This window comes from Hyaena hyaena, unplaced genomic scaffold (genome assembly GCF_003009895.1).
Source record: "Hyaena hyaena isolate Hyena2069 unplaced genomic scaffold, ASM300989v1 scaffold_269, whole genome shotgun sequence".
NCBI lineage: Eukaryota > Metazoa > Chordata > Mammalia > Carnivora > Hyaenidae > Hyaena > Hyaena hyaena.
In genome coordinates, this window is record NW_024080896.1 from 324,644 (window position 1) to 396,732 (window position 72,089).

Below are 72,089 nucleotides of genomic sequence, written 5' to 3' on the forward strand. Positions count from 1 at the left end.
CACTGTTCTGAGCAAATATGATTTCCAACGGGTATGCAAGTACATCAGGAAGGTTTATAACTAGACGCTGGCCTGGAAGACTGAGGCACACATGATAGTGTCAGAAGCATTAGGTCTAGGAATGATTACAGACTGTTAGATGCTATCAAATATGGGGGGAAGGGGAACTAGTGACAGATTGGGTGGCTCAGTTGGTAGAGCATGCAACTCTTGAGTTTGAGCCCCATGTTGGGTATAGAGATTACTTGAAAAAAATCAATTTTGCTATCAGGTCTGAGTGAAGATTTAGATATATTTTCCAAGATGGGCATAATTAACAGAACTACGGAAGTAGATCTCAAGAGTCCAATTTTGGGAAAAAAAAAAAGAGTCCACTTTTGAGTTTCATTCTAGTAAAAACAAAATGCAGGGGCCCTAGATGGCTCAGTCGTTTAAGTGTCTGAGCCCCGCATCAGGTTCTGTGCTGACAGCTCAGAGCCTGGAGCCTGCTTCAGATTCTGTGTCCCTCTCTCACTCTGCCCCTTCCCCACTCAGGGAGGGGGGTGCACACTCTCTCTCAAGAATAAATAAATGTGGAAAAATAAATTCTTAAGGAAAAAAACAGATTTCCTAGCACAACTGAATCTTTGGTTTCAATTCATTACTGAACTTGGGCTGCACCTCAGCCCCTAGGTTCTGTAGGTCACCTTTGAATCCTGATAACAAATATCTCTGCGACTTAAGCGGATTCTATGCTGTTTTCCTACTTGTAATCAAAACGGTTGTAATGAACTGTAGAAATTATATTGATTCTGTGGATGATGGTGGTTTTGGTTGCCAGGAACTAGTTCTCAAAAAGATTTAATTCATATATGTTGTTCTCTGTAACCCCAGCACCTAGAACTGAATTTTTCTTTTTGCAGATATCTGACATATGTTAGCACAAAATGAAGTTACAACTCACCATCTCTTTTGCTTATTGTTGAAAACATAGAATGGAAATAGCTCAAAAGTAAAACCAAACCTAAGTTTTGATGAATTTATCTGTAGCTGAATTTATCTGAATTATTCTTTCAGATTAGAAGAAATGAATTAAAATTCTTATGTTTCACATATCAGATTTGTTCATTAAACAGGAAGATAAAAAGCAAAAGGAGTAAAGGGGCACCTGAGTGTCTCAGTCAGCCCGAGTCTTGATTTTGGCTCAGGTCATGATCTCACAGTTGTTAGATCGATCCCTGTGTGGGGCTTGGCTCCGAACATGAAGTTTGCTTGGAATTCTGTCTCTTCCACTGCCCCTCTCCCCTACTCATGCCCTCTCCCCCCAGTCATGTGTGCTCTCTTTCTCAAAATAAACAACTTTTTAAAAAGCAAATGTAGTAAAGAATCAACTTTTATCTACTAGAACTGGCAAATAAGTATTTTGGAAAGAATTTTGTTGAATGAAGTCCAAGAGGAGTATACCTAGGTGGTGCTGTTTGCTTTTGTACATTATAAACAGGAAGACAGAATTCAGAATTCATTTACATTTAAAAAATTTTTTTAATGTTTACTTATTTTTGAGAGAGAGAGAGAGCGCACAAGGGAGGGGCAGAGAGAGAGGGAGACACAGAATCTGAAGCAGGCTCCAGACTCTGAGCTGTCAGCACAGAGCCTGATGCAGGGCTCGAACTCATGAGCCGTGAGATCATGACCTTAGTCAGATGCTTAACTCACAAGCTGTGAGATCATGGCCTGAGCCAAAGTCAGATGCTTAACCGGCGGAGCCACCCAGCGCCCCTGTGCTAGTACATCTTTATCCTTCATGGACTCTGTCTGCTGGTGTGCTTTGCTTTTTTTCTCAGGGGGCTGGGCTTCTATACAACCCAGGCAACAGAGCAGAATGTATCTTCTCAGAGATCACACTTTCACATCTGCCCTGTTTAGGAAACTGGCCAGACTGAGATTAGAAAGAGGCAGTGGGAAGACTGGGAGACCAGCCCAATAGTTCAGGTTTCCTATAATTGGGATTTTAGAAAACATCTTGTCTAGTAGTCTTTCTCTCTCTGTCTCTCTCTCAGTTTAAAAGTATTACATGGACAGGGGTGCCTAGGTGGCTCAGTTGGCTGAGTCCAACTTCGGCTCAGGTCATGATCTCACAGTTCGTGGGTTTGAGCCCCGCATGGGCTCTGTGCTGACTGCCAGCTCAGAGCCTGGAGCCTGTTTCAGATTCTGTGTCTCCCTCTCTCTCTGACCCTCCCCTGCTCACACACACTCTCTCTCTCTCTCTCAGAAATAAATAAAACATTAAGAAAAAATTTTTTAAAGAATAAAAAAATAAAAGTATTACATGGACATAATCTTGTGATCATTCATAATCATATAGAGGAAAATACCAAAATCATCTCATAACTCCAATTCTCCTCTCTGCATAAAGGATAATCACCATTAATAGTTATATATGCTTCCAGTTTGCTTTCTATGCACCCATATCTGCATATCTATCTATCTATCTATCTATCTCAGTACACTTTGAATAAAGCAGATTATCCTCTATAATGTAATATGCCTCATCAAATCAGTTGAGGGTCTTAAGAACAATGCCAGGTTTCTTGAGAAGGAAGCAATTCTTCCTTAAAATTGCAACATAGGACTGCCTGGGTAGCTCAGTAGGTTAGGCATCTGACTTCAGCCCAGGTCAGGGTCTCACGGTTCTTGGGCTTGACGCCCACATCGGGTGACCTTAGGCCCCACTTTGGGTGAGCTTGAGCCCCACTTCAGGTAAAACACGAGCCTTGCTTTGGGTGAGCCCTCCTCTCTCTCTCTCTCTCTCTCCCTCTCTCTCTGTCCCTCACTCACTTGTGACCTCTCTCAAAAAAAAAAAAAAATTGCAACTTAGAAACCCTGCCTGAGCTTCTAGCATGCATATCTGAGACTCAAGACTGTAACACTGACTCATCCCTGAATTTCTAGACTTCTGGCATGCTCTATAAGTTTCAAACTTGCCACCCATCATCTCCTATTGTTTTTATTTCTCTAGAGAACACTGACTAATACAAATTTTGGTCTTGAGTATGGTTCTAGAGGAACACAATCTGTTTTTTTCAATAAATTTTTAAACATTTTTATTTATTTTTGAGAGAGAGAGACAGGGTTCATGCTGGGGAGGAGCAGAGAAAGAGAGACACAGAATCTCTGTCAACATAGAGCCTGATGGTGGGGCTTGAACTCACAAACTGTGAGATCATGAGCTGAGCCAAAGTCAGACATTTAACCGACTCAGACACCCACGAGCCCCTACAGGAACACAATCTTAAAGTTGAACTTCTAGAATTGGTTCTGGGATTTCTAGAATTGATTCTTTAATTTGGTAACATTTAAAGGCACCATTAACTCTATTTTCAGTAGTAAAAAGAACATTTATAATCCATAGCATGATGTGGCAATAGAGACAAACAAGCATTACCTCTGAATATTCCTAACCACTATTAATATTATGCAAGGTCCTGGGTGACTATGTATTCGATACCTTAAGTACATTTTGTCTGGGTGCCTGGGTGGCTCAGTCAGTTGAGTGTTCAACTCTTGATTTTGGCTCAGGTCATGATCTCATAGTTTGTGAGTTTGAGCCCCATATCAGGCCCTGTGCTGACAGTGTGGAGCCTGACTGGGATTCTGTCTCCCACTCTCTCTGCCTTTCTCTCACTCTCTCTCTCTATGTTTTTTTAAACATTTAAAAAAAGAGAACATTTTGTTAAACTAACAAGTATGATGAGATTGGCTGCTTACTCCCAATTGCACTGGACAGAGTGAGGAAAGGAAAGGAAGAGCTCAGGGATTTGAAATCCCAGCTTGAGTGCTGAATAAATTACTTGAAGCTTTCTATGTCCTGAAAAAACCTTATCTTATCTCCTGTAGCTGCAGAGCTGAGATTGCTGAAAAACAAACCTAGAGTTTCATCCTAAAATGGCTGAATTATAGCACAAATGGAATTCCCAGTCTCACAAGGTGTCTACTGTTAAAGCATCAATTGGAAAGGAATGGGATCCTGAAAGCTGGAATGGAGACATATAGGAATATCCTGATAAAATGGAACATAACCCCTAAATCTTGATGAGTCTTTTGTCAAAAGTAGCCACTCCATCTACACTTAACATTAATACTACTTTGCCTGAAGAACTTGTAATGGCTTCCTTTGAAGTACTGTAGTTGCCTTACAAGAAAATGCTGATTCTCTTCAAGACCAACCCTTACCACTTGTCTGCTTCTAGACCTATAACTGGACTCACGTTCTATCAAGCCTCTAAAGATGAGCTGTGACTCATGGAGTGTAACACACTCCAAAAGAATTACATTATTTTTCCAATGTATACAGGCAGAAATCCAGAGTATATTAAGATAATATATATAATAATAAATATAATATAATAGGATAGGATAATGGTGGAAGTTTAGATCAGCTAAATTTATTGATATGGGCCCACTAAGCAAAGATTCCAAATTAAATGTTGCAGCTCAAGGGGTTAAAAATGTCTCTAATGGTTGTTTAGATCAAAATTGTAGCATATATTAAATGAGATTGAAATACTGGAACTTTCTTGGTATTCTTATAGGAAGGTATCCAAAGGCCTTGGGAGACTGGGGTGTTAGAGAACACTTATTATTTAAGTCCTGCTCACCCACCGTAGGAGCATACAGAAGATACACCTTTCATTATGGGAAATAAATTTGTGTGAAGGAGCTCCAGCATCCTTGAAGATCTCTGTGCTCACTCCTCTCTCTAGGTTGGAAATTACAATAGGAAGTGCTGCCACTAAATTGGGAAACCCAAAAGCAATGGGAGTATTGGATCCCCAAGGAGCCAAGGGTCAAGTGGTGGTACTTAATCACCCAAGGCAAGGTAGGCATGGTTGCTATAATGGACAACAGAGTCAAAGCAGTAATTAAAATAGTCTTTTTTAAAAATTTAATTTTAAATGTTTATTTATTTTTGCGAGACAGAGCATGAGCAGGGGAGGAGCAAAGAGAGAGGGAGACACAGAATCTGAAGCAGGATCCAGGCTCTGAGCTGTCAGCACAGCTGACAAACCCACAAACAATGAGATTATGACCAGAGCCAAAGTCAATGCTTAACTGACTGAACCACCCAAGTGCCTCTAAAATAGTCTGATTTGCAGAGACTTAAATAATTAAATAGTTGATCGTGGTGTCACTACACATGAAATAGATGGGCAATCTATTAAACTCTTACTTGATCCTGTATAAGTGGAGCTGTTCTAGATTAAATGAACAAAAGCCTAACTTAAATTTTTAAAAAGTAGAGTCAAGATTCCTCAAACAATCCCCCAGACTTGAGCCAGTTTACAGACTCAGAACCTGTTGAATGAATGAAAAGCCAGGTCCCCTTGAGGAAGGACCATGGTAAAACTCAGGATACTGTTCAAACTTTATACTGTTAACCTTTCAGCCAGCCTTTCCCAAAGAGACCAATGGCCTATCACCAGGGTAACTATGCACTGGGGAAAAGGAAGTAATCAGACTATTTGGATTACTGGACACTGGCTCTAAACTTGAAATGATTCCAAGAGACCTCATATTCCAAGGGACCCCAAATGTTGCTGTGGTCTATTAGCCACAGTAGGGGCTAATGAAGGCCAGGTGATTTGGGGGGCAGTTATTTACTTATTCATTCATTCATTCATTCATTCATTCATTCATTTATTTTTAAATAATTTATTGTCAAGTTAGCTAACATACAGAGTATACAGTTTGCTCTTGGCTTTGCTAGTGATTCCCATGACTCATCACTTACATACAACACCCAGTGCTCATTCCAACAAGTGCAGGTGATTTTTTTTAAGTTTTTATTTTAATTCCAGTTAGTAAACATACAGCATTATATTAGTTTCAGGTGTACCATATGATGATTCAACACTTCCATACATTACCTGGTGCTCATCATGACACGTGCACTCCATAATCCCCATCACATCTTTAACCCATCCTCCCACCCACCTCCTCTCTGGTAATCACCAGTTTGCTCTCAGTTTGTTCTCTATAGTTAAGAGTCTGTTTCTTGGTTTGTCTCTCTCTCTTTTCTTCCCTTTGCTGGTTTGTTTTGTTTTTCAATGATTACACATAGGAGTGAAATCATATGGTATTTGTCTTTCTTTGACTGGCTTAATTTGTTTAGCATTATACTCCTAGGTCTACTCATGTTGTTGAAAATGGCAAGACTTCATTCTTTCTATGGCTGAATAATATTCCATTGTATATATACATACACATCTTCATCAGTCAGTGGACATTTTGGCTGCTCCCATATCTTGGATATTGTAAATAATGCTGCTATAAACATAAGAGTGCACATATCCCTTTGAATTAGTGTTGTGTATTCTTTGGTTAAATACACAGTAGTGTAATTGCTGGGTCTTAGGGTAGTTCTATTTTGAACTTTTTGAGGAACCTCCATACTGTTTTCCACAGTGGCTGTACCAGTTTGTATTCCCAGCAACAGTTGCAAGAGGATTTCTTTTTCTCTACATCCTTGTCAACACCTGTTGTTTCTTGTGAGAGATCAGATATTAATGGGGTTTTAGCTCAGGTTCATCTACCAGTGTGGGTCACCAAACCCATGTTGTGGTTATTTTCTCATTCCTAGAATTCCTGATTGGAACAGACATACTCAGCCACTGGCAGATTTCCTACGTTGGTTCCTAGACCTGTGGAGTGAGGGCCATTATGGTAGGAAAGGTAAGTGGAAGCCACAAGAATTGTCTCTATCTAGCAAAATGAAAACCAAAAGCAATGCTGCATTTCTGAAGGTATTGCAAGGATTAATTCCACCATCAAGGACCTGAAGCATGCAAGGATGATGATTTCCACTACATCCCATTCAATTTGCCTATTTGGCCTATGCAGAAAATATTATGCATCTTGAATAATGATAATGGATTATCACAAACTTAACCAAAAGTTGACTCAAGTTGCAACTGCTGTATCAGATATGACTTCATTGCTTCAACAAATTAATAAGTACATCCTTGTTACCTGGTATGCAGCTATTAATCTGGTAAATGTTTTTTCCCCTCAATATCTATTAGAAAAGACCACAAGAAACAGTTTGCTTTCATCTAGCAAAGCCAACAATATAACTTGACTGTCTTCCCTCAGGGGCATGATAACTCTCCCGCCCTCATAATAGTCCACATGGACCATGATTGCCTTTCCCTTCCACAAGACATCACAGTGTTCCAAAAAACTGACATTAGGATGACTGGACCTGGGGAGCAAGAAGGAGCAACTACCCTAGACTTATTGATAAGACATTTGCATGTCAGAGGGTGGGAAAAAAATCCAGCAAAAATTCAGGGCCTTCGACCTCAGTGAAATTTCTAGGAGTTCAGTGATGTGTGGCATGTCATTATATCTCTTCCAAAGTGGAGAATAAGTTGTTGCATCTGGCCCCTCGTACATCTTAAAAAGAGGCACAACACCTACGAGACTCTGGATTTCAGACACATTTACCAAATTTTTAGACCACTTACCAAATAACCTGAAAGCTACTGGTCTTGAGTGGGGACTAGACAAGAGAAGCCTTTGCAATAGATCCAGGCTGCTGTGCAAGCTGCTCAGCCACTTAGGTCATATGATCTAGGAGACCCAGTGTCAATTGCTGATAGAGATGCTGTTGGGAGCCTTTGCCAGGCCTTTATAGGTGAATTGCAGGGCAGAACCTTAGGATTTTGGAGCAAAGCCATACCTTCCACTGTGGATAACTTCTCATTTTGAGAAACACCCTTTTGCCTGCTACTAAGCCTTAGCAGAGGGTGAACACATAATCATGGGTCACCAAGTTACCATGCACCTGAGCTGCCCATCACAAACTGGGTATATTCTGACCCCAAGTCATAAAGTTACACACTCCATCAGCAAATGAATGTAGCATATATGAGATTTGACTTGCACAGACTCTGAAGGCACTAAAATTACAAAAGAAAGTAGCCCAAATGCCCTTGGCCCCCATTCCTGCTAAATTACCTTCTATCTCCCAATGTGTACTTATGGATTCATGGGGAGTTCCCTACAATCAGCTGACTGAGGAAGAGAAAACTCAGGCCTGGTTTGTTTTTGCACAATGTGTTGGTACCACCCCAAAAGTGGACAGCTGCAGCACTATAGCCCCTTTCTGGGATATCCTTGAAGGACTGTACTGAAGGGAAATCCTCCAGTGAGCAGAACTTTGAGTAGTGCATCTGGTTGTTCGTTTGCTTAGGAGGAGAAATGACCAGATGTGCAATTATATACCAGTTCATGAAATGTGGCCAATGATTTGGCTAGGTGGTCAGCGACTAGGAAGGAACATGATTAAAAAGTTGGTGTCAGGGCACCTGGGTGGCTCAGTCGGTTAAGCGTCCGACTTTGGCTTAGGTCATGCTCTCATGGTTCATGGGTTCTAGCCCCATGTCAGGCTCTCTGCTGACAACTAGCTCAGAGCCTGGAACCTGCTTCAGATTCTGTATCTCCCTCTCTCTCTCTGACCCTCCCCTGCTCACACTGCCTCTCTCTCTCTCAGAAATAAGTAAAACATTAAAAAAAGAAAAAAAGAAAGTTGGTGTCAAGAAAGTCTAAGGAAAGGGGTGCCTGGGTGCCTCAGTTGGTTAAGTGTCCAACTTTGGCTCAGGTCATGGTCTCACAGTTCATGAATTTGAGCCCCACATCAGGGTCTCTGCTGTCAGTGCAGAGCTGCTTTGGATCCTCTGTCTCCCTCTCTCTCTCTCTATGCCCCTCCCCTACTCACACTCTTTCTCTCTTGCTCAAAAATAAACAAACAAACAAAAAAAGAAGATCTAAGGAAGAAGTAAGTGGATTCACTTCTCTAAAAGGGTGAAAAACAAAGATACATGTTTCCCATGTGAATGGTAACCAAAGGGTAACCTCAGCAGAGGAGGATTTTAACAATCAAGTGAATATGGTGACCTTTCTGTGGACCAGTCAGTCTCTTCCCCACCTGCTCCTGTTATTGCCCAATAGGCTCATGAAGTAAATAGCTATGGTGGCAGAGATGAAGGTCATGCATGGGCTCAGCAACATTCACCAAGGCTGACTTGTTTATAGCCACCACTGGAGTGCCCAATCTGCCAGCAGCAGAGACCAACACTGAGTCCCCAATATGGCACCATTTCTAGTGGCAGGTTGATTGCATTGCACCACTTCTATTGTGGAAACAGCAGTATTTTGTTCTTACTGGAATAAACTATTCTGGATATAGATTTGCTTTCCCTGCATACAGTGCTTCTGCCAAAGCTATCATCCATGTATTTATAGAACACTATCTACCATCACGGTATTTCACACAGTATTGCTCCTGATCAGGGAACTTACTAAACAGCAAATGAAGTGTGGTAATGGGTGAAAGCTCATGGACTTGCCATTTTCCACCCCAACCTTAAAGCAGCTGTTTTCACAGAATAGTGGAATTGCCTTTTGAAAATTCAATTACAATGCCACCTAGATGGCAATACTTGCAGGGCTGGGGCAAGGTTTCCAGGAGGCTGCACATGTTCTAAATCAGCACAAACAATATCATGTTGTTTCTCCCGTAGCTAGAAATCAGGGGTTGGAAATGAGAGTGGCATCACTCACTATTATCCCTAGTGACCCACCAGCAGAATTAAAAAGAAAAATTTTTTCAATGTTTATTTTTGAGAGACAGAGCATGAACAGGGGAGAGGCAGAGAGAGAGGGAGACACAGAATCCAAAGCAGGGTCCAGGCTCCAAGCTGTCAGCACAGAGCCCGACATGGAGCTTGAATCCATGACCTGCAAGATCATGACCTGAGCCCAAGTTGGATGATTAACCAACTGAGCCACCCAGGCACTCCTCACTAGCAGAATTTTTATCCCATCCCCATGACCTCATGCTCTTCTCTGCTAGAGGTCTTAGTTCTAAAAGGAAGAAACCTTCTGCCAGGAGACACAATAATAATTCCATTGAACTAGAACTTAAGATTGCCAGCTGGCCATTTTGGGCTCCTTATGCCTCTGAATCAACAAGTAAAAAAGGGAGTTATTGTGCTGGCTGGGTGATTAGTTCTGATTACCAAGGAGAAATTGTACTGCTGCTCCACAGTGAAAGTAAGGAAAAGTGTGTGTGGAATATAGGAGATTTCTTAGGGCATGTAAAAGGATAATTTTTTTTCTTTACTCACACTTCTGACACCAAATGTGTGGATTTTCCATACAAAGCAATTCTGACAATAACTACCCAGAGTTAGGCCAGACCCCACAGGTTAAAACTCAGTCACACAAGATTCCCTCTTCTTCACCTTCAGATGCCAATTTTAAGTCCCAAATTGTCACCTGTTTTTTTGACCAACTGGATATAAATCAAGTAGGATTCCCAAACACCCTCCTCAGTTTTGATAATTTGCTAGAACAATTCACAGAACTTAAGAAAATGGGTTACTTACTATTGCTGGTTTATTTTAAGGGAAACAACACAGGAACAGTCAAAGATAGGTTTCTTGAAGAAGAAGCACTTCTCCTCAATACCACAATATATGCCGTTTCTAGCCTCCTGTCCTGCAAAATTAAAATTCAAGACTGCAACATCAATTCTTACCTGAATTTGCAGCCTGCCAGCCTATCCTACAGATTTTATACTCGCCAGCCCCCACAATTATGTGTCAATTCAGTAAAATAAATCTCTCTCTCATTCTTAATATATATAATATACTGATTAATACATTTAAAAAGTTAATGAATGATACACTCATGTTCGTACAAGTATTACCCACAATAGCCAAAAAATGGAAACAACCTAATGTTTATCAACAGATAAATGGATAAATAAAATATGATATATACATATAATGAGATATCATTTAGCCTTAAAAAGGAAGGAAATCAGGTGCACCTAGGTGGCTCAGTTGGTTAAGCATCCGACTCAAGCTCAGGTCAGGATTTTGTGGTTAGTGAGTTCGAGCTCCACATCAGCCTCTGTGCTGACAGCTCAGAGCCTGGTTTGGATTCTGTGTCTCCTTCTCTCTCTCTCTGCCCCTTCCCCACTCACACTCTGTCTTTCTCTCTCAAAACTAAACATTAAAAGAAGGAGGAGAAGGAGGAGGAGGAGGAAACCTAGTCATATGCTACAACATGGATGAATCTTGAGGACAATAAGCTAAATGAAATAAGCCAGTCACGAAAGAACAAATACTGTATGATTCCACTGATGAGATATATAGATCAGTCAAACTCAGAGAGATAAGTAGAATGGTGGTTGTCAAGGGGCTTGGGTGAAGGGTGTTATTGGTTCATGGGTATAGAGTTTCAGTTTGGAAAGATGAAAAAATCCTGGATGGTGTGATGGCTGCACAACAATGCAAATATACTTAATGCCATTGAACTGTACACTTAAATATGTTTAAAATGGCAAGCTTTATGTTAATTGTGTGTACAACAATTTTTAGTAAAGGGAAAATTTAAGGAATTAAAAATTAATTTACACATCCTTTGTGTCATCCCCCTTGGAGCTTTATTCTTGGCAATTGAATCTGCTCTTGGATTTGTCAGAGGATATTTTGGGGCAGGAGGTGTTTTCTAGGGCAACAAAATGGTTCATACTGGCAACCTTACTCATGCAGCACCATCTCCATATGTAAGTGTCTTCCAATTCATGTTTTTTGGTTCTATTTAAAACCATGGACACATGAAGAGCATTTTTCTTAGTTATACCACTAAATACAGGCCAATCTTAAATAAAAAGATTGAAATGACCATAGTTCATATATTTACACTTTCTTGGTTATAGTCTCTGAGGCACTGTGTTAGTCTAGGCCCAGTAAGGAGACTGAAATCACAATGTAGGTTAAACAGTGAAAGTTTAATATAAAACATTATTAAACTCTGATTGACATGTGACTAGAAAACATAAACCATGGCTAAAAGGAAGATAAACTTGGAATGGGACCCTTCCCCAAATCTGGAGTTCAGACCTCATTAGAGAAGATGCAGTTCAGCCTAAGCTGGGTATCAGAGATTCAGAGATATCAGGGATATCCAGTAGACTGTGTAACAGAGAAAGAACCTTGCTAGATCCCCCACCCCAGGCCAGTCTGTGTCAAAGGTCTGCAGTCAGTGTGCAAGCTGGAAGCAGTCCTCCAGAGGGCAGGTGGGGCATAGGTATAATCCCACAAGAGATATGAGTGTGCAGGAATGGTCAGGAGTGCAGGTGGGTCATGTGCAGGCCTGCAGAGAGAGTGGTGGCTGGACAAAACTGCTTGTGGTGCAGGTGAGGAACTGGGCCACTGGTGGAGGCAGGAAGGCTTCTGGGCAGTTTTGAGTGTCAAGCAAGAAGATTATTGCTAGATCAGGTCATAACTGCAAGGTTGCTAAGGAAATGCACACTCTGGGCATGTGACTGGGCAGAGATCCACCCAGTGTTCTCATTGACCCAACATGTAGCAGCTGGAAACAGCATGAGAGTCCCTTCTTCCTGCAAAAGCACCCCCCACTGGACCCTGTGCTCTCTACTGAAAATGCTTAACATTGTGGTCACTATAAATGAGAGACACTTGAAGGAAATCTGTCCAGTATCACAAAGCGTATTACTGAAGGATTAATTTGGAGCTAGGAGGCAATAAATGGTAACTGTCACAGGTGCTTTATCCCTCAGAGTCTCTCATTCAGTCATGTTCTGATGCTCCCTCCATAATCCTTTCTAATTTCTGCATTAGGCATGGCTGCTCTCCTACAAAATTACTTTTTAATGATGTCTGAGTTCATTGCTCTGCTAAAATAACAATGACTAAATCATATGTCTTTTCATATTTGAAAATTAAATGGTCTAATCTATAATTCTTATTTTACATGAAATATAACCACAAGAGCAGTAAAGTCAAAGAATACTTTAAGTGTATTGATATCAGTGATTAATTAGAGCTGTCAAAATACTGTTTTCTTATTTGCATATCTATGTCTGCTTACCAAAATAATGCTAGTAATAAGTGCAGTCAAGTCTTTCTCTGGCAACCTGCCTGTTGTCAGTGCTATCCATTAGCCTTTTACTCTCCTGCTTATACACTTATTCCCAGAAACTCAAGAAGCTCCCTCTCTAGAAGCCAGGGGCTTTTGGTACTGAATTCCCTCTGGCAAAAGGTCTTCAATGTAAATACTCCATTCTCTTTCCCTGATGCCTCAAATTGATGAGTCCCAAACAAGAAAGATGATGGAGACATCAATTTAATGTTTTTGGGAGAGAGAGAGAATTTTTAAGTATACTCCGTGCTTGGTGCAGACCCTGATGTAGGGCTTGATCTCATGACCCTGAAATCATGACCTATGCTGAAATGAAGAGTTGAGCACTCAACCAACTGAGCCACCCAGGTGCCCTGACATCAATTTTAAGTCCCACCTAAGCCCCATAGGGAATTAGGAGATTAGAAATAACCTGTTTGTGAGCATTTTAAATTATCTTAATTTGCTAATACTCAGTGCTGGCAAGAGAATGGGAACACAGGACTCTCAAGACCACCTCTGCCATGATAAATTTGGCAACAACCCTCATGTAAAATGAGCACATCCTCTCACTCGGATATTCCACTTCTAGCAATTTATCCTGGCCACATACTCTCCCAATTCAAAACTGGTGTTTGCAAAAGGATGAGACTCAAATGTAATTTCTAATAGTCAAAAGAAGGAATGAAGGAAGGGAGGGAGGGAGGGAGGGAGGAAGGGAGAAAGGAAAGAAATTGTCTACATCTACATCACTAGGAAACCAGCTAACTGTATTTCTTAGAAGCCCAAGGACAAACTATACAAACTAAACTTTTAATATGAAAAATGTCAAGTATACAAAATAGAACAATAGTATAATGAATCCATGTTTAACCATCATGCACCTTCAAAACTTATCATTTGGCAATGTAATCGAACCAATGTGAGTACCTGACTTGGTGAATTGGAAACTGCACCACGCTGAGTTGTTATACAAAGAAAAGTTTATTTGCAGTGAAGAGCCAAAAATTAAGTCCTCCATTAAGAGAAACCTTGGGCTGCATGTAGCCCCAGTCCCAGTCCCAGGAAAAGCCTCAAAGACTGTTCAAGGCTAATGCCATCCTCAGACTGCCCTCAGTTCAGCTAATCAAAAAGTAAAAAGAAACATTCCTATGGTCTGAGTCAAGGCTGGGAACTGCAGATACAAACTAGCCAATTTCTCACCACTTGTCTGAAACGCACGTGGGCCCTTTGAACTCACTTCACAATTGGTCATTTTCAAAGGATTCTCAAAAGTCATGATTGGGTCCCACCAAAAGTAATGAACACCTCATAGATACTGAATGGTCAAAGCTGTAATTGTAATTGGTGCTTATGTGATGATGCTACATGTACTGTAACACCCCCATCCCTTACTCCTTAAAAACCCTGTTCGCTATTGTTCTTCGCTTCACCTTGCTGCCATGACACCGGTAGGCTGGTGAGCCCCTGCTCGAGCTTGTAATAAAGACCCTTCTGTACTTGCATCGGTGCAGGCTCCTTGGAGGTCTCTGGGACTCGCGATTCCGGCACAACAGCAGCAAATAAGGAGATCACGGGAAATGATTTCCAAAGCCATGACCCCCCCTTTGAAGCAAGAGTGGATAGGTTCCTTTTATGTAGGGTTAGGGTTAATATTTATAAAAGCCTTGTCATCGTATGTAGAGGTGGGAATAAGGACCTTAGGCATGCACCTTAAGGTAACATTCCTATACACACATTGTATGTTATGTAAATGAGGCTGGTGCTCCTCCTTGGAGATTTTAATATTACAACGAGGTAAAAGGTAGTTGTTGGTCATCCTGGAGGTCACTCCATCATCCATCTGCACAGGTGTGAGTCAGGGGTTATACTCAAACTGGTCTGGGTGGTCTGGGCCGGCTGGAAGTCTCATCAGGGCATTCGGCTATCACTCCAGGGAAGGTTTCATTTTCCACCTGCCTGAGTTGAGAGATAAGCTGGAAAGAAGAGTTTAACAAAAACTGTGGAACAAGGGTAGGTGAGTACAAGCAGGTGGGCAGTACGAGAAATAAGCCCACGGACCCAATCAAAGGAGGGTCAAGAGACACAGAGCACAGTGAAGCAAGGCTTTAGTCAACGTTCTTTCAGGAGTGGGTGTCTGATGGACTGGCACACCTGGGGCAGTTACAGTAGGCAGTTTATCTCCTAGCATGTAAGTCCCTCCCCTGGTTCCTCATTGGCTGAGTACTACAGAGGTTACAGCATTACCTGACGTTGCCTTTGCCCATGTAAAGCCGAAAAGTAGTCTGATTGGAACAAATGTACATTTCCTGAGGTGATGGAGACTTTCAGTCCCTCCTTTGTTTTTTGGTGCATGCTCATTGCAAAGCCCACAAAAATAAGCCAGCAAAAATAAGCCCGCAAAAGGGAGAGGGGAAGAAGAACCAGGAAGTGAAGTGTCCAAGAGTTTGGGATTCCATTTTGTGAGGGGGGGGAGAAGCGGGGAGGGGGAGACAGGGATGGTGTCATACATCTTTCCAATAGGTTGTAAACCTACTATTAACTAGACAGCACAGCTTTTATTTGGTATTTCTGAAAACAAATCATCTCCCTTACACTTCTCACAGAAGTGAAGGTTGGGTCTTGGGGTCTAGCTGGTGACAGCTAATCTTGTTTCATCTATTCTTCTCTCACCTCTTCTTTCTTTAGAAAGAAAAGTTGTTTCTTTGAAACAAACAGCAAATTACACCATTATATTGTTTTAGCTATGAATAATATGTATCTCCACAGATAAAGACCTTTAAAAACACATAATAACATTGACATTATCACACCTAACAAAAATTACAAGAATTTCTTAGCATCATCTAAAACCCAGTTTATAGTTTCCAGTTGTCCAAAAAAAATGTGGGTTTTTAAAATAGAAATATATTTGACATATTTTGAAGGTGTACTGCATGTTGATTTGAAACATTTATTATTGCATTATGATTGCCAATGTAGTGTTAGCTAGCAGGTCTATCACCTCACATAATTATTATTTCTTTTATGGTGATTGGAATAATTAAGATCTAGTCTCTTAGCAAGCTTGATGTTTATAATACAATATTGTTATCTATAATCACTATCCTGTGCATTGGATCTCCAAGACTTATTTATCAGGTTTACACCCTTCAGCAACATCTCTCCTATTCTCCACCCTCCAGGCCTTGCTAACTGATAGAATAGGCAATTAGCTAGGTAAGAACAGGGAACAACTGCTTTACAACTAAAAAAAAAAAAAAAAAAAAAAAAAGCAGAAACCAAGTTCCAAATGGCCAGGAAAGACCCTGGAGGGTATATATGCATTCTTCCCTATAACAGGCTTCCCTACAGTAACCTATAGCTTCATTATGATACATTTACATTGCAGTTTTAACTCCCCACCTCTACGGGGGATGGCTGCCATGGCAGTTCCAACAAGGGCCACACAGGGCCAAAAACCCCCTTGAGAGCTTAGTTCTGTATTCTTTCTTGGCTGAACTCGACAACTGAGGTTGGTGCAGAGGCAGGGAAGGGATCCACAGATGACAGGAACCACCATTTAATCGTTCCTACATGTTAAGCATTTTTTAGATTCCTTATTGTAAGTGATACCATACAGAATTTGTCTTTCTCTGACTTACCTCACTCAGTATCATGTCCTCAAGGGCCATCCATGTTGTCACAGTGCAGGATTTCCTTCTTTCTCATGGATGGAAAATATTTCACTGCATATATATCACATCTTCTTTACCTATTCATCACTGATGGACATTTAGGTTGTTTCAGTATTTGGCAATTCTGAGTAATGTTACAATATTCATGGAAGTGCATATATATTGCTTCAGTATCCTCTTTTCATTTTCTTTGGTTATATACCAGAAGTGGAATTGCTGCATCATATGGTAGTTCTATTTTTAATTTTTCAAGGAACCTCCATAATACTTTTTATAGTGGCTATGCTAATTTACATTCCTACCAACAGTAAGTAGCGACTCCTTTTTCTCCATATCCTCACCAAGTTATTTCCTGTCTCCCTGATGATAGGTGTGAGGTGATAGCTACTTGTGGCTTTGATTTACATTTCCCTGATGATTAGTGATGTCGATCAGCTTTTCCTGTACCTCGTGGCCATTTGGATGTCTTCTTTGGAAAACTGTCTATTTAATTCCTCTGCCTCCCCCCCCCCATTTTAAAAAACTGTATTGATTTTTGTTAATGAGTTCTGAATTCTTTATATATTTCAGATATTTACCGCTTATCCAGTATATGGTTTGCAAATATTTTCTTCCATTCTATAGAATGCCTTTTCTTTGTGTTGTTTCTACTGCTTTGCAGAAAAGTGTTTAAGTTCGATGGAGTCCCACTTACCGATTTTTGCTTTTGTTGATGGAATCAAGGTTTTCTATTACTTGAAACCAAAAGCACTGTAACTGATAAGTTCTCACTGTACTTATTCATACTTCTGCTATGTTATTTATTGCTCTTCATCAAAACTGAGCTTATCCTCCCAACTGGACTATTAGTTCATTCCTTAAGCTTGTCTTTTTTATCTTAATCTTTCTAGCTTCTACCAATGCCTGACACAGACAAGTTGCTAAGTAAATATTTGTTGACATGTGACTAGTTCTACGTGTTATATCCTGAGTACAGGGATTAAGGAGTTTATGTGAAACACAGCTTGTATCCTTAAAATGTAAAGGAAACCACAATATATTGCAGTTAAATAAAATAAAAAAAATACACTTGAAAGTAACCAAATGAAACATCTAATCAAGGATAAAACATAATCTGTGGTGATCATTTTGGCTGTACGCATACTTCTTTCCTGGTCACTTGGACACTAGAACATTTAAAAAAAAAACAAACTTTTGCTTTGATGTAATTTTAGATATACAGATAAACTGCAAAACAGTACAGAGTTCCTATTTATCCTTTACTCACCTCTGTTAACGTCTTATACGACTATGATACATTTGTCAAAACTAAACAACTCACTGAAGTACAGACTTTATTTGGAATTCCCCAATTTTTCTTTTTTTTAAATTGTTTTTTAATGTTTTATTTATTTCTGAGAGAGAAAGAGCATGAGCAGGGCAGGGTCAGAGAGAGAAGGAGACACAGAATCTGAAGCAGGCTCTGGGCTCTGAGCTACCTGTCAGCACAGAGCCTGATGCGAGGCTCGAACCCACGAACCATGAGAACCTGAGCCACAGTCGGACGCTTAACCGACTGAACCACCCAGGTGCCCCCAAAATTCCCCAGCTTTTCCACTAATGTCCTCTATCTGCTCCAGGATCCAATGGAAGATACCATGTTGTCTTTGTTGTCATGACTCCTTATCTATCATCTGTGATAGTTTCTTGCTTTTTGACTTTTATGACACTTTTGAAGAGTATTGGTCAGGTATTTACAGAATTTCCTTCAATTTTTCTTTATTTCGAGATTTATTGTTCCGGTTTTTTTCCTTTCTTCTTTCCTGATATCTAAAGCTTTCTGGGGCGCCTGGGTGGCTTGGTCGGTTAAGCGTCCGACTTTCGCTTGGGTCATGATCTCGCGGTTCGTGGGTTCGAGCCCCGCGTCGGGCTCTGTGCTTACTCCCAGCTCAAAGCCTGGAGCCTGTTTCAGAGTCTGTGACTCCTTCTCTCTCTGACCCTCTCTTGCTCACGCTGTCTGTCTGTCTCTCTCTCTCTCCTAGAAATAAATAAAACATTAAAAAAATTAAAAAAAAATAAAGCTTTCTGGAAATTCTTTTTTTTTTTTTGAATGTTTATTTATTCTTGAGATTGAGGGGGGTGGAGAGGAAGAGAGAGCCAGTGCACAAGCAGGGGAGGAGAAGAGAGAGAGGGAGACACAGAATCTGAAGCAGGCTCCAGGCTCTGAGCTCTCAGCACAGAGCCTGATCGAACTCACTAACTGTGAGATCATGATCTGAGCCTAAGTCAGAGGCTTAACCGACTGAGCCACCCAGGAGTGCTCCCCCCTGCCTTTTTTTTTTTTTTGAAAGTAGTTTATTTTTTATTTTTTTATGTCTTTATTTTTTATTTTGAGAGACAGAGACAGAGAGTGAGTGGGGGAGGGTCAGAGAGAGAGGGAGACACAGAATCTGAAGCAGGCTCCAGGCTCTGAGCTCTCAGCACAGAGCCTGATCGAACTCACTAACTGTGAGATCATGATCTGAGCCTAAGTCAGAGGCTTAACCGACTGAGCCACCCAGGAGTGCTCCCCCCTGCCTTTTTTTTTTTTTTGAAAGTAGTTTATTTTTTATTTTTTTATGTCTTTATTTTTTATTTTGAGAGACAGAGACAGAGAGTGAGTGGGGGAGGGTCAGAGAGAGAGGGAGACACAGAATCTGAAGCAAGCTCCAGGCTCTGAACTGTCAGCACAGAGCCTGTCGCAGGGCTTGAACCCGTGGACCGTGAGATTATGACCTGAGCTGAAGTAGGGCACTTAACCGACTGAGCTACCCAGGCGCCCCTCCCCCCCCTTTTTAAAAGTAAACTTTACCCCAAATGTGGGGCTCAGACTCACAACCCCAAAATCAAGAGTTGCATGCTCTATCAACTAAGCAAGCCAGGCACCCCTCTAGAATTCTTTTGTATAAATAATAATGCCTTATAAATGCAGGACATTTTATTATGGTTTACAAACCAACATCATACATTCCTCTAGTGATTCCCACCTTCATCTGGAGAAGTGACTCAGAAAGAATGTTTCTCCCCATGTACAGGAAGGCCTTCACAGAGAGCTGTTGGAAGGGGCAGGCTGAAAGCACCATTAGCACCGGCTGGAATGAAGGCTGGACACGAGGTCACTGGACCAGACCAGGCCTGAAAGGAACCAGGCTTGAATTTTGTGAAGGATCACAAAATCTGATTCCTGACCTCCATGGGTCTACATGGTTTCTAAAATCCTCCATTATCTATGTATTTCATTTACCCTGCTAATACTGCACTATTCACACTAAAAATTAACAGCTAATGAAAAAAAACAAAAGTTGCCTTTTATAGATAGCTTTTTACTATACAACAAAACCCTTTTTACTATACAGTAAAACCCTTTACTTTTATCTTTCTCTGGGAAAGGCCCTCTTCAAAAGACCAATGGGACATATTGGCACCAACTTCTCCCATAAGCCTAAGTTACTTTTTTCCTTCCTTCCTTCCTTCCTTTCTTTTTCTTCCTTCCCTTTCCTTTTCCTTTCTTTCTTTTTTTAGTAAATTCCACACCCAATGTCAGACATACAATCCCGAGATCATGAGTCACATGCTCCTCCAACTGAGCCAGCCAGCCACCTCTGCCTACGTTACTTCTTGGTGAATTAACCTCTTGGGAGCTACATTCCTTATTTCAGAAAAACCAAGGTGCATTAGTGACAGCAGCAGAGATGAATAAACCAGGCATGCACTATTTTCAGATCAAAGTATAGTCACAGCACTCAGCCAGGTGTGCTGGGGAGAAGGAAGAGAGAAACTAGGGAGAGGGGAGGATAGGTGGAGGAAGAAGCAAGTGCAAGAGGAAGACTTAAGGACAAGCAAAAGGAAGTTCATCCATTCATGAATATTTCTTAGGTACTTTTCTACGTATCAGGCTCTGTGATAGATTTTGGAGATAGAACAAAGTAGACATGGACTTAGTTTTTAGCGAGTTTATGTCTACTTAAGAAATGGAAAAGAAACAAATAATTATTGGGGCACCTGGGTGGCTCAGTTGGCTAAGCATCTGACTTTGGCTCAGGTCATGATTTCATGGTTCAGGAGTTTGAGCCCCCCGTGTCAGGCACTGGGCTGACAGCTCAGAGCCTGGAGCCTACTTCAGATTCTGTGTCTCCCTCTCTCTCTGCCCCTCCCCCAGTGCTCTCTGTCTCTCCCAAAAATAAACATTAAAAATTTTTTTAATTAAAAAAAAGAAATAATTATTTAATCATATTGTAACAATGCTTAAAAATACTAAAGTGTGCAGTGCACCAAATAACCAGAAGGTAGCAGGTCAGGGTTCTCCAGCAGGGCTAAAATAGTTGATGAATTATTAACATATACCTGAGTCCAGTCAGGCAGTTTTGGGGAGTTTGGACAGCTATTGGGAGATCAGTGTGAAAATTCTTGTTAGAGTCAGTGGTTAGAAACTAAGCCAAGGAAATCTGAACATCTACAGATGAGGCCCATCTCTGGAATAATCTGAATAGAAACAAAACCGGCTGGGTATTAGGTGGATGGGTTCCTGTGGACTGGTCAGCCTGCAGTGGGACGTGTTCTCTGAGCTCTGTCCTGCCTGTTTCAACCAGTGGGAAACACCAGTCCTGTGAAGCACTCTGACTGCCCTGCTCCCCACTCCCACTCACTGCACACTGGCCGGCTGAGCTGTCCCGGCACCACCATTTCTCATCTATTTCCCAAACATTTCTCATGCATTTCCCAAACAATATTCACCAAGGCCTACTATGTGTCAGGCCGCATGCTAGTCTGTGAAGACAGTACAGTGCTGCAGAAGGCAAGGAGCTTACCGTCTCTTTTAGAGGTTCCCAAGCACTTGGCTCACAGCACCTTTAGGCCAACAGAAATTCCTGTCAGTTCCCTTTGTTTAGATTTTTAAAAAAAAATTTTTTTTTTTCCCTGAGAGAGAGAGACCGTGTGAGCAGGGGAGTCAGACACAGAATCTGAAACAGGCTCCAGGCTCTGACCTGGCAGTCAGCACAGAGCCCGACGCAGGGCTTGAACCCACGAACCGTGAGATCATGACCTGAGCCGAAGTCGGAGGCTTAACTGACGGAGCCACCCAGGCGCCCCTCAGTTCCCTTTGTTTAGAAGTTAGGTCCTGGGCACCTGGGTGACTCAGTCAGTTGAGCGCCCAACTTTTGAGTTCAGCTCAGGTCATGGTTTTACGGTTTATGGCCAGCTGAGCCTCACCTCTGAGCTGCGGCGTGCGCTGCACCCCGCCCCCGTACGCTCCAGTCTGCCAGTACCCAGCCTGCCGCCACCGAACGTCCACGCCGGACCGAACCCCACGCGGCTCCACCCCCTTGTGCTCCGCCCTGCGGTCCCCCCAGCACTCCGTCCGGCCCCGCCCAGCATCCAGCTCCGCCCCCCTGGGTTGCGCCCCGCCCAGGTTGCGCCCCGCCCCACTACGACGAGGGTCGCCCTAGCCGGCCGGGACCCCACGCAGCTCCGCCCCGTGCGTCCCGCCCCGCTCCGCCCTACGTCCTGCCTTGCCCTGCGCCGCGTGCCACTCCCGGACTGCTCCGCGGGGGCCACCCCAGATCGGCCGAGACGCGGCTGGCCCAGCCTGTGCGATCAGCCTGAGCCCCGTGGCCGCGAACCCGGCCGGCCGGACAGATGCTGGGCGCGATGGCAGAACTCGCCCTCGCCCCGGTCACGCGGCAGGTCAGCGGCCGCGCCGCCCCGGCCGCAGTCCAGAGGGGCCCGGAGCGCGGGCAGCCCTTGGCCGCAACAGTGGCGGAGCTGCCTGTGCTGGACGCCAACGGGAGGCAGGTGCCGTTCGGCGCGCTGTTTCGGGAGCGCCGGGCTGTCGTGGTCTTCGTGAGGGTGAGCGCAGGCAGAGGGGCGGCCCAGAGCAGGGGACCTTGCGGCAGGCTGGGATGGAGGTTGTTTCTGCAGCCTCGGCTGGGGGACATCGGGCCCCTCTGAAGATCCAAGGCCCAGGAGTTTGATCCCGCTGGGCCTGGCCCTTCCCATTGCTGTAGAGGCTTCCGGAATACGAACTGCCCTTCTCGCTTCCTTTAATAGGAATGGAAAAACAGCTGCCTAGCCAAGTCCATTTTCCCAGCAAATGAGGCTTGAGAGAGTGCGTGCGGCCCAATTTTAAAGCACCTCGGGCGCCCTTCACACCTTTTTTTACCCACCTTGAATGGCGTCGCAGTTACGAAGTACTTGGTCTTTTATAGTTGCTAACACGCCCTTTTTGCCTTGTTGGGATTCCAGCATTTCCTGTGTTACATCTGCAAAGAATACGTAGAAGATCTGGCCAAAATCCCCAAGAGTTTCTTACAAGTAAGTTTCCTGAGAGTGTGCAGCAGCGTGCTCTGCCTCCGGGCGACCTTATGAAAGTCACCTGTCATTTATTAAGAAGCGAGGTAGGGTGAAGTGCAGAATATGACACATCTCCAGAACAGACTCTTGTAAAACCATATTATCACCTTCCCGCACATTTCTCCAACACCTTCAAAAAGGAGAGAGACGTGAGAGATCTATTTCTGTTCAGCTTTACTTTTCTATGTACTGCCTGCTAAGTACTAGCCATAATAATTTTGATGTTAGTTACTAACTTTTTTTTGCAAATGTTGAATGATAACAACCAAAAGCACAAATGCAAGAAATTATTGCTATTTTATCCCCGTTATTTTTGTAATAAGAGCACTCCAACTAGTTGTTGATTATAGGAAAATAATATATCTTAAAGATGGAAATCTGTATTTGTTAGGACGCGCCTCCCACATTCCTGTGGCAACTACATATATGCTTTTTTTCAGGTACATATACGTTTGTCCCCAGATGAGTTTTTGATTGAAGGAATTGGGCAACCTGTATAAAACTAAGATCAGTTTCCTTCAGGTGTCAGTAATTGGGATGTGAAAAAATAAAACTGATTAAAAAAACCCTCCTTCAATAATTTTTATTATTTTTGAATATATGCCTTTGGGGAGAACAGAGAATTACTGGGTATATTATTCTGAAGTTCTTTCTTAGCAAAAGGCCAAATGAATTAACTGAACATTTTAGCATACATTTCTTTATTTTGAGTCACACAATTTTGCTGTTTATTCCATTCTTCGATAAGCCTGTAGGTGGCATTAGAATGGAACAAAAGAGTTGGATAAGGGGAAGTTTTATAAACATGATTCCTGGTAATATGTACATGTGCTTTTTTTTTTCTACTAAAGGAAGCAAATATCACCCTTATAGTGATTGGACAGTCATCCTACCATCATATTGAGGTAAATATATCATTAGAAATTGCAAAACCAACAGATTAAATCAGTTTCAGACATAAAAATTACTTTATTTGAACAACTAAGTGTAGATTAAATTTAACTAAAATAAAGATAGGTTATCATTACTTTTCTCTCTCATTTTTACTAATACAGATTCCAAATATTATCTTTTTTTAGCCTTTCTGCAAACTGACTGGGTATTCTCATGAAATCTATGTTGATCCTGAGAGAGAAATTTATAAAAAATTGGGAATGAAAAGAGGTGAAGAAATTGCCCCTTCAGGTAAGACATGACAGGTCTCATCAGAAAATGCTGGTGGTGCATTTTACATTTGTTTATTTATGCGTAGAGAACGAATGGTAACCCCCTAAATCAGGCTCCTTTTTATGATACTAATAAGTGGGTCAGATACACCAGACTCTCAAGGGCTCATTTCCTGGGTGTAATGACATAGAAAGCTGTGAAGTACTAAGGGAATGAAGAAAGCAAGTTACAGAACACTGTATTTGGTATGATTCTGTTTTTGTGGAAATAAAAACCATTTTCATAAAGGTCAAGAGTGTGTGTGTGTGTGTGTGTGTGTGTGTGTGTGTGTAATGAAAGAGGTTTTTAAAAGATACTGCCACACTTACCCCAAGGTATAGAAGTTAGAAAAGTTTGTGTGTGTGTGTGTGTGTATGTGTGTGTGTAATGAAAGAGGTTTTTAAAAGATACTGCCACACTTACCCCAAGGTATAGAAGTTAGAAAAGTGGCTTTTGTACTTTTAACAAAGGGAGTACAGGGGCGCCTGGGTGGCTTAGTCGGTTATGCGTCTGACTTCGGCTCAGGTCATGATGACATGATTTGTGGGTTCAAGCCCCGCGTTGGGCTCTGTGCTGACGGCTAGCTCAGAGCCTAGAGCCTGTTTCAGATTCTGTATCTCCCTCTCTCTCTCTGAACCTCCCCTGCTCATGCTGTCTCTCTCTTTCAGAAATAAAAAACATTAAAATAAAAATTTTTTTTAAAAGCAATGGGAGTACATTTTTTTAATGTTTATTTATTTTGAGAGAGAGATAGCATGTGTGCGTGAGGAGAGGAGGGGCAGAGAGAGAGAATCCCAAGCAGGCTCTGTGCCATCAGGGCAGAGCCTAATGTGGGGCTTGATTTCATGACAGTGAGATCATAACCTGATCTGAGATCAGGAGTTAGATGCTTAACTGACTGAGCCACCCAGGCACCCCTAACAGTGAGTACATTTTACTTTTGTAATTCAGTGATGAAATAATATTGCTTCAGTTCATATATTTTCCATAGCTTTGAATACTCTATGTTCTTTAAGTAATGATATCTTAGTTTTCATTTGAAGCCCAACTAAAGGGGCCCTTCAAGTTGCTGCTTCCCTCATTGTACTTTAATAGCATCTTGTACTTTATTATATACTCTAATAGTGTTTAAGGTATGCAGACACTATGGTTATTTGAAGAATTTGAAGTTTTATTCATTGTTATGTGGTCCACATTCCTTGCCCTTAGCACAATTCTTTATAATTAACAGATTTATCAGCTTTAGGTGAACTGTTTCTGTATGTTTTAGGTAGAAAGAATGCAGCTTCTAAAATGCCAGATGAGATGGGGTGCCTGGAAGGCTCAGTCAGTTAAGCGTCTGACTGGCTCAGGTCATGATTTTGTGGTTCGTTGATTTTGTCCCACGTTGGGCTCTGTGCTAACAGAGCCTGAAGCCTGCTTTGGATTCTGTGTCTTCCTCTCTCTCAGCCCTTCCCCTGCTCGCTCTCTGCCTTTCTCTCTCAAAAATAAATAAAAAACATCTTTAAAAATTAAAAAAAGGGGCGCCTGGGTGGCTCAGGTCATGATCTCACGGTTCGTGGGTTCGAGCCCCGCATCGGGCTCTGTGCTGACAGCTAACTTAGAACCTGGAGCCTGCTTCGGATTCTGTATCTCCCTCTATCTGACCCTCCCCTGCTCACGCTGTGTGTGTGTCCCTCTCTCAGAAATAAATAAAACATTTTTAAAAACTTAAAAATTAAAAAAAAACAAATGAGAGAACTCGAATTCATATCATTCTCAAAAAGTATTGTTGAGCTGTTGTCAATAATCCCCACTTTGTTGGATGCTCCCAGGAGAACAGTGATAACCAGCCTCTACCATCCTGAAACTCATACTCTACTCTAGGAATCAGAAGCAAACAGCTGATTACAATTTAAGGGCTTGTCATAGAGAACATATAAGGCGAATACCGTTGCCAGAAATATGAGGGGAGAGAAGAATCTGGAAAGGCTTCTCAGAGGAGGTGTCACCTAAGCCCACTCTTTTTTTAAAAAAATTTTTAAAATATTTATTTATTTTTGAGAGAGGGAGTGAAAGGGAGAGAGAGACAGTGCAAGGCGGGGGAGTGGCCAAGAGATGGAGACCCAGAATCCGAAGCAGGCTCTAGGCTCTGAGCTGTCAGCACAGAGCCCAACACAGGGCTTGAACCCACGAACTGTGAGATGACTTGAGCCAAAGTCGGACGCTCAACCGACTGAGTCACCCAGATGCCTCAATACTTATTTCTTTTTGAGAGAGAAAGAGAGACAAAGTACAAGTGGGGCAGGGGCAGAGAGAGGGAGATGCAAAATCCAAAGCAGGCTCCAGGCTTTGAGCTATCAGCACAGAGCCAGATGCGGGGTCGAACTTGTGAACCGCAAGATCATGACCTGAGTCGAAGTAGGGCACTTAACCAACTGAGCCACCCAGGCACCCCATAAGCCCACTCTTAAAGGAGTTAGCTTGGTGAAATGAATCTGGTGAAGGGTGCTGCTGACAGAAAGTAGCACATGTAAAGGCACATGGGCGTGAAAAACTGTTACTCTTGAAGATGTGCAGGTCCCTGCGTCAGGCCAAAGTCTTGGAGCCAGTTGGGGAATGGTGTGAGCCAGGGGACAGGTGGTGGCCAATTCGGACCGAGTCTGGAGTGACCTGCCAAGGAATTTGGATTTGTTCTGTGGGGATGTCATACAAGCATTTTAGGTAGAGAAGTGATTGTCAAGTGTCCAGTGTGGAGGAGTAATTAGAACTGCCGATCCAGTTATAGTAGGTTGTAGTAATAGACTAGAAAGAAGTGTCAGGGCAGAAAGTGGAGATGGAGAGGAAGGGATAGGTTGGGAGCTATTTATGACATTAGTTGACATGATCACTTTACTGATGTTTTTAAAGAAAGCAACCTAAATTTTATTAAAACTAATAATGAACTATCGTAAAAAGTTTGCTCTTTTTCTCCTTCGTATAGGAAATTACAGTGTATAGATTGAGAGCCTTATGATAGTCCCAGTGTGTATAAATTCTGTTTATCATTTAGCACCTTAGATCTAAACTGTGAGGTTCATCTTAGTAACACCTCACCATCGCAGGCACAATAAAAATACAGAATTGCAAAGAAAACAGATGAATTTGAGACAAAATATATGCTTATAATTATTAGAGAAGGTATATTTAAATCTTTTAAAGTCTCTGACCTGTGTTAAAGTGCTATATTTCCAACCAGAAAGTATTATTTTCTCATAAAATCATCTTTTAAAAGTTCCTCTCTGAAAAAGCATAAATCTCAGAATAGTCCTACTTGGAAATTAAGACACTAAAAAATAAAATTATAATTTTAAATTAATGAGCATTTTATAAAGACAAAATAAGAAAATAAAATCTTTACATGCCAGGGAAAAATGGGTTTGTAGAAGAGTGAAAAAAAGGAATTTTATACATAAGAACTAAATTCAAATGGGCAAAATTAGATTGTATTTGAAGCAAAGACTGTTGAATTCTAGGTCATGGAATCTCCTTTGAATTCAGTTTCTAAAATTTCAGAAATATTAAATGACTGCTTCTTTGGACATGAAGAAATAGTTTGGATTTCTGAATATTTATTTTAGATAGAGAATCCTAAATAGTAAACTTTAGTCTTTTACTTATGTCTCTATGCTAATGAGCCTGTATTTGATTTTTGGAAACATGAATGCCCATCATCATGGAAACACAAAGCAAATAGAAGAGTCAGAGAGATGAAGGGAATTAATAGGTATTTGGAAATACTAGGAATTCAGGCAGGTCAAAGGCAGCATAAATAAAAAACCAAAAGTAAAACATAAAAGGCAGGGATAGGAGAAAGATAAGTTACAAGAAGTTACAAGAAGGGTAAAAAGACTGAGTCCCTTTATTCAGTGGAAATGAAAGTATTAGTCACGGTGGGAAAGACTGAAAAACTGACAGCCAAGGAGAGATGGAGAGGTGGCTTTCCTATTGTTATAGAGAACTCTCAAAGTCTCAGTAGCAAAATACAGTAGAAGGTTAGTTCTTTTTCTGTTAATTTCAAGATGGGTGTATCTATTCAGATGCCTCTCCTCCAAGCAGCAATACCAGCAGGAACACAGTAGGAAGGACCCAGGCCCCTTCTATCTTGTGGCTCTGTCATTTTCAACCCAAGGCTTCCAAGAATGTAGAGGGAACATGGAGAATCACTTGTGGGAGGTTTTAAGGAGCTTGCCTGGAAATGGCCCAAATAATTTTACCTAGGGGTTAGAACATGGTCACATGGCCATATGAAACTGCCAGGAAGTTCAGCTGTGGGCCCAGAAAGAGGAAATGGGTTTTAACCAGCATATAATGGGCAAAAATGGGTGAAGGGGACTGGAAGGTACAGGCTTCCAGCTATAGAATTAAGAAGCCATGGAAATGAAAGCTACAACATAGGGAATATTGACAATATATCATCATCCAATAACAGCTACACTTGCAGTGAGCACAGCCCGACTACAGAGCTGTGGAATTGCTGTTATATACCCCAAACTAATGTACATTCTGAGTTAACTATACTTCAAAAAGAGAGAGAGTGAATGTTTTACAGAAGTAGCAACATTATATTCTGATATCTAACTGAATATAAAATGATAATATCTAAAGATAATTCCTAATATTTCAGGAAAGAGCCCCCATGTAAAATCAAATATCCTCTCAGGAAGCATTCGGAGCCTGTGGAGAGCAGTGACTGGCCCTCTTTTTGATTTTCAAGGAGACCCTGCTCAGCAAGGAGGAACCCTCATCTTAGGTCCAGGTAAGCATCAAAGTGCAGATCCACAGATCCAGCAGTATGCTTTTTGTGCCTTTTAGAAGTTAAGAGGCTACCCAGTTTCTTCATAAAATAGATACCATGTAAAAATGGCAATTTGACATTGTAATAGGCACCATTCTGTGCTTGTAGGGGGCAGGGGGCATCTTTTGTTTTTAAAGGCTTCTGTGTATTTTGTATCTGTTTATTGGATGTAATGTGCCCATCATTCTGTGCCTGAGTGATTTCAGGTATTTGAGATAGGAAAGTCAGTGGTGGTTTGGTGAACTGTATATGGCTATAAAACTATTTAAAAAGTTCAGGGAAGGGCACTTGGGTGGTCCAGACAGTTGAACGTCTGACTCTTTTTTTTTTTTTAATTTCTTTAAAATGTTTTATTTATTTCTGAGAGAGAGCATGAGCAGGAGAGGGTCAGAGAGAGAGGGAGATACAGAATCTGAAACAGGCTCCAGGCTCTAAACTAGCTTCAGCACAGAGCCCGATGCAGGGCTCAGACCACGAACCATGAGATCATGATCTGAGCTGAAGTCAGACGCTTAACCAGCTGAGCCACCCAGGCACCCCTGAACGTTGAACTCTTGACATTGGCTCAGGTTGTAGTCCTAGGATTGTGGGATTGAGCCCTACATTGGGCTCCTTGCTGAGTGTGGAGCCTGCTTAAGATTCTCTCTCTCTCTTTCTCTCTCTCTCTCTCTCTCTTTCTCTCCCCCTCACCAGCCCCTTTCCCAGCTTGTGCATGCTTGCTCTCTCTCTCTTAAAAAATAAATAAAAATAAATAAAATAAGTTCATGGAAGTTCATTTCCTTACACATAAGAGCAAAATAAGAAAATAAAATCATTAAGCCCCCCCCCCCTTTTTTTTGGTCAATGGAAGAATCAATCCAGTTACTTATATCTTACAAGGCTAGAAAACTTGCTTAGTGTCAGAAGGCAAGTCAGCTCATTTAGTAACAATTACTGTAAGCCACATAGTTTTAATAGCTTTATTGCTCAGTTTGGACCACCAGAAATTTCTTTGGCTCCACACTGCTAAATGGTTGACCGTTGGCTCTCTCCCATGTTCAAGTATTGTAGTCAGGACAGGCACTGAATAGATTTTTCTTGGTTCTTCTTCCTCTTTAAAATTGTCCACAATAGTGAGCATAGCTCCTAAGAGTTATAAAATTAACATTTACTGTAATAAACTTCAGATGTCTAAAAGTCTTTAGAAGGAGGCTTTTGACTGAACATTATGGCTTTTTGGCTGTCTGCAGTTGGAGCACTTTAGCTAGCTAAAACCTGTCATTCAATCTCATTCCCTCTCTTGTGAATTTACACCAGTTAGACCAGACAGAAGAGAAGCCTTGTTTTATGAGAATGAGTCCTATAGACTATCCCTGAATGACATTGAGCGGTAGTTTTGGATAGTTTGTTTCTATTCTCTGACCTGTTTTGAGCTCCTAATCTCCAGTGTCGCAGCATAATGACCACATGTTCAGGTGTGTAAGAGTGATGAGCACATGGAGTTCATCACTGGAACATACTCACTAAGGAGAATATTTTGATACTCTCTGCTGGAAGAAATGTAGCTCCTCTAGTGAAAGAGCTGGGTATACTTATTTATACAAATCTACTAGTTAACTCAGTATTTCATTTTGCCTTACTTGATAATAAGCCAACTCATGATATTAAATCGACAGTGATACCGTAGACAACAGTCAAGTATAATGCAGAGAACATGCCTCTTATAATTAATTAATCGTGGGGGCACCTGGGTGGCTGAGCTGGTTAACCGTCCGACTTCAGCTCAGGTCATGATTTCACAGTTCATGGGTTCGAGCCCTCGACGGGCTCTGTGCTGACAGCTAGCTCAGAGCCTGGAGCCTGTTTCGGATTCTGTGTCTCCCTCTCTCTCTGACAGTCCCCTGTTCAAGCTATCTCTCTCTCTCAGAAATAAATAATTAAAAAAAATTTTTAAATTTTTAATTAAATCATGAAAGTTGATGAAGTGATGAAGGAAGCTGGGGGGGATGGGCTAGATGGGTGATGAGCTTTGAGATGGGCACTTGTGATGAGCACTGGGTGTTGTGTATAAGTAATGAATCACTGAATTCTACTCCTGAAACCAATATTGTACTATATGTTAAATAACTAGAATTTAAATAAAAAATTGAAAAGAAAAAACACAAAGAATTACAGAATTTCAGCTAGGTGGATATAAAGTTAATATAATGTTTTAAGTTGAAATTCTGGCTTTGAGTCTAAGAATCAATGTAAAAAGACCCTAGACCTATAAATTACGGGGTTTTTTTGTTTTTTTTTTTACAAATAGTTTATTGTCAAGTTGGTTTCCGTGTAACACCCAGTGCTCATCCCCACAAGTGTCCTCCTCCATGCCCATCTCCCCTCTCCCCCCCGCCCCCCCCCACCCATCAGTCCTCAGTTTGTTCTCAGATTTCAAGAGTCTTTCATGGTTTGGGGCGCCTGGGTGGCTTAGTCGGTTAAGCGTCCGACTTTCGCTTAGGTCATGATCTGGTTCATGGTTCGAGCCCCGCGTTGGGCTCTGTGCTGGCTGCCAGCTCAGAGCCTGGAGCCTGTTTCAGAGCCTGTATCTCCCTCTCTCTCTGACCCTCCCCTGCTCACGCTGTCTCTCTCTCCTAGAAATAAATAAAAATATTAAAAAAAAAAAATTAAAGAGTCTTTCATGGTTTGCCTCTCTCCCTCTCCCCCACTATTTCCCCCCTTCTTCTCCCCCTTGATCCTCCATTAAGTTCCTCCTAATCCTCCTATACGTGCAAACATATGGTATTTGTCCTTCTTATAAATTACGGGTTTATTTGAGCAGATAAAAGGATTGTGGAAGTCTTAACTGTCTCAAAGCCCTGCTTTTCAGCCTCTTTTGGTCTCTGGTTATAATGCAGATAGCCTGTTGAATCAGTGTTTGGGAGTGAATTATTTTTTTAAGCAAGTGATTTATTCCATTATTACATTTAAGAAACAGATCTGATTTTCCAGCTTGATATCTATATTAGTTCTTGTTGTTCCTGTCTGTTTGATAGGACATTTTATTTAATTACATCTAATAAAACATAACAGAGGTTATAATTTAAGAATCTTTCCCCTTGGATCTCATAAAACATTAAGTATCACTCTTATTTAACCATAATCCTTGTCATTTTATTACCTTAATTAAAAATTATTATGGCATTATATAGAGAATATTATGAACTCCAGGCAATTAATTTTTCCCTTAGGGTTAATTAAAAGTTGCTTTTGCTTCCTTTATTCTAATAAGCAATGAGTCTAATGAATAATACTATATGCCAACCCCTACCTTTTATTCTTATTCTCTTCTAGGTAACAACATCCATTTTATACACCGTGATAGAAATAGGTTGGATCACAAACCCATCAACTCTGTTTTACAACTTGTAGGAGTTCAGCATGTGGACTTTACAAGCAGACCTTCAGTTATCCATGTGTGATGGTATAGACTCTTACAACTTTCAAATGGACACTTGGAACATGACCTGAAATGTTCAGAGTGTGGTATCCTTGTACAATGTCTCACTTGTTGGCTTTTCCCAACCTTTGAGGAGTTATGAAAACATAAAGAGACCATGTACTAGTTGAACTGAATGCTGGGAGGCATCAGTTGTTAAAAATATGATATATATATATATTTATAATTCTATAGCTTTTAAAGTTTTATGTGAAATAAAACTTTAATTTTTTTTTTTTTACATTTATTTATTTTTGAGAGACAGAGTAAGACAGAGTGTGAGTGGGGGAGAGGCAGAGAGAGGAGACATAGAATCTGAAACAGGCTCCAGGCTCTAAGCAAGCATTCAGCACAAGAGCCTGACGCGGGGCTCAAACCCACGAACTGTGAGATCATGACCTGAGCCGAAGTCGGATGCTTAACCAACTGAGCCACTCAGGCGCCCCAAAACTTTATTTATGTAAAATAAAACTGGGACTCCTGGGTGGCTCAGTTAGTTAAGAGGCCGACTTTGGCTCAGGTCATGATTTCACGGTTCGTGGGTTTGAGCCCCGCATAGGGCTCTGTGCTGACACCTAGCTCGGAGCCTGGAGCCTGTTTCGGATTCTGTGTCTCCCTTTCTCTCTGACCCTACCCTGCTCATGGTGTCTCTCTCTCTCTCAGAAATAAATAAAAAACATTAAAATAAAATAAAATAAAACTTTAAAAGCTATAAAGTTAGAAATACCATTTTTTATTTTACATTATGGTATATCCATTCAATGAAAGTTTTTATTGGCCATTAATATAATAAATTCTTTTGAAGAACATATAAAGGGAATGGTAGGTGATTTAACACCATTTTATCCAGTGAAAAAGCAGGATGCCAAATTCCATAAATAATATAATCATATTTTTATATGTATGTTTATATTTTTGTATGCTTAGGAAAAAAGACAGGATATAAACACACCAGATTATTGCCAGTAGTTACCTCTATGTGGTAGGATTACAGTATCTTTATTTTCTTTTCCATACTTTCTTTTACCTACTAACTTTCTATAATGAGCATGATTCATTTTTTTGGCCAGGAAAAGTTATTTGAGAATTATACAAAGAATATATTCATATATAGGAAGCTCCACAAAGTTGCATATAAATGCATCTGTCTACATGTTTCTATCCACATTGCTTTGCTCAGAGGAAATGTGGCAAATCAAACCTGCATAGCTTGTGTTCAGAGCACCTTGTACCACACACACACACCATCCATTTCACTAGGATTTGGGTGGGGAAGAGTAAAAGGAGAAAAAAATGTTTTATACGTTTAATATATGTATTTAAAATATGGCTCAATATGCTTTTTGAAAGAATTTTAAGAATTTTTTAAGAGAAAACTTTGTAATTTAAATTTTTGGTTTGCTTGCCAAATTGCTTTTATTTAGTGTACTGTTGTCATCTTTTATTTTTCTAGAATCTTAATAGGTTTACGTGGGAAGTGTCCCAGAAATTCTAATACAAAGTACAGCAAGATCAAAATCTTGGTAATTAGTAGCAAGTATATAGTGCTTTGAACTTACAAACTTTTGTATCAATCATATGAGGTCACACACACAAAATATATTTTAACTATCCAAATATTTTAATGTACATTCATGTATATATGTATTAAACAATGTTTTTAACCAATAAAAATGAAATTTCTCATGACATTTAAAATTAAGCAATTTTGTGCTATTTAAAAAAATTTTTTTATAGTAAGGAAAGACTGGTGACCCAGATCCCTTTGCTGGTTTTACACTTAAAACTGCTGAATCAGAGCTTACACAAAATTTTATATATTTATAAACGTACACCACATTTTTCTAAGATATATAAATGTTCTTTATGTGGCTTCAGGGAGGTTCAGTTACATAAATACAGTGCAGTGGTAAACTGCTGACCCAAACAAACATTTAAAATAAAAATTATTTCTGATAGTTACAGTGAAATGTATAAACATGCTCCATACCCAAAAATGTACTAGACTCCAAAATTTGAAAAACCTTCCTACAATAAATACATAGAAATCACTGTTAAAAGAATACCATCTAGGGGCGCCTGGGTGGCTCAGTCGGTAAAGCGTCCAACTTCAGCTCAGGCCATGATCTCACGGTTCGTGGGTTCGAGCCCGGTGTCAGGCTCTGTACTGACAGCTTAGAGCCTGGAGCCTGTCTTAAGATTCTGTATCTCCCTGTCTTAAGATTCTGTATCTCCCTCTCTCTCTGACCCTACCCTGCTCACGCTCTCTCTCTCTCTCTCAGAAATAAATAAAACATTAAAAAAAAAAAAAAAAACCATCTAGCCCTGTTATGCTAATTATTTGTCAGGTAGTATTCTAAGTGCTTTATATACATGAGCTCTATAGAATGGACATCACCATCATGCCCATTGCACAGAGAAGAAACACCTTTTTTTTTTTTTTTTTTAAGCTTAACTTTTAATAAGAAAGAGGAAACCATCAAGGCCAAAAGCAGAAGCAGAAACCTGCCTTGAAGCCATGGGCTGCCCTGAATTGTGCTCATCCCAGGAATGTTCCTTGGCCAACTCAAAGGCCTTGTGCAGTAAAGGGTTAAAACTACGACCTCTGCTTAAAGTACTGCCTGAGACCTAAACCTGAGACCTTTGACTTCCTGGGACTTCTAAGAGCTACAGTTGCATCACAGTCAGATCCATCCATAGACCAAGGATCCCAGTGAGAAGTGTGTTGTAAGGATTCTGGAATGAACTACTGGGGTAACAAGAATTTTAATAAAATGAAAGTACATGTTTAAAATTTTTTTTTTAACATTTATTAATTTTTGAGAGACAGCACGAGTGGGGCAGGGGCAGAGAGGGAGACACAGAATCTGAAGCAGTCTCCTGGCTCTGAGCTGTCCGCGCAGAGCCCAACACGGGGCTCAAACCCATAAATTGTGAGATCATGACCCCAGCCAAGGTCGACACTTAACCAACTGAGCCACCTAGGTGCTCCTTTAAAAATTTTTTTTATTAAAAAAAATTAATTAAAAAGTGCATGTTTAATTAAAAAACCAAATATTTTTGTTTCTCAAGTAGATTGTCAATAAGCTAGTAACCAGCATATAATGCTTATTTATGTTACCATCTACCATGGGGCCAGAGTGATAACGTGGACCATGTCAGAAACTGGGAGACAAACTTTCTAAAGAAGGAACATCATCTACTCCAAAATTACCAGTTATTTTAAGAGGAGTGTTCCAGAAAATAAAGATGTACAGTTGCAGAAGGTACATTTACACCTTATTCTGTGAAAATTTAGTTTTCATTAATTTTTTTTTTAAGTAGGCTCCATGCCCAGTATGAGGCTTCAACTTACAGCGCTGAGATCAAGGGTTGCATGCTCTACTGACTGAGACATCCAGGGACCCTGAGTTTTAATTTAGAACAGAGTTCTTTTATTAATTTTGCTCATTTTCAGTTCCAAGTTTTCTTGTACCCATATAAAAAGTGGAGTGACAGCTATTCATATACTAGCTCTATTAGCAGAAAACTTTGAAAACAGTTCCCAGATGCCAGTTTTATAACAGTATTATATAAATCTGCATGATTATATATTGTGATAAAATAATGTTCATATAATTACCGGTGGAGCACAGTGTACTTGGAACTTGGTTGTGATATATATAGAATTGTATCCAAGCTGTCAGTCAAAATAGATATTATAGTTGTTAAAATTTATCAAATTTTTAAAAACCTTTTTTATTGTGATAAAAATGTAACAGAAAAACTTACAATTTTAACCATTTTTTAAAGTGTACAGTTCAATGACAATAAGTATACTCAGAGTTTTATGCAATCATCACCACTACCCATCTCCAGAATTCTGTCATCATTTCCTACTGAAACTCTGTACCCGTTAAATAATAACTCTCACTGCTCCCTGCCTCTTGCCCCTGGTAATCACTGTACTGCTTTCTGTGTCTAATAAATTTGTGGAGTCATACAGTATTTACCCTTTTATGTCTACCTGATTTCACTTAGCATAAAGTCCTCAAGGTCCATCCATGTTGTAGCATGTACCAGAATTTCATTCCTTTTTAAGCTAAATTATTTTCCATTGTATGTATATACATTTTATTTATCCATTCATCCCTCAACAGACATTTAGATTATTTCTACTTTTGGGCTATTGTGAATACTGTTGCTGTCAATCTTAGTATACAAATATGTTTGATACCCTGCTTTCAATTCTTTTGTGTATATATCCAGAAGTGGAATTGCTGATAATACAGCCATTCTGTGTTTAAGGATCTGCCATACTGTTTTCCACAGAAACTGCACCATTTTACATTCCTACCAGCAATGTACAAGGGTTCTGATTTCTCTATATCCTCATCAACATTTGTTTCTAGTTTTTAAATTTTTTTAAATGTTCATTTATTTTTGAGAGAGAGCACGAGTGGGGGAGGAGCAGAGAGAGAGCAGGCTCCAGGAGGAGCCAAAGCAGGCTCCAGGCTCTGAGCTGTCAGCACAGAACTGGACATGGGGCTCGAACTCATGAGCCATGGGATGAACTCATGAGCCATGAGATCATGACCTGAGCCGAAGTCGGCTGGTAAACCGAGCCACCCAGGCACCCCTCTCATTTTTTTTTTTTAATAGCCGTTCTAATGTGTATAAAGTGGTACCTCATTGTAGTTTTGACAAAATTTACCAATTTTTAAACATGTATACACATTATAACCAAAAGAAAAAACATGAGCGGCTGATGTTAAATAATAATTAAAAAAAAAAAAGCATTGGGACACCTGGGTGGCACAGTTGGTTAAGCGTCCAACTTCGACTCAGGTCATGATCTCATCAGGTCATGGGTTCGAGCTCTGAATCGGGTTCTGTGCTGACAGCTCAGAGCCTGAAGCCTGCTTCAGATACTGTGTTCCCTCACACTCTGTCTCTCAAAGATAAATAAATGTTAAAAAAAAATTTAAATAGGGGCCCCTGGGTGGCTCAGTCGGTTAAGCCTCCGACTTTGGCTCAGGTCATGATCTCAGGGTTCATGGGTTCAAGCCCCGCATCAGGCTCTGTGCTGACAGCTAGCTCAGAGTCTGGAGCCTGTTTCAGATTCTGTATCTCCCCCTCTCTCTGACCCTCCCTTGCTCATGCTGTCTCTCTCTATCAGAAGTAAAACATTAAAAAATTTTTTAATAAATAAAAAAATAAAGAAATTTTAAATAAATTAATTTAAAAAAATAAATAAAAACAAAAACCAAAAAAACCCCAAGAATGACAGCCTGGACTCTCTTTGTTGTCCACTCTTGAGCATATATTAGAAATGTTTGAAGTGTTAAAGAACTGCTTTGTTAAGTCAACCTGTATTGTCCTGAATGTGAACATTTTTTTTTTGTAAATGGGTCCTTAAAAGTTCTAATTTCTGTTGTTTAAGTTGAAAATATTTAATGAGTTTATTTAATGAATGGTGTGCCAAAGAACATTCATTTTGAAGCTTTTAGCAAATCATGATTGAAAACAAACCTTGCATATAGGAAGACATTGAAATCTGGCTTTTAAACAAGGAAACTAAACAATAAATATTTATCCTCAAATAGGATAAGAGATTTAATTTTGAAATTCTGTAACTTTGCTTTACAGTTTTTTAACTTATGATGAATCTCCTATTTTTAATTAGTTAAATGTGAATTCTGCATTAGAAAAGAATGAAATGGAGGGGGCACCTGGCTGGCTCAGTTGGTAGAGCATACCATTCTTGATTTCAGGGTCATGAATTCAAGCCCCACATTGGGTGTAGAGCTAACTTAAAAAATAATAATAGGGGCACCTCAGTGGCTCAGTTGGGTAAGCACCCGATTTCGGCTCAGGTCATGATTTCACCAATTGTGAGTTCGAGCCCCGCATCAGGCTTTTGCTGACAGCGCCGAGCCTGGACTCTGTTTCAGATTCTGTGTATCCTGCTTTCTCTGCCCCTCCCCCACTCACACTCTTTCTGTCTCAAAACTAAATAAACATTAAAATAATAGTAATAATGAAATGGGGAAAAAAGGAACAAAATGACCTCTGATTATGTACCATAAAAATATGGTGAAACATTAAAAAGAATTATAACTGGAGAATTTATTTGATGAATTTTATCTTGTAAAAATTATGTGTTGAAGAAAGGTACTGTGAGTGGAGGCAAAGACAATACATATTTGAAAATGTTAGGACTACAATATTTTTTAGTATAAAAAAAAATAGACTTTAGGGGCGCCTGGATGGCTCAGTCGGTTAAGTGTCTGACTTCAGCTCAGGTCATGATCCCACAATTCATGAGTTTGAGTCCCACATCAGGCTCCGTGTTGACAGCTTAGAGCCTGGAGCCTGTTTCAGATTCTGTCTCCCTCTCTCTCCCTCTCTCGGCCTCTCCCTGGCTCTCACTGTCTCTCTCTAAAAAAATAAACATTTAAAAAAAAATTTTTTTTTAATGTTTTATTTATTTCTAGGAAAGAGAGAGAGAGACAGCGTGAGCAGGGGAGGGTCAGAGAGAGAGGGAGTCACAGACTGAAACAGGCTCCAGGCTCTGAGCTGGCAGTCAGCACAGAGTCCGACGCGGGGCTCGAACCCACGAACCGCGAGATCATGACCTAAGCGAAAGTCGGACGCTTAACCGACTAAGCCACGCAGGCGCCCCAAAAATAAATAAACATTTTAAAAAATGGCCTTGAAAGTGTCCTCCATTTAACAATATTTTTTGGAATTTACCAGGTACTTTGGTACCTAAAGAGACAGTATATTCTCCATTGAAATGCGAACTACAGAGAAAAATCAAATGAAGAGGTCTACAATTCCAAGTCAATTAACTATAAAATGCAACAGAGTAGGTTGCAGGGAATTTTATTTGAATGAAATTAAAAATAATAAAACAATATTTAAAAAATAGGTTTTAGAAAAATACCAATGACTTGGCATTAGAGACAAAATCGGCTTAGAAATGGACTAAAATATATAAATATGTATAATTTAGTATAATTACCTGGCTTATATTATTTTTCTAAATAATAGCCTGGGTGGCTCAGTAGGTTGAGCATAGGACTCTTGATTTCAGCTCAGGTCATGATCCCAGGCTTGTGGGATCAAGCCCTAAAATAGGCACTATGCTGAACATGGAGTCTGCTTAAGATTCTCTCTCTCTCCCTCTGCCCCTCTCCCCCGCTCACACTCTCTCTCCCCCTCTAAAAAAAAAAGAAAAAGAGGTACCTGGCTAGCTTAGTCAGTTAAGTGTCTGACTTTGGCCTGAGTCATGATCTCACAGTTTGTGAGTTTGAGCCCCACATTGGGCTCTCTACTCTCAGCACAGAGCCTGCTTCTGATCCTCTGTCCCCCTCCCCCTCTACCCCTTCCCCACTTTCTCTCTCAAAATAAAATAAACCTAAAAAAACCCCACTAAAATAAAATAGTTTTTTAGTAGAAAAGTTTTAGATGTCCCTTAACATTGAAATAATTATCAATGTTTCAATAAATTATTTTATTTTGATGTATATTTAATTATTGTTAATAAACATAATTTTCACATGTTTTTTCACTCTCAAATGTTCTGTTTGGACCATTAATTATACGGCCATCTTATTGGTCATCTTCATTGATGGATGAAGCAAATAAAATGGAAATAAGAATAGAGAATAGTTGAACAATGCAAATAATAAACTTGATTTAATGAACAAATGTAAAATAGGTTAAAAGCCCTAGCTTTCTTAAGAACACATGAAACATTAACCATATATTATCCTTAAAGTATAGCTCAATAAATTTAAAAATTCAAGTTTATACAAACCATGTTCTGTAGGTATCACAATGAAACTATATTTGGGGTGCCTGGTGGTTTAATTGTTAAACATCCAATTCTTGATTTTGGCTCAGGTTATGATCTCACAGTTTGGGAGATCAAGCCCTGCGTAGGGCTCCACACTGATAGGTCGAAACCTACTTGGGATTCTTCCTTTCTCTCCTGTCTCTGCTGCTGCTCCCTCCCACTCTGCCCCACCCTGTCTGTATGCAGCCTCTCTCAAACAAAAAAAGTGTAACTATATTAGAAATCAATACCAAAACTAAAACCAAACCCAACCCTCTGCAGACATTTTTTTTAAGTAGGCTCCAAGCCCAGCATGAATCCCAGCATGGGGCCTGAGTTCACAACCCTGAGATCAAGTCCTAAGCTGAGATCAAGAGGCAGATGTTTAACCTACTGAGCCATCCAGGCACCCCTAGACATTTTTAATTAAAAAAAAAAACACCAACAACACTAAAACTTCATGGGACAAATAAAATGTGATGAATGTGAAGAATTAGAATTGAATAGTGAAATAATTTGTGGAATTTTCTTCAAAAAATGGTATTTTAATGCAAATTTCTACCATTCAAATCTCATATTAGAAAAGAAAATAAAGCGCTAGAAATTAATAGACTAAGTGTTCACCATGAAGAAGTTAAAAAAGCAACAAACTAATCCTATATGGAAAAAATGAAAGGAGCTAAGTAAGGAGTGGCAATTGATTAAATAGAAGACAGACATACAATAGGGCAATTCCATAGCCTAAATTTGCTAATAAAGTAGAGAAACCTGTGGCAAAGCTGATGAAGGAAAAGGAAGGTACAAATATTAGAAATAAAAAAGGGACAGAACTATAACCATAGCAGAAATTAAAATATAAAAACATTTTGAACTTTATACTAATAGATTTGAAAATTTAGAGAAAAAGAATATTTTATTTAAATAACTTTAAATAACTTTTCTTTTTTTCTTAATGCTTTTATTTACTTTTGAGACAGAAAGTGCTAGCTGGGGAGGGGCAGAAAGAGAGGGAGACAGGAGCTGAGGCCGGCTCTACACTGTCAGCAGAGAGCCCAATGTGGGGCTCGAGCTCACAAGTGATGAGATCATGACCTGAACTGAAGTCAGATGCTTAGCTGATAGAGCTACCCAGGAGCCCCTAAATAACTTTTCAAAAGTTTTAAAAATTAGAGTACCTATATAGCCTTATAACTCTTTTTTAAAGGAAGTGATTTTTTTTAGGTTTATTTATTTTGAGAGAGAGAAAGAGAGAGAGTAAGTGTATGGGAAGGGGAAAAGAGAGGGAGAGAGAGAATTCCAAACAGGCCCTGCTGTCAGCAAGGAGCCCCACGCAGGGCTCAATCCCACAACCCATGACATCATGACCTGAGCCAAAAAACAAGAGTTTGACACTCAACTAACGGGGCCACCTATGCGCCCCTAACCTTATAACCATTTAATTGTTTTAAACATTTATTTATTTTTTTTTTATTAAAAAAGAATTTTTTAGTGTTTTATTTTTTGAGAGACAGACAGCATGAGCAGGGGAGGATGAGAGAGAGGGAGATACAGAATCCGAAGACAGGCTCCAGGGGGCTCAAACCCACAAACTGTGAGATGATGACCTGAGCTGAAGTCGGACACTTAACCAACTGAGCCACCCAGGCGCCACTAAACATTTATTGATTTTTGAGAGAGAGAGAGGCAGAGTGCAAGCAGGGGAGGGACAGAGAGAGACGGAAGCAGCATCCAAAGCAGGCTCCAGGCTCTAAGCTGTCATCACAGAGCCCGACTGGGAGCTCTAAACCACAAACCTTGAGATCATGACCTGAGCCAAAGTCGGACACTTAACCGACTAAACCACCCAGGCACCCCATAACCATTTAAAGTTGAATCAGCAGTTGAAGATCAGCCGTTCCTTCCCACAAAGAAAACACCAGATGAAGAAGGATTAGTAAGAATTTGAATGCTACCAATTTTTTTAATCAAAATTTTAAGGAAGTAAAGACAGTTCCAATCTTTTTTTTTGTAAGTTTATTTATTCTGAGAGAGTGAGCAAGTGGGAGAGGAACAGAGAGAGAGGGAGTGAAAGAGTTCAGAGTCTGATGCAGGGCTTGAACTCACCAACTGTGAGAACATGACGTGAGCCAGTCAAATTTGGAACGCTTAACTGACTGAGCCATCCAGGAGCCAATACTTCCAATCTTATACAAACTTTCTGAGAAGAGAAAATAAGGCTAATTTTACCTTGTTTTACTTCAATCAGTTTAGGATAATATAAAAATGGAAAATTATAGGTTGGACTCTCCCATAAATAAATGAAAAATTCCTAAGTTGTATATTGACAAACAGAATCAAACAATATATAAAATACTTAATTTACCACAGTAATGTATGGTTTATCCCAGAGATGCAAATTTGGTTTTACAGCAAAAATTAAAATCACCATATTAACACATGTAAGGATGAAAAATATGTGTATAGTTATTTCAAAGCAGAAAAAATATATGATAAAATTTAGCATCTGTTTATACTCTTAAAAAAACCAACCCTAAGCAATCTAGAAATGAAAGGAAATCTCCTCAATCTGACAAAAATGTCTGCTCAAAACCTTCAACATTTATTATATTTAATGGAAAAATAATATAACTCTTCCTTTGAAAAAAGGAATGTGATGAGAGTGCCCATTATTACTGCTAGTTTTTGACACTATACTAGAGTTCTGGCCAGTGCAAAACCACAACAAAACAAACAAATAAAAGGTACAAGATTTAGAAACGGAGAACTAAAACTCTCATTTATCATATATGCCATGACTGTCTATGTGGAAAAACAAAACTAATCTAAAGACAAATTCTTAGACTTAATAAGTTGCTGGATATGATATCAATATTCAGTTTAGTTTGTGTTGCTACACGCCCTTAATTATAAACAGGAAAACTGTTCATTCTAAGTTCATTTATAGGGGCGCTTAGGGGCTCAGTTGGTTAAGCATCTGACTTTGGCTCAAGTCATGATCTCATGGTTTGTGTGTTCGAGCCCCATGTCCAGCTCAGAGCCTGGAGCCTTCCTCAGATTCTGTGTCTCCTTAGCTCTCTGTCCCTCCCTCACTCACACTGTCTCTCTCAAAAATACATAAACATTAAAAATTTTTTAAATCATTTGAGAGTAATAAAACTTATAAGGGACCCAGGAATAAATCTAACATGTTAAACCTTTACAAAAAAATTATACAGTGAAACCTAGGTTTGCGAGCATAATTTGTTCTGGAAACATGCTTGTAATCCAAAGCACCTGAATATCAAAGCAAATTTCAAGAAACATTGGCTAAGTTGTGATCATCTGGTGTTCGTGTCACATACTACTTGTATTGCAAGACATCACTGGTTTATCAAGTTGAAATTTATCAGAAATGTTTGCTCATCTTGCAGAAAGCTCACAGAACAAGTTACTCATAATCCAAAGATTTACTCTGTATCTTTACTAAAGAACAAATTTTAAAGATTTGATAAATCCTTGACTCCGCAGGGTGGAGAGAGGGTGGTGGAGAAGAGAGGGAGTAAAAAAAAAATAGATTTGATAAATCCAGAGATAATATATTCATGGAGAAGAATTCTCCTTATTCTAAAAATGTTAGCTGTTTCCAAACTAGTTTACAGGTTCCGAACAGAATCCTTACCAAGTTTTTAATGAAACTTGAAACGCTCGTTCTAAAATTTATGTAGAAGAGCAAAAACTAAGCATTCCTGAAGAACACAAGTCAAGAAGTGGTTCCTTTTATGAGAAATCAAAATGTAGAATAAAGTCACAGCAATTAAAGATGGCATAAAAAAACTAAAAAATAAAAGATGGTGTGAAACTGGCAGGACATATGTATATATAGAGAGAGAGGAATGGAATAGAATAGAAAGCTCAGAAACAGACAAACATATATAGACACTTGACATATGCTACAGATAACTGGAGAAAGGATTGAGTATTAATAAATAAGTGGTGCCGGGATATCTAATTATCCACAGGAAAGATAAATACAGTAGTGCAATATTTGTAAGCCACAGTTTTTCAAATCACAATGTCATCAGACTGGGATGACCTCAGGCAAAGACATTCCTATCAGGCGTGACATTCCAAGGGTTTAGAGATTATCTCTCTAAGAAGCTAAGGGCAAAAGCCAGACCTGTTTTGAGGGAAGATCACATTCTTTAATACACAACTACAAATTCATAGGGAAAAATAAATAGTAAATAAACATATGAAAAAAATGTCCAACTTCACTAATAATTAAGGACTTGCAAATTAAATCCACAATGATATACTATTTTATACTCAGGAATTTGTCAAAAAATAAAAAGTATGACAATAACAAGTGTTGAGGATATGGGTACATTGACAAGACATAAACTGTAGAAACAATTTGCGGAACGATTTGACAATACCTAGGAAAACGGGAAACATGTATAGCTCTAGAGCCAGTCTTCTAAAACCAGATAAAATACACAAAAATATCTACAACAACAATGCTTGGCATAGCTATAAATTGGTGACATCCAAAATGTCTATTACCAGAGTAATGGATGAATTACTTGTGGTATAAAGTTTTAATAAATATGTATTAAGGAAACTTACATTTGCCTTACAGTCTTAAAGAAATGCAAGGCAATCATAAATAGTAAATTAAGGAGAATGAGTATCTTTGGGGGGATAAAGGTGGAAGTGATTAGAGTGGCACAGAAAGGGGGTTTGGCTGAGTTGGACAAATTCATTTAAAAAATTATATTAATTTTTTGTAAAGATTTTATTTGTTTAATGTTTTATTTATTTCCAGAGGAGAGAGAGACAGCGTGAGCAGGGGAGGGTCAGAGAGAGAGGGAGTCACAGACTCTGAAACAGGCTCCAGGCTCTGAGCTGGCAGTCAGCACAGAGCTCGACGCGGGGCCGGAACCCACGAACCGCGAGATCATGACCTAAGCGAAAGTCGGACGCTTAACTGACTAAGCCACCCAGGCGCCCCATAAAGATTTTATTTTTAAGTGATCTCTACACCTAACATGAGACTCAAAGTTAACAACCCTGAGGTCAAGAGTTGCATGTTCCACCAAGCGATCTAGCCAGGTACTCTCAAAATTCCATTTAAGTGACATAGTGGGTACATGGGTATCTGCTGTGTCATTCTTTATACCTTTTGTATTCTTAAATGGTGTATAGCACTTTGAAAACCGAATATATATGTCTCTGTGTTTATACACACACACACAAATACACCCACACAAATGTATTTAGCCTATTTTGTAGATGTATTAATTGGGTTGGCCTGATAATTGCCTTTGTAGCCTAAATCTTGAAAGAGAGGGCAGTCGACAGTTTTACATTTATGCATAGAAAGTAGAAAAGCATTTTCTACACCTTTAAAACATGTAGGTTTACTGAGCTGTACATTCAGTTCCTGCCTAGAATAGCAACACAGGGGTGTCTTTCTTGTTTGGGATCTGTGCTGCAGTACTGCCTTACAGGTGATGTGGACTGATCATCGGGGAAAAGATGCTTTCCAGGGTTATGTATTTGGGAAGATTTAAAGGAAAGACAGCAGAATTTTTGCCTTTATTCATTCAGAATATATTTAGGGAGGGCAGGAAGGACGTTAGGGCAAATAACAAAATAGGGTAGTAAATGATAAACAGGCCTCTGCAGGGTGCAGAAAACCTCACAGTGATTTGAAGGTCTTCTAGGGGAAGGCAGGATACTGGAGTGCTTGGAGGTTTGCACATGAATTTTTAAAAGGAGTTCACAAGGACCACAAGTGTAATTAGCCTTATTCATCATGATGAGGTATTTGATCAAAGCTCTTATGGAAGTAAAACTTGTTTCTAGAAAATTATTTTTAATATTATGCCAATCTTCTTACAATGCCATTTTTAAAAATAGGTAAGCACTCAGAATACTTTTAAGGTTTCTTTAGAAATCATTCCAGCTCTGTTATTTAGCTTTACTCTGAGAGCAGCCTGTAATCACTGACATTTCCAGATTTTGACTTGTATGGACTTAAAATGCCATATGTGAATGTATTTACTAACTTGATGTAAATAAAGAATAGCTTCATAATTTCAAACAATATGCATACATCTCTCATAAGCAGTTCATCATTCTATCTGCTTAAACCAGTACTTTCCTTTCCATTTTTCTAGACTGAAAGCTGATTTTGTTGCTCATGTCTATACAGACAAGTATGAGGCCCTCCTGTGAATTAATGCTGTGTGCCACACAAGGGGAAAACAAAGCAGAAGAAAAATGTTTTATTTTATTTTATTTTTTGTTATTTATTTATTTATGAGAGAGAGACAGCATGAGTTGGGAAGGGGCAGAGAGAGAGACACAGAATCTGAAGCAGGCTCCAGAGCCTGATGCGGGGCTCGAACCCACAGACTGTGAGATCTGACCTGAGCTGAAGTCAGATGCTTAATTGACTGAGCCACTCAGGCGCCCCAGAAGAAAAACGTTTTAAAAAATGTATTGAAGGGGCGCCTGGCTGGTTCATTTGGTAGAGCATATGACTCTTGATCTCAGGGCTGTATGTTTAAGTGCCACATTGGATATAGAGATAACTTAAAAATAAAAATTTTTTAAATAAATAAATACAAAATAAATAACATATTGGAGACATTCTTCCAAAGAAGACAAACAGAGGTGGACAATGGGTACATGAAGAGATGATCAAAATAAGTAATCATCAGGGAAATGGCAAATCAAAGCCACAATGAGGTATCACCTCACAGCTGTCAGAATGGCTAAAATCAAAAAGGCAAGAAATAACAAGTGTTGACAAGGATATGGAGAAAAGGGAACTCTAGAGTACTGTTGGTGGGAATGTAAGTTGGTGGAGCCGCTATGGAAAATAGTGTGAAGGTTCTTCAAAATATTGAAACTAGAACTACCATAAGATTCACCAATTACACTTCTGAATACTTATAAAAAAAAAAAGTGAAAACAGTAACTCAAAAAGATATCTGCACTTTCATGCTCATTGCAGCATTATTTACAATGGTCAAGACATGGAAGCAGCCTAAGTGTCCATCGATGGATGAATGGATAAAAAAATGTATACATACAAAATACATACAAAAATGTTATGCACACACACATTACTTAGCTATAAAAAGGAATATTACTTAGCTATAAAAAGAATGAAATCTTGCCATATCCTGTTGACATGGATGGATCTTGAGGGCACTGTAGTAAGTAAAATAGGTTAGATAAGAAAAGATAAATACTGTATGATTTCACTTATATGTAGAATCTAAAAACAAAACAAAACCAAGCTCATGAATATAGACAGTAGACTATTGGTTGCCTGTGGCATGGATAGGCAAAATGGGTGAAGGGAGTCAAAAAGTACAATTTCCAGTTATAAAATAAATAAGTCACGGGAATATAATATACAGCATGATGAGTCCAGTTAATAATACCCCTTTTTAAAAAAAGTTTATTTATTTTTGAGAGGGAGAGAGACAGTGAGAGCGTGAGAGGAGCAGAGAGAGGTAGAGAGAGAGAATCCCAAGCAGGCTCCGCAGTAACTGTGAGCCCCAGAGTGGGGCTCAAACTCACCAACTGTGAGATCATGACCTGAGCCAAAACCAAGAGTGGGATGCTTAACTGACTGAATCACCCAGGTGCCCCTCTAGTTAATAATACCTTACTGCATATTTGAAAGTAGCTAGGAGAGTAGATCTTGAAAGTTCTCATTACAAGAAAAATACATTTTGAACCTATGTATGGTGATAGGTGTTAACTGGACTTATTGTGATGATTTTGCAATATATACAAATAGCAAATCATTACATTGTACACCTGAAACTAATATAATGTTCTGTCAATTATGCCTCGATGTAAAAAACACATTAGAAACAATGATCCATGTATATTATGTAATTAGGAAAATTAAAATATAGTACCAGAACCCTTCTGGCAGAGAGACTTGTGACCAAAGATATATAATTTAAGTTTCTTTCTGCCACTTCTTTAAAGAAAGAAAATGTATTCATTTATTAATGTTGCGAAATTATTCTAATATTGAGTTAGTATCTATGGGCTGCAGTGTAATCACACACATCTTCATTAAAAATTATAAAATTTGTCCTGTAAGTTTTATGTCATTTTGTTTTAAGATATAAAAGTGAACCACTCATAGAGTATTTAATAACAGAATGTGTGCTTCAATATGCATAGACTATATCTGGATACATAATATATTGAATTTTGAGGTAGATGTATTATCTATTTAATAGTTATTTTTATAAGTAATAATCAAATTGTCTTGCATTATAACCTTCTCTAATTTCATACTAATTGGTTACAGAAGACTCAACTAAAAACACAGGGCAACAAAGAATAGAAACCTCATTGCCTTATAATGCCAGCTCTTATGTTCTCTTGAACAGTATTATTTTCTATTTCTCACACAGAAATCAAATATACTCACAGTGATAATCAGTCAAATATAAATTAAAACAATGAGATGTGGCACCTGGCTGGCTCAGCCGGTATAGTAGGTAAAACTTGATCTCAGGGTTGTGAGTTTGAGCCCCCATGTTGGGTGTAGAGATTGCTTAAAGAAAGAAAGCTTTTTTTTTTTTGAGAGAGAGACTTATAAGCAGGAGAGGGGCAGAGGGAGGAGACAGAGAATCTTAAGTAGGCTCCATGCCCAGCAAAGAGCCCAATGCAGGGCTCAATCTCATGACTGTGAGATCATGACCTAAGTTGAAATCAAGAGTTGGATGCTTAACTCAGACACCCAGGCACCCGAAAATGCTATTTCAAAACAAAACAAAACAAAACAAAAACAAAAAACAAATGAGATGCCATTTTCCTACCATGTACTGAGTTAGAGTTAGTGTTGCCAGGAGCACAGGTCAGGGTGGGATTTGAAAGCAGTCAGAGAAGACCACACATCAGTTAATACTTGAATAGTTGTGAAAAAGAGTTTAAGAATTAGCCACACAGAAGAGTGGTGGTAAGGGCCTCCAGGAAGAGGCTACGGTATGGACAAATGCAAGAGTATGGGGGAGAACGGCACTTTGGGGACCCTCAGAGGGTATGTGGCTGAGCATACAAGGCTGTTAAGAAATCACAGGCGATTTTGTACATGAGGCTAGAGTCAGTCTCAGAGGCCTTGAATGCTTTTTAAACACTTTGACTCAGTGAAGAGAGCTAGACCTTCCTAGAGAAATAACTGATTCCAGGGCAGAGGCAGGGAAAGGACAAGTTAAACCTTGAAATTCTTGTGCCAAGAAGTAATAAAGCACTAAATAATTACTGGGACAAGTCAAAAAGACACAAAGGCTAATATGAAGTGCTACCAATTAGTCAAATCTGGGACAATTTGAGCATCAAAATACATAGTGAAACCAAGGGATTATAATTCACTATAGAAAACTAGAAGTGAATAATCCATAATCCATCCATAAATCCATCCACCCACCTACAAGCATGCATGCATACACACATGCATGCATCCATACATACACAGGAGAGAAAAGAAAGCTCCTCTTTCTATAGAAAGCTAATTAATAAATGTAGAACACAATTGGAAAGTCACTAGTTTGTACCATTACAGTAACAACTGATTCAGAATCATCAGTGTGTACTAAATCACAGGGTGGGAGTCTGTGGACTTAAACTATCTCCCCACAAATTATTAATTACAAAGTGAAAAGTTATACCTGTTTTACAGTGGGAAAAACTGGCAGATAACACCTTAATGAACCCAGTCATCAAAGTTCATTAATTACCCAGAATAAGGCAAACTGTTATCCTGGGCCTCCTTACCTGACACGTCAAGGATGCACGGTCATGGCAGAAAACTCCTGCAAAAATACACAAGCTGAGCCTAATTTTTAGGAAAAGTAGTGCTTCCTGGGTCAGGAAAAAACAATGCTATAAAGGAAATTATTAGGACAATTGGTGAATTGGGAAGATGAACTAAATATTTGATAATCGTCAAGGAATGTTAAGTTTTCTGAATTTGACAATGACATTATGGTTATGCAGGAAACTGTTCCTGTTTTTACGAGATAGAGGTCATGATGTGTGTAACATTTTCTCAGATGGTTCCCCCCTAGATTAACTTATAGGTTTGACATTTTCAAACTAAAATAAAATAATAGTAAAGATGACTCTTAGGATGGTCCAGAAGATAAATTCAAGACTCTTCTAGGGGTGCCTGGGTGGCTCAGTCGGTTAAGTGTCCGATTTCAGCTCAGGTCATGATCTCACGGTTCGTGGGTTCGAGCCCCGTGTCGGGCTCTGTGCTGACAGCTAGCTCAGAGCCTGGAGCCTGCTTCAGATTCTGTATCTCCCTCTCTCTCTGACCCTCCCCTGCTCATGTTGTCTCTCTCTCTCTCTCTCTCTCAAGTAAATAAAAACATTTAAAAAATCAGAAGATTTTAATTGATAAAATATGATTAGATTTGCCATTTTGAAAGTTTACTATGAAGCAGGATGGAGCATGGTCCAGGAAATGGATATGTTGACCAAAGGACAAGTTTGATCTGCAAACTCTTCACTTGGATTTGCTAAATACATTTTAATGTTATTTTGGCAGCTACATTTAAGTCAGAAACATGTTCTTTTTAATATACTTGGTAGTGCATAAGCTAAAAAAATTAAGCTAATACATTAAATGTGAAAACATAATTGCTTTTCTTTCCAGAAATATTATTAAATGACAATTCACTTTTATGGACAATTTCTAAAAGCTGATTGCCTATGTTATGGGTCATTTCAGCTGTTTTTGTCTTTTGCAAAGCCCCTAATTTTGGATAAAGCCATTCACTGCTTACTTCAATCTGTATTTAAAAATGATATTAATGGAGAATCCAACTTAAACTCTTGATTTGTGCTCTGGTATCACTGAAGAGGGAAAAAATGATAGTGAAAACCTCCCACTATATAAGAATTAAAAACTATAGATGTGTGGGGGTCATCTGGGCGGCTCAGTCAGTTGAGCATCTGACTCTTGATTTCAGCTCAGATCATGATCTCATAGTTCAGGAGTTCAAATCCTGTGTCAGGCTCTGCACTGACAGTGCAAAGTTGCCTTGGGATTCTCCCTCTGTCTCTCCACTGCTTGTGCATGCTGTCTTTCAAAATAAACTTAAAACAAACAAACACACAAAAAAATCCAAACCTACAGACCTGTATATTTACTTTTTTCTGCCCTCCCTACTCCTATGGAAAATAGTGGGTGAGAGGGAGAACCAAGACTAGTCTAGGACCTCCTCATAGGTAATTTGTAGCAAAAAGACAGAAAATCACCCAATATATTGGAATTGGTAGCTGGTTCTCTTCCAAAGTCTTTGCAGGGAATATTCTCCCAGCCACAACAAGAGATAAAGAATAAATTGCTTTTACACTTTTACAGCTACAGAAGTGACTTGAAATTGATGCCTTTAATTTACTTCCAACTGTGTGGATAAGGGCAGAGTCAGACAAAGGATGTCTTTCTTGTCCTGCAACAATTGGAAAGACAAATGTGTGTAGTGAAGGTGAAGGCGGCTATTAGCGGCTTCACATTACCTGATTATCTCTGCTGATTCCTACCTGAAGCAAGGTCTGTCCTACCACTACCAAGCCCCCTTGGGAGGAACCCTGGTGGGGTGCAGGCAGGAGCAAGGGCCAAACTCAGGGACAGCTTGGGTCTGTGAATTCTGTATCCCAGTTAAGTCTGAGGAAGAGGACCAGGACCCTAGCCAGCAGAGCAGATCCCATTCAGTTATGTTAGGTGAGAGGGGAGGTTCAGAAGCTGAGGTATGGTGCCGAAGGGATGTCAAAGGAGAGATGGAGAGAGGCAAGCAGGGCCAAGGGAAGGGTGGCTGATGGATTGGAATGGCGAGGGGAATGGTCTGGACACGGGCTTGACACAGGGGATCATGCTTATGATTGCATGGATGGTATTTCTAAAAGGATCATTGATTCTGTATCTTGTTTTGAGTGGTGGTTTACACAGGGGTATATAATTTTAAAACTCACTGAACTAACATCCAGATCTTTGCTTCTATGGCATGTTTATTATATCTCAATTTTTAAAAAGCCCATTGGAAATAAATACAGCAGGAAATTACTGTAGCTGAAATCACAATCTTATGGTGCCCCCAGAGCTTACTATGAACAGAAGGTTAAGAAATCCTCATAAAAGCCTACTTTACACTTACAAAAATGAGATGATGAGAGACTGCACTGCCCAAAACTCGAAACTAAAATAAAAAAAAGAGTTTAATTTCAAAGTTCTGTTGGGCCTTGGTGGAAATAAAAGTGTCCCAGATGTAGTGGATTCTGCTTTGGTCAGACAGTAATAGGTATAATTTCTTTTGCCCCAGTAGGCCTCTGGGCCTTGTAAGAAGCCAGGAGGAGGAACTGAAATTAGTCTGGACAGTAATTTAAAATACTATCTCCCTTGTGAACAAAGGAAGCTGAGAAGTCTATGTTTAATGAAAAAAAGTTTGCATTCCTATGGATTAGGCTGTACCTTCTCCTAGGAACAATACACAAATCATGCTCATAATAAATGTATCATGGTTTACTCACTGAAGAAAGGACTTATATAAATTCAAAGATTATCTATCTATCTATCTATCTATTTATCCACTTATCTATCTACCTATCTATCTAAGTTTTCAATTTATTTAAGTAATCTCTACACCCCATGTGGGACTTGAACTCATGACCCTGAGATAAAGAGTTGCATACTCTTCCCACTGAGCCAGTCTTTTTTTCTTAAACTTTTCCTTTAATTACAGAAAATCAGTATTTTAAGAAATTCTTATTTAAAAATTCAATATTTAAACATATCAATTTTCTTCAAGTTAATCTAGAAATTAACTGGGATACTATCTTTCTCTCAGACCCTCCCCTGCTCAAACTGTGTCTCTCTCTCTCTCTCAGAAATAAAAACGTTTAAAAAAATATAGGGAATATAGAGAAAAAATTGACTTTTTAAAAAAATTTATTTCTGAGAGAGAGAGAGAGAGGCAGGGAGGGTCAGAGAGAGAGGGAGATACAGAATCTAAAGCGGGCTCCAGGCTCTGAGCTGTCAGCACAAAGCCCCACTTGGGGCTCGAACCCATGAACCGTGAGATTATAACCTGAGCCCAAGTCGGATGCTTAACCAACTGAGCCACCCAAGTGCCCCAAAATTGACTTTGATTATGAAAAATTTCAAACATAAAAAAGTAGAAAGACAATGAAAAAAGAAATAACCATTACTCAGGTTCAACAATTCTTAATATTCTGCCATAGTTTCACAGGTAGATAGGTAAATGGATAGATAGAATGAGTGAGATAAGTATATACTTACTGAACCATTTTACTTTTTTAAAATTTTTAATTAAAAATTTTTTTTCACATTTATTTATTTTTGAGAGACAGAGTAAGACAGAGCATGAGCAGGGGAGGGGCAGAGAGAGAAGGAGACACAGAATCTGAAACAGGCTCCAGGCTCTGAGCAAGCATTCAGCAGAGTCTGATGCAGGGCTCGAACCCAGAGCTGTGAGATCATGACCTGAGCCGATGTCAGAAGCTCAACCGACTGAGCCACTCAGATTTTACCTTATTTTAAAAAATTGTTTATTTATTTTGAGACAGAGAGTGAGCACAAGTCGGGGGCTGAAGAGGGACAGAGAATCCCAAGGGGGTGCCGTGCAGCAAGCACACAGCCCAATGTGGTGCTTGACCAAACACACCATGAGATCATGACCTGAGTCGAAATCAAGAGTGGGATGTTCAGCTGATTGAGCCACGCAGGTGGCCCCTTACTGGACCCTTTAAAAGTTGTGTTAAACTCAAATACTTTATCCGTAAATTCTTCAGTTATCAGTTGACTTGGGCTGCTATAACAAAGTATTAAAGATTGGGTGGTTTTTTGGTTTGTTTTTAAAGATTTTATTTTCAAGTAATCTCTCTATCCAACGTGGGGCTCAAACTTACAACTCTGAGATCAAGAGTCACATGCTCTACTCACTGGGACTGCCACACCCCAAGACTGGGTGGTTTAAACAACAGACCTTTATTACTCACAGTTCTGGAGCCTGGAAAGTCTAAGATCAAGGTGCTGGCTGCTTTGGTTCCTTGTGAGGACTCTTTCCTGGCTTGCAGATGGCTACCTTCTAGCTGTGTTCTCATATGGTGCACAGGGAGCTATCTCTTCTTTTCTACTTATATGAGTGATAATCAAAATATGATTATCAAAATATATAGGCCACACCCTCATCTAAGCCTGATTACCTCCCAAAGGCCGCATACTCAAAGACCCTCACATTGGAGGTTAGAGCTTCAACATATGAATTGGGTTGGAAAGGGGCGGGGCACAATTCAGTCCCTAGTTCTAGAATAAGTCCTTTCTTCTACATCATTGCATTATTATCATACCCCAAACATTTAACAACATTTCCTTAATATCCCCTAGTGCCCAGTCCATACTCAAATATCACCAGTTGTCCTAAACATGTCATTTATAGCTGGTTTGTCCAGACCAGAGACTATGCATTGCATTTGGTTTGTCTCTTAAGGTTCTTTTCATTTACCACAGGTCTCCTATTCTACTTGACCTCAGTTCTTTTCCCATGATACTTACCTGTTTAAGAGACAGATTGTAGAAAGTCTCACATTTTAGATTGTTTTCTTAGAAGTCATCTATTTTGTTCCTCCTACCCCTTATATGTCCTGTAAACTGAAGTCTTATCTCAAGACTTGATTGGATTCAGGGTAATTATTTTTGGTTCTACTATTTTATTGGTGATGCTGTGTTCATCAAGAAGCATGAAATCTTAGGGCACCTGGGTAGCCCAGTTGGTTAAGCATCCAACTCTAGGTTTTGGCTCAGGTCATGATCTCAGTAATGACAGCACAGAGCCTGCTTGGGACTCTCTCTCTCCTTCTCTTTCTGCCGCTCCCCATTCTCTCTCGTGTGTGTGTACCTATATGCACATGTGTGTGCTCTCTCTTTCAAATTAAAAAAAAAAAAGGAGACTAGAATCAGGCCATAGTATATATGAGAACTGTACATATTTATGGGTAGCATTTCAAATTAATGGGGAAAAGATGGTCTATGTGATAAAAAGTGTTGGGAAAGAATAGATCCCTACTTTATCCTATATCCTCCCAATAAATTCTAGGTGGGGGGCGCCTGGGTGGCTTAGTCAGTTAAGCGTCCGACTTTTGCTTAGGTCATGATCTCGTGGTTCGTGGGTTCGAGCCCCGCATCGGGCTCTGTGCTGACTGCCAGCTCAGAGCCTGGAGCCTGTTTCAGTCTGTGACTCCCTCTCTCTCTGACCCTCTCCTGCTCACGCTGTCTCTCTCTCTCTCTTAGAAATAAATAAAAACCTTAAAAAAAAAATTAAAAAAAAAATTCCAGGTGGATTAAACAACTAAATATAATAACATCTCTAAAAGAAACAGAAAATAAAGAATACTTTATAAACATTGGGATACAAAAAATAAGGCACAACACTTAGAAACCTTAAAGAAGGACTGGTAAGAGGCACCTGGCTGGTTCAGTGAAGCATGCAACTCTTGATCTGGGGGGGCATGAGTTCAAGCTCCGTGTTGGTGGAGAGATTACTTAAATAATATATTAAAAACAAAGGACTGGTAAAATTGATCAGACATTAAAACACATAAAACTTGTACAGCAACATGAATAGAGCAATATAACAAAGATTAGGTAATATCAACAAAGGCTGAAGAGCTGATATCCAAAACATATAAACAACTCTCAACAATCTAAAAGAAAATGAAAACAAATGGAGAAATGAGCAAATGACATGAATAAGAAATTCTTAGAAAATATACTGAGCACTTTATAACATGCTCAGCTTTACTAGTGAGGGAAAAGCAATGAAAATTACAGTAAGCTATTAGTTTTTATTCTCAAACTTAAAAATATTGGTTATATCTAGTGATCTCAAGGTGCTCAGAAACAAGTACTCTAAAATATTATTGTTGTCTCTCAAAATTTAAAAAGTGGATACTCTTCAATTCAGCAATTCCACCTTCTGGGGATATACATATGTTAGGATATTCAATGCAAGGCTGTTTGTAATAGTGTCCTTTGCTACAACCTAAGTGTCCATCCACAGGACAATAAATTATGGAAAACATACAAGAGAAATCTATGCAGCCATTAAAGTGAACGGAATAGGCTATAAGGACAAGGAAAATGTTTAGGATGCAGTATTAAGTAAAAAAGAAAAAAGTTCATAGAACAACGTGCACACTATGAAACAATTTATTTTAAAAATCTTTTAAACCTAAATACAGACTATTAAAGGTGGTTATCTAGGAGGGTAGGATTGGGGTATAAGGGTGAAGGAGAATTTTATATATACAAATATTTCTGCTTTTTATTTATGTTTTTAAAAAATACAATCACACATTCATGCATTATTTGGTCATTTGGGATATAAACAAAGAAAAAGAAAAATACTTCAAGAATCTTTGAGGTAAAAAGACCCTATCACAAAGTAAGACCCATATTTTAGAAGCTACTAATGAGGATGAGCATGTATATTCATTTCATCCTGGGAGAAATGTTTAGCCAAGGAGAGCATGGATGTGCTGATCTTCATGCGTTCTTTTCCATTTCTCTCAGGCTACTAAATTCTACTCTACTGATTCACTAAAGATCTGACAGTGTGTCAAATGCATGCTCGCATTTCTCCAAAGGTAAAGGGAGAGGGAGCTGGGTACCACTCAGTCAGTGCCATAGGCACAGGCCTAGTCTTTGCGGTGAAAGAATCCTCAGTCATTCTCTGATCTCAAGACTCAGTATAACCTGAATTCTCACCATTCTCTAGCCTCTTCCACCCCAGCATGCCATTATTATTATTGTTGTCATTGTTGTTATTGTTTTGTGTGGGAAGAAGTGTACATAACCAAAAAAAATCACACACAAAAACCCAACAACAACCCCAAATTAACATCAGGAATAATTGTTTTAAAAAGTTTGTAATGGTAGCATGTGGTCTGAGGTCCCCAAATTTAATCAGACGTATGACATTTACACAACTTTACAGGTTATTTCAAAACCTACCCGCAAGGAAAGAGCCCTCCAAACTCTGTCCTCAACCTGTGAAGAATGGTGTTGGCCCCAATTAAGAGCCCTGTGTTTTCGAACCAACCTCACTGCAGGACCTGGGAAAAATGCCTTGCCTTGTCAAATGAGGGATTCCTCACCTACAGAATAAAAATAATAATATCTAACAAAATAAAAACAAACATATTTAACAGGGCAGCTAAGCCCCTAGCACTGTGTCCAGCATGTGAATATTTAATAAGTCCAGTAGCTTATTAAATATTCATTTTCTCCCTTTTTTTACTATTCTACAAGATTTTCAGTCTCAGGGTCAGGAATATGGGGGATTTCAGATTAATGCTGAGATTAGCAGAATATCCAATAAAATAAAATCAACTTTTTTATTATTATTTTTTAAAGACTTAATTTAGGGGCACCTGAGTGCCTCAGTTGGTTAAGTGTCTGACTCTTGGTTTTCAGTTCAGGTCATGATCTCAAGGTTCATGGGATCATGGGATCAAGCCCTACACTGGCTTCTATGTTGACAGCATAGAACCTGTTTTTTTTAACATTTTACTTTTAGTGGTGCATAGGTGGCTCAGTCATTGAGGGACTGACTCTTGGTTTTGGCTCAGGTCATGATTTACAGTTTGTGGGATTGAGCACTGCGCTGGGCTCTGTGCTGACAGTGCCAAGCCTGGTTCTGATTCTTTCTCTCTCTCTGCACCTTCCTTGCTCTCTCTCTCTCTCTTGAAAAAAATTAAAACTTTTTTTTAAAAAAAGATTTTTTTAAGTACTCTCTACACCCAACATTGAACTCCAAACTTACAACCCTGTCATATGCTCTAGGTCAAACAGTGAACAATAAACTAATCAATCAACCAAGCAAACTGAACTATATTTCTTACGGCCAATTTCTCGGAGCTTAGAGATTAGTTTATTGAATGTCAGGAAGAGTCAAATTGCTCAAGAGAAGTGCAACACTTATTGTAAAACAAATACTGTAAGAAAGAGCACTTTTCTGTCACTACCTCAACATGACCTAAAAGCAAAACATAAATAGGGTTTAAAATTTCAATGTGTGGGAGCGCCTGGGGGGCTGAGTTGGTTAAGTGTCAGACATTGGCTTATGGTTGGTGAGCTTCAGCTCTGCATCAGGCTCTGTGCCGGCAGTGCAGAACCTGAAGCCTAATTTGACTCTGCATCCCATCCTCTCTCTGCTTGTGTCTGTCTCTCTCTCAAAAATAAATGTTAAAAGAAATAAAAATAAAATTTCAATGCGTGTGCTTAATGTATGGAATTCCTATTCCCAAGAATGTGAGACATTTCGGCAAATTTACCCACTGTAATTATACACTTTCGCTCTTAACAATGTTATACTAACAAAAGCATAAAATTCTGTGTTTCTAAAATGTGAAAATGCTTAAATAGTATAATTATCTGTACTTATTATATTTTTCCCTCATTTATTGGAATCATATGCCTTTTTTAGAATTTCCAGTCTAAACACTAAATTTGAAGGTGAAAGAAAATGAACTGATGTAAGTGAACTTCCTGGCACTTCAGTCTTACTTTGACATTTAGATAAGTCAATAAATACAATTTCATGGGGTACTTGAATTTCTTTAATTCTAGGGAGCCAAAAAGACAACTCCCATGTAATATCTATCTATTCAAAACAAGACCTACTTGGATGTTAACTAGACTTGCTGTGGTGATTATCTTACAATATATACAAATATCAAATCCTTAATGTTGTACAACTGAAACTAAAATAACGTTAAATGTCAATTATACCTCAATAAACAAAACAAAAGACTCATTCTTGCAAAATCTCAGCTAATTTGGGAAGAGGTGGTCTTTTCACTACTTTCCCAAGGCCAGTAAGGCCTCCTTTTTTCCAGTCAAAGCCTACGACCTGGGAGGACAGGTCTCTGCTTAACAGTGGACTCATTTGCATAGCATTCTAGAAGCTTCCAAGTCTTCTGTTTTATTGCTGCCCCTGCAAACAGGTAGACCACTTTTAATTTAAGGCCTTCACTGAGTTCCTTAGGGGAAACAGGGAAGGAAAGAACATGATTACTAAGCTTCTGGTCTAAGTGGCTGATCTGTAGTTCGAGACTGTTCAGCTGAGTCAGTGATGCAGAACTGTCTTTCCCCAGCCCCCTTTCCTCCTTAATTAGCAGTGCTAAAGGGTAAAGGCCTTCAACAATAGAAGTCAAATAGCCCCTCTGGGAGGTACTCCATAAAAATTTGCATTTCTGAGAGGCTTCTAGGGGGACTGACTAAATTCATCTTTTCTTCTAGAGGCTGGCAGTAATTGCAGAGCTGCAGGATAAAACGTTGAAATAAATGCTGGTGAAAAATTAAGAATAGCTTGCAAGATGTAAAATTTTGGGCTATGAAATCTAAAGTTTGCCTTCCAATCTATTCACCTTCTCAGACGCTACCATGGAAATTTGTTTAAAGTCTCACCAATATGACAGTCTCGGTTTTCAGAAATCTCAGGCATTATTTTAACACAGAAGAAAAAGAGATACGACTCCACAGTTTGCAAGATTCAACTTCGAGGATTAAATCCGCCACTTGCTTCATTCAATACTTCAATAACTGGATCTGTCAACACTTTATGTAAGAAAAACTCAGCACTGTGTATAAAATTACGGAGTTAAATGCGGGTACTGGACTCCAAGAACACCAACTACGAGGCAAACCCTATGGTATATCGTGTTTCCACGGTGGGTTTATCTATCGCCTCCTTCAGAAGCCCTAGTCTTTTTGAATGCTGGATACAACATACGTCGATAAAGAGTATGGGTGATTTAAATAGTTCTTAAGTCGTGAAACCAACTTTCCTTATGTCTATTGAGCGGCGGACAACTTAATCAGTCCACACTCTTTTCCCAAGCCAGCAGCCATGGCAAGAGTCCCTTTCACTTGGCGCGATTACAAGGGAAACCCAGAAATACTTAAATAAATATACAAGCCAAAGAAGTGGTGTTAAATTACTAGGGTAGGGCTGTGTAAAGCTTTGGTGACTCATTAAAGGAAGTTGGGACCTGGGGTCTTAGCACTGGAGGAACGCAGAAGAAACAAAAGTTGGGGGTAGGCGGAGGGTCCAGAGCACACTTTTACGTTTGATTGGCGGAACCACTTAGACTTTTCTTTATGGCGTCACCGGGTACCTGCCTGTAGAAAGGCCCCGTCTGCGTGACGTCACGCCTCACTGACCAATGAAAAGCCCCAGTCTGCGGGCCCCGAGGAGGGTTGTGGGCCCTTTTTTGTGAATGAAGCTCCACGGAACAGCCCTCCTGGGGTCCCCGGGAGCCGCGGCCCGCTGTGCTCCCGCGCCTCGGCAGCACAGTCCTCGGCCGCGGTGGGCGCGCGCGGTTACCCCGGGCAGACCCAGCCGCCGGCGGCAGCGCCGTCACCTCGGCCGCGCCAGCGGGCTACGGGGACCTGGGGGCGGGCTGGGGGGCGCCGGCGGCGGCAGGAGGCGCTGTAGCCAGGGCTGCGGCGCGGGTCCCGCGGCGGCCGCAGGAGGGAGCGGGGCAGGCGCGGTGGGCCCGGCCCCTCCTCCGGCTTCTGCGCGGCCGCCTCCCGCCGGGCTCGACCGGCACCCGCCGTCTCTGCAGCGCCGCTCCGCGCCCGCCGCCCCAAGCGCTCGCGCGCGGGGCTGGGGGGGGCCTCGGCGGGCGAGCGGGCGCTCGGGGCCATGGTCGTGGCCCCCTGACGGGCCGCGGCCGCCTCCATGAAGCGGAAGAACGAGCGGCGGCCGAGCTGGGCCGCCGCGCCCCCCTGCTCGCGGCGTTGCTCGGCGTCCTCGCAGGGAGTGAAGAAGAGCCGCAGATCCACGTCGCAGGAACTGCGCCGCCTGGACCAGCAGGACGACCTGTACCTGGACATCACCGGTGAGCCGGCAAGCGAGCGCGTGGCGGGGCGCCCCAGACACGCGGCACCCTGCGCGGGGGTCCTAGCCCACCCACCCAGGCTGTGGAGGCACCTCCCGGGGCCCGGCTGACACGCCTCCACCCCCACTCCCCTAAAAGCCCCGCCGGCCACACCCCCTTCAGCTGCCGGGCTCCCTGGGAGCGCCCCCCCTACCCCGACTTTCCATCTGCGTGTGTTGCGAGCTGTAACTTTATCCGTTTTGCACTCCTACCCGGGCGAGATGGGCCGAGGGTCACCTTTCTAAATTGCTGGCGTCAGCTCGGCGCCTCGGGTTTTTTCTGAGTTCGGGTTGATCGCGCCTCCCGGGGCTGCAAGCTCGGTTGGCCCTCACAGGATTCTGAACCTCTGAATCACCCCAGAGGATTCCCCGAGCGCGCGGAACGCGCCGGCACGAGAGCAGCTGCCCTGTTTATTTGGCGTTCGCCCAACCTTGGCTGCTCTGGAGGAAATGGAGTCCCGCCTCGTGCGGCGTTCCCACGTCCGCACGCGGGTCCGCACGCGGGTCCGCACGGCCCACTCCCCTCCCCCGCGCGCTCGCGAGCACAGGCGACCTCCGGGGCTGGCTCCCCTCCTCGCGTGCCTCCACTAGCGGCGGGTCACGTTGAAGGCTTGGGAGCCGCTCTGCGTGCCGAATGCCCAGAGTTGTCACTTTTGAGAAATCGCAGCCAGCCGGAGCAGGTAGAAAAGCAGCCCTTTGATAGCTGTTTTAGTATTAGTCCTGATTCAACAATTCTTGAAGACTAATAAATCCAATTTGGCAGCTAATGCATTTGCCAGGATTGACCCTAAAGCGTGTGAAGGCATCAGATGTGATGATGTATGTGGAAACGCTTTGTAAACACCATAGCTGTCTACAATTTTGAGGGAATTTTCAGTCTTTTTTCTGTGGCGCGGAATGTGTAAGGCTTGGCATGTGGGATTTTTTAAAAACGGTTTCCCGCCCTGAGTCTTTGATAAACAAGGTGAACTGGGCTGGTCCGAATATTAATTTAGAAAGTGTTCAGACAAACAATTTAGGAGACCTTGATTTCTAGATTGATGGACAGTTGTAAACTGAAGGTCCGTTTTAAACACAGCTGCGAGTCCAGGGGAAGGTTTCTTGGCGCTGGGTGGGATGGTCCTTGGGAACCGTGGCGGGAGGAGCAGGGGGTCGCCTTAAGCCGGGTCCACCGTAACATGTGGCTCTGTTGGAGGTGAAGCCAGCTTGCCCCGAGGCTGAGACCCGGTCCCACCTGGCTGTGTACTCCTGGGGAGATAGCCTCGCCGAGGAGGGCTGGGGAGTGGGGGGGACGACACCACACGTTCCTTGTGCCTTTGTTATTTATACCTGTTCAAAGGCACTTTGCCTAATAGTATTTAATTTTAGGGCAAATAACGCACTCTTCATTAGGAAGGTGGTCAGGAGTTTCTAGTGAAAACTTGGCTGCAGCCACAGGCTGTTGTTCCCCAGAGGCTGTTGTTCCCAGAGGCAACGGCAGTTCCTAGTTCCCTATGAATCCTTCCAGAAATAGACTATGCGTGCATACACCTATATATTCTCTATCAGACACAAGCGTGATAGCATACGTGTTGTTTTGCATAGCTTTTTTCTTTACAGTATTTCTTAGCAGAACGATTGTTCTGTACATGCAAACCTGCTGCATTTGATTTTAATTACTGCTTAGGCCAAAGTAGACCTAGTTTTAAAAAATAAAACTATAATGGTTTTAAATGTGGATTTAAATATATGTATCTGTAAAGCTTTTATTATTTTTTTTAAACTAATTTCTACACCCATTGTGGAGCCAGAACTCACAACCGCCAGTTCAAGAGTCATGTGCTGTATCCTCTGAGCCAGCAAGGTGCCCCTAAATATATTTTATTTGTTTAGTCAGCTACAGGTCCTTATTGATGAATATTTAGGTTGTCTCCATCAAAAAGAAGTTTTTGACAGTACAGTCATTGGAGTAAATCTTATTCCTCCTTCATGGCTGGCTTTCCTGAGCACAACAATGATTTAATTTCAGAAAATACTGCCAAGCTGAATATTGAAGAAGGAGTTGGCGCATTATATAATATCAAAATGCTGTTATTTAGATTGCAGTCCCAGATAATGGAAGGGTCCCCCTTCAGTGTAAGGGCAGTAACAGGGTCAACTTTGCCTGGAATTTTTCCAGGTGTCCCTTAGTGACAGTCTTGGCTTCCTGGAAAAATGATACTGAATCAGTCTGCTTCAAGGTGATAGACAAGACAAATAAATGTTGGATGCAAGGTGAAGATTACACTGGGTTTGGAGGGAGGCTTGAGCCTCATCCTCAGGAAGTGACAACCTGGTCCCATCCTCCCCAACTTGTTTTTTCCTCAGTCATTGTTTCCTTAATATTTTTCAAGTTGACTGTTACCAAAAGAGATATATAAATATATATTACTTGGTCTCCCCAGTAATATTTTCTTTTCATTTTCTGTGCACATTTAAATTTCTGCAAATTGTGCCATGTAAGCAAGGACAGTCCTCTTTTTAATGGCTGTATGGTATTGCATTGTATGGCTGAATTGTGATTTATATAATGGTAATAAATAATCTACTTTTTTCGGGGGGGGGGCGGTTTGAGTCCCTGCAAATGGCAGCAGTAGCATCAGTGTATATGTCTACCTATGTGTGTGACTATATCTGCAAAGTAAAGTGCAGAGGCCAGGCCAAAATATATATAGTTTTATCTATTCATTGGTGGACTTTTTTGGCAATTATGAGTAATGCTGCTATGAACGTTCACGTACAGGTTTTTGCATGGACATTTTCCGTTCCTTTGCATATATACACCTAGGAGTAGAATTGCTGGTTTGCATGGTAACACCATGTTTAACCTTTTGAAGAACTGCCAGACTTTTTCCCAAAGCTGCTGTACCACCAGCATTTCTCACCAGCAATGTACCAGTTCTTCCACATCCTTGCCAACACTTGTTACAGGATTGTGAAGATTCTTTCCCAGTGGTATTGGTTTGTAAAAATTAGTTCACCTTATCACTTCTGCCTCCTCTGCCCTTTAATACCTTATTTCTTTTTACTTTAGTGTCTTGTTATTTTTATTGTAACTTACTTTTTCTGTTAAGTCAAATTTCCATAGATTGCATAATATTTTATGGTGGTATATACATTTGATATAGGATACTTAATGCCTATTTTTTTTTCTCTGTAGTCCTTTGTTGTATGGTTACTAATTAATTAAATAATTAATTTTAGTGTCTAGGTAGCCACTTGTCTACACTGGGTATTAACTAGGAGTAGACTGATGGTTTTATTTCCACATGAACCCTATTCACCTCTTGCTGACCATTCACTCACTTCTTGCCATGTGCAGTGATTAGATTTTTATATCAGCTGTATTCCTGTGCAGTTCCAGTTAAAAAAAAGATCATAAAAGCAGTGTAAATTGTATACATTAACACGAAAGAGATATTGAGTAAAGGTATAATCAGAATGAGTTGTTATCAGTTAAGGAAGCAGGGGAAGAAGGGAAGAAAGGAGGGTTTTTGTTTGGATTTGGAGTTAGAATCTCTCAAGATAGGAAAAATACCAGAGAAAAAATGTTGGACATGGGTTTTTGATTTTCTGATGAACCTTCTAAGCAGTCAGAGGTATGAATCTTTTTGACCTCTATATTTCTATCCCTTAAATAGGGCCATAAATGACAGTGCACAATCTACTTTTTGCTTTATTAATATAGGAAAAAAATATTAAAAACTATGAAACTATTATCTCTGATAATTTATAGTGTTTAATGGTACAGATTTCGATTTCTTTTACTTTCTAATTTTTAAACATCTGACTAGTAAAAATAATTGTAAATAACTATTGGCTAAAAAAGATTCTTCATGGTTTGCCTTAAAATAAATTTCATTTTTAATATCTGTCATGGTAGTCTACCTTTCTAAAAGTCTATCACAGTAAATAATTTTATTGGAGAAACTCTAGTCGAGGTCAGGATTGTCATTTAAAAGCACTGATTAATGGTGTACTCCTCAAATTACAGACACAGCACTGCCTTTACCCTGCTTCTTTTCTTTTTAGGATTTAAAAAATTCATACTAGACATTATTGGACAGGGAAAATTATTCATTAATTTGAGAAGTGTTGAATGCTTACTATGTCAACTAGTCTTGCATATTCATTGTTTGCAATGATAGAAGTATATTTTTCTTGATAAAAAAATAATGCTGTTACCTGGGGCACTGATTCAAGGAGGAAATAAATTAATTTTTCTCCAAGATTTTGATGTAGTAGATAATTGAGTTTCAATAATTGAAGCTCATCAAAGTATGTAGTGTTCATTTTTCTTCTTATGACTTATTTCTTTTTTTTTTTTTTACAAATAGTTTATTGTCAAATTAGTTTCCACATCTTATGACTTATTTCTATACTTTAAATTTGTGCGTGATCTAATTTTTAAAAAAAAATTTTTTTTTTAATGTTTTATTTATTTCTAGGAGAGAGAGAGAGACAGCGTGAGCAGGGGAGGGTCAGAGAGAGAGGGAGTCACAGACTGAAACAGACTCCAGACTCTGAGCTGGCTGTCAGCACAGAGCCCGACGCGGGGCTCAAACCCGCGAACTGCGAGATCATGACCTAAGAGAAAGTCGGATGCTTAACCGACTAAGCCACCCAGGCGCCCCTAATTTTTTTTTTCTTGATTTATGTGCTTGTTTAAATCTTCAGTATCTTTACTTCTGATGGTGTCATGTTAGTTATCTGCTTTAAATCTAATTCCTTAGGCAGTGGGACACCACACACAAAAACTTAACCCAGTTTCATTGTTACTGCTTCAATGGACAGAATAGTTGGGCATAGAGATGAAGGGAAAGTGGAATAACTGGGTGACAGAGGCGGTACTAATGCCAGGAGTTGCCAGTCAGTGCAAACTATAACTGCTTTAAATGGGAATGAATTTTCCCAGTTGCTCCCGGGGAGACCTGGGATGAAACCACACTGTGGATTTTTAGAATGGAAAGAAGGTATTGGGTACCTAACAATGACATATCTTGAAGTTTCTGAGATAGTCTCTGGGGATCTCTGAATTGATAGGTGTTTTGTTATTTGAAAGAATTTCAGGAGATCATCTTGAAATAGCACAATTGTCCACTTTTCTCTCAGAAGCTAAGACCAGAGATAAGTAATTTTGGCCAAATTGATGCAGTTTCTTTTTGGGAAAGCCATACTACCTGTCTTTTATTCTTTCCAGCAGATAAAACTATTTCAGCAGAGATGTACATAAATTTGTTGAAAATGCACTGTTTAGTCCTATGCTACATAGGTTAGTAGGTGATGTCATAGTAGATGCTCCATGAGTAGTATCTGTAAAGTTGAATTTAGATCATTACCTAGTGAATTTGGAAATAGGAGCAAACTACATATACAATTCAGGTCCTCAGGGCTCATGCTGTTTTCCAAATTGGCTGTCATCACACCTCAGATTTTCTAGATATTTCATTCATTCAACCAAATGTATAATGAATACCTACTCTGCCAGGCTTTTTTTTTTTCTTCCTCAAGTGCTAAAAATAGGTCACTGCGGAAGATAATCCTTGCTCTCATGGAGTTAGTTTGTTTTCTGTGTTAATTGAGAAAATAAAATTTAGAGGGTCTGAGGAATAACTCGTATAGAGAGGAACCGTATTGTGATTGAAATTTCAGGGGAAGAACAACTTTGTTCTTTGTTCCTAGAGTTTTTGAAGAGCTAATTGTAGTGGTTGGGCATGAGGGCACCAGGGAAAGCTAGTGTCTGCCCTCACAGAGACTGAACACAGCTGGATTATTAATAACGTTCCGGAGCCTTTATTCTCTCATTTGTTTGAAAATAAAAAGTGCATGGTGTTGTTGGGAGGGTGAACTGAAGCAGATGCATGTGAAATGGCTGGCTTGGGGCCTCCTTTACAGCCAGGGGTCCCTAAATGGTCTCTCTAGTATTACAAGTGTGCCAGCAGTGGGCCAGTAGCACCAAGGGCAGACTGAGACAGTCATCATGGTTGGAAGGGTTTCAAGCTCAGAAGTAAACATTTCCCCCATACGTGTGCATGCACAAAAGGTTCAGTGAATCAGCACAGTGAAAATGCAGTGTGTTCCTTTCTCTGCTTCTGAGAGTGATCTTCAGGGCAGAAGCGCTCCAGATGCGGCTGGCTCAGAATTTGTCAGAGCAGTGGAGGAGATTTGGTACTGTGTTGACAAGCTTTTCTGCCTTGGGAAAAACGCTATGGTTTCTCTTTAAAGATTCCTTGTAAGAGGAAGAATAAAGCAATGCTGTCTCATCCTTTTTGAGGCTATTGTTATGTATTTTTATTACACCGAAGAGTTTGTGTATTGCTTTATATTAAATTGCAGTAAGCTTATTGGGGAGTGTTTTTGTAAAGATGAAAAGGCCTCATGGGAGAGTCTCAGGTAGGTTATAGAAAATAAAACAAATATATTAAATTTTTTTATTGATGGAATATAAACTTTTCAGAGTGGTTAAAGCATGACTGTGCTCTAGAATATTGTTCTAAAAGAGTATTTCACAGATCCAAAAGATTTGGTCCTGGTGGCGTGTATTACAGGCAGACTCGACTTTGTTGTTATTTTGAGTAAAGCAAAATTGCTTTTCAGTGGACCTTTCCATGCTTAATTTGTGACATGGAGACCTGATTTATGTGGAAGAGGTGGGAGTTAGACATAAGTAAGAAATTCTATCTGCAAATCTTTTAACTATACTGGGAACAAAATAATTTTAGTAGCCAGTATTTTATTTTCCTTTCTGTCCTAGCTACAGAGTATTTTTAATATGAGTAAGCCCTTTACTCAGGTCCTTCACATTACTTTTACGTAATTATCTGTAAGTTGAATGAAAAGCATGGATAGACTGGTTTATCTGAACATTTCAAAAACCATTCCTCATTTAGGACAGGCACTAATATGAGTGAGGTAAGTAGGTGCAGGGGTTGTGGGCAAAAAGTGGAGAGATTAATACAGAGACACAGACTGTTTTGGCAGGAGCTAACCAATCTTCAAATACGGTTTCTTTACATTATTTAGTTTTTAGCTTCTGAGATTAGTCATTTAATTTCTAGAAGTGTGGATCTGCCATGTTAGACAGGGATTGCCTTAGAAAACATTTTCCAAAACAAAATTGATTTCAATTTCCTAAATACGAGGATATTTAACTGGAATGTGTGCGTCTCATCTGGATTCTCTAGTTTATATGAAAGTTTTACGCCCTTCTCTCTCTTTCTCTTTTTTTCTATAGCTTTTCATGGATACTGCTCCAACAAAGGTATTCAGATCATTGACTCTACTTTGCAGTGCTTTCTGATGATTTAAAAACTGTAGATTTAACCTGTTAGTTGTCATTCTTGGTTCCGTCCCTTCCTTGTTTGCTTGTCTTAAATTTAGTCTTAGGTAGGAGATTCGAGTTTTCTGTAATTTTAGAGTATCCTACATATGTTTATGACCTAAGTCAAAATTTGTCTTTATATGAAAAGTTTTGTTGTTTCTGTGTATAGGTACTGTTGACATTAGTTTCTGTGATATTTTATTAGATTAATTATTAATGCTATGTTTTAGATAGTGAATATTTTTGGTAATACTAAACTTTTTCTGTTTTAATTGAATCTTATATTCATAGACTTGCTGAAAGGATGCTTAGAATGAGCTCTGTAACAGCTATTCTTGATTTTTTTCTTTTGCTAGGTTACTTAGTTCTTTCTAGGCCTTTCTTTGCTTAATGGTCAGGCTTATATCTTATTTACTGTTTTTGGCAAGAGGGAAATCTCATGAAGATGCCAACTTAAACTTAGGGAATGGGGAAGCTAAAGTATTCTGATTCCATTTCATTTTCAAGTTCCTCACATAAGACCAGTTATCAAAAGAACAAATCCGAATGGCCCCATATGCATATATTTCCAATTAAAAAAATTTCTGCTTTTATTCTCTTGGTCTTTTATTCAGCTCCTTTAATTCTTAGTATCATTTACATTCTAGAGGAGCAGTTCTTTTAGAGTGCTTTATTCACCAGGCAGTTAAAAGATTTGGTCCCATTGTCTTTTGAGTCTGAAAAACTGAGGAAGCCAGGCTGGGTAAATTCATTCTATTTGCGTAATATCACATACTGACTTCATTTCTCAGGTAGTTCACTTTCATAATATTAAAATTTGGTCGGCAGTATACTGTTTCACAGAAGAAAAACATCTTGTTCCCACTGTCGATGGTGTTTATTGTTCCGTCAAGTTCTAATTTGAAAGTAAAATTACTTTCTTGGCACTGCAGTTTATGACATTGATCTTTTTATACCCAATCCATAATACTATAATATCATTAGAGATTCTGGATTCTGCAAAACCCTCCATTTTAGGACCATCTCAGCTGAATCATTCTCTGCATTTTGCTCATTTATACTCATTTGTATGAATCGTGCTATGGAATTAATTAGTATATCCATTTAACAAATATTTATTGAGCAACTACCTTGAACAAGGGATTGAGCCAAGTATTATTGAGGAAGGGAGGAGGAGATGTGAAGATTTATAGCAACATCCCTGAAAGATTGAGAAGGCATAGACTATTAAGTCATCATCTCAGTGAAGACAGGTAATGAAGGAATCTGTCATTATGTGGTTTTGTTCTCTTCATTGACACAGTGTCAGTTTGAGAGAATTTTGTGATGGAATTTCACTCCATAATTTCTACACAAAGTGAATTATTTTTTCCAGTGTGGTGAAAACGATCTGTCTTATGGTATCTTTCTCCTGGGGGTGTGGGGGCATCGGTGTGGGTGTAGGTGTGTGTTTTAAACTTCAACAGTGACAAGTGGAGAAAGCTTAAATTTGGTTCATAATCATATACAAATATGAATGCACTATATATATGATACTGTATATATGTAAATGGATATAGTTAATATATTGAAACCCCTATTTCTACTAAAACACAGTCAAAGCAAAAGCTCTACATTCCAGTTAATTCTATATCTCTAATTTGAATCTCAATAGCACCCCAGACGATATAGTTTAAAATGAGATGTCTTGTTTATTTTTGAGAATACCTTATTTATTGGTAAGAAGTAATTAGAGAGCACCTTTTAAGCGGAGTATGGCTTTCTGAATTGAAAGCACTAAAGATGAAGATTGCCAAATATTTTAGGAACTAGATTTGGTGTGTGTGACTTGTACTGAGAAGCATTCTGATTTTCACAGTATTTTATAGGTGCTGAGGAAGAATTGCTTTGACATGAAAGTATAACAGAATTAATGTTATGGTTTTACATTTTTGGGAGCTGTTCTCAGTCTGCTCTTGGAATTTTTTATTGTAGTACTGTCATCATATACTCGTTGGAAGCACCTTATACGTGCAACTAAGAGTCCTCTTAACATGCGTTTATTTTCTTTTTAACAATAAACTGTCAAAAAAGCTTAGACTTTAGCTAGCAAACACAGTTGAGGTTGAAATTTTAAGTTCACTATTAATATATTCTGATTTTAAACTATTGTGACTGAAAGCGCTTGAAGCACAGATTCACTCAGGATAGGTTTGAGTGCATTTTATGGTTTCATCCTTGCACTGGCTGCTGCAAGGACTGCAACAGAGATTTCACACTTGACCCAGTTCTCTGCAGAGTGACAGGAACCCATAGAACTGGGTGATATATCTCTATCTCCATTCGATAATAGAGGGGCTTATCAGTGAATGTCATTGATACTCAAAGATAGATGCCGCTGAATGAATGAGACAAGAGGCTTGAGCTGTGTTTTTACAGCCTTTTTAAAAAATATATTTATTTATTTTGAGAGCGAAAGCATGAGTGGGGGAGGAGTAGAGAGGGAAAGAGAGAATCCCAATCAGTCTTTGCACCATCAATGTGGAACCTCGTTGTGGGGCTCGAACTCACAAACCGTGAGATCATGACCTGAATGGAAGTTGGATATTTAACCAACTGAGCCACCCAGGTGCCCCTTGAGCTGTGCTTTAAAAGATTCTCTTCTTCTCCCTCTAGAGCCAGCAGGAACTGTTCTATTTTAATTTAATTTAATTTTTAAGAACTGTTCTTGATTGCAGTAACACAAGTCTACTTTCTCTTTCCTGCTGATAGCACCATTGCCCCTACTGTGGTGGCAGTTGTTGGGGTGGTTTGGCGAGGGTGTGATTGCTGGAATTGGGGATAGAGACTATACCCCAGTGTGGAGGAAATATCCTCTTTGTATCTCCTAGACCTGTCTCTCAGTGCTCTTGTGTTTTGCCAGTAACAAACAACAAGAAATGGTAGTTAACCTAAATTAAATAACAACTCTGCTCCAAAAGGTAAAAATACTTTAATTTATCTTACTCAGGAGAGCAGGTAAAGGAATATAACCTTAAAGCATCCTTTATCCATTAGGACTTATTCAGATTATTTTGATCAAATAAATTTTTAGAGGTTAAATGTGTGGATTCAGAAGACAACCATTTCTAGGCACAATGGTAAAGGAATTTTTTTCTTTCCTTTCCTTTTCGTAAGCACCATGCCCATTGTGGGGCTTGAACTCATAATCTTGACATCAAGAGTCGCATACTCTACCAACTGAGCCAGCCAGGCACCCCTTCTTTCTTCTTTTAATTGAAGTATAGTTGACCCACAATGTTATATTTGTTTCATGTGTACAACATAGTGATTCAATAATTGTATACCTTATGCTATGCTTACCACAGGTGTAGCTACCACCTGTCATACGTTGCTATTACAATACCATTGACTTTATTCCCTATGCTGTACCTTTCATCCCTGTGACTTACATTCTGGTAT

The 72,089-nt window shown here is 39.9% G+C and overlaps 2 protein-coding genes and 1 long non-coding RNA gene across 12 annotated transcripts in view; 2 read left to right on the forward strand and 1 right to left on the reverse strand.

Moving 5' to 3' along the window:
• The first annotated feature begins 22,162 nt into the window (after positions 1–22,162).
• PRXL2C (peroxiredoxin like 2C) lies at positions 22,163–32,697 on the forward strand. Its single transcript, XM_039245683.1, has 6 exons — positions 22,163–22,517; positions 22,914–22,982; positions 23,873–23,926; positions 24,101–24,206; positions 28,873–29,004; positions 32,356–32,697. The coding sequence occupies exons 1-6, from the start codon at positions 22,308–22,310 to the stop codon at positions 32,481–32,483; spliced, it is 699 nt and encodes a 232-aa protein (XP_039101614.1). The 5' UTR covers positions 22,163–22,307; the 3' UTR covers positions 32,484–32,697.
• Positions 29,989–36,179, reverse strand: LOC120240832. Its single transcript, XR_005530733.1, has 2 exons — positions 36,123–36,179; positions 29,989–30,168 (listed from the first exon to the last, which is right to left on the reverse strand). It is a non-coding gene; the product is annotated as an uncharacterized LOC120240832 (long non-coding RNA).
• A 24,844-nt stretch (positions 36,180–61,023) lies between these two features.
• The window catches only part of CDC14B (cell division cycle 14B), a 112,592-nt gene continuing 101,526 nt past the window's right edge, over positions 61,024–72,089 (forward strand). For 9 of the 10 annotated variants that reach the window (XM_039245675.1, XM_039245668.1, XM_039245673.1 and 6 more), the window contains exon 1: positions 61,024–61,271. In XM_039245675.1, coding sequence (XP_039101606.1) covers positions 61,112–61,271 — 160 coding nt within the window. In that variant the 5' untranslated portion in view covers positions 61,024–61,111. The remainder of the gene's footprint in view (positions 61,272–72,089) is intronic. The other variant, XM_039245678.1, reaches the window with a different exon arrangement.

Coding starts and splice junctions, on each gene's coding strand:
- PRXL2C (XM_039245683.1), top strand. CDS start 22,308: ATGCTGGGCGCGATGGCAGAACTCGCCCTCGCCCCGGTCACGCGGCAG. Junction 22,518..22,913: donor CTGTCGTGGTCTTCGTGAGG/GTGAGCGCAGGC, acceptor TTGGGATTCCAG/CATTTCCTGTGTTACATCTG. Junction 22,983..23,872: donor TCCCCAAGAGTTTCTTACAA/GTAAGTTTCCTG, acceptor TTTCTACTAAAG/GAAGCAAATATCACCCTTAT.